Source organism: Ruditapes philippinarum, unplaced genomic scaffold, assembly GCF_026571515.1.
Source record: "Ruditapes philippinarum isolate M1 unplaced genomic scaffold, ASM2657151v2 ctg709_1_1_1_1, whole genome shotgun sequence".
NCBI classification, from domain to species: Eukaryota; Metazoa; Mollusca; class Bivalvia; order Venerida; family Veneridae; genus Ruditapes; species Ruditapes philippinarum.
The window spans coordinates 124,738-196,826 of NW_026857486.1; the positions used below are offsets into that span (position 1 = coordinate 124,738).

Here is a 72,089-nt window from a genome sequence, read left to right on the forward strand (position 1 = left end):
CAGCTAATTTTTTATGCAATGAGTTTTAAACTTCTTGATTTGTTCAACAATTAGTTTTCACACTACCCCGATTTCAAATTCAATAAGATTTTTTGAGATCTAGGATTTTTTTGTCTTTTTTTTGTCGAAGGGTCATATTTAATGGGATACTACATGTATTTTATAAAGCATCAGATCAGCACTTACACCATCAGCAATGAAAGGCTCGGTTCTGTAATGTTTAGTCCACTACATTTCACGACACGCGATGATATTTGCTATTTACTCAGACTCAATTCCATGCACGATTTCCTCATACAATTTATCCGGTCTTATTAGTTGTCTGTCATTTTTTCGCTCGTTCCGACGTCATTTTCGATAAGGGAGGTCACTCTGAGCACATGACAAAACTATGCAAATGCGGTGTTGTGATACGTTATTGCTCTGACAAAATAATTTTATGTCACAATAAATATTACGATCGGAAAATCCGATTTTAAAACGATTGCAATTGTTATTCATTTCGTTTTTAAACGACAATCGTTTGTGACCAATGACCATGAAAAATATTTGTTTGTTTGCTTGTACACATCACACCTACTCGCTGATTACACAGGTGAGAATGCCCGTAGGGACGATTGTTTGTCACGGCCGTTTAATAGATACTTTAACACTTAATTTTGTACATTTTGGGCCGACATTTAGTGGCCGCTGGCCGCGATATAAAATTGTCGTTTAATGGAATTAAATTATATAGTAAAAATCATCGGGAGGGATTTTATGCGGCCGCTTAATAAAAAAGTCGCTTAATAAAGGTGGACGCAAGTACGATGCCGACTGTATAATTATAACAAATATTTAGACTAACTCCGGAATTATTACTTTTCGGTTTTTTCCCCAGCTAATCCGTGTTTACACAAACAATCATGTACAGTAACATCTTCAAAATAGCGCGAGAGATTGGCGCGTATTGCACCGTGAAGCTTCAGATAAGCTGGGAAAAAACACATTTGTCTAGTTCCGGATAACATCTATTTCCACAATATCACCTCACTATTGCTTAGTATGTTATTATTTTGAATCTTCCACGTATTAAATACAAGATTTGACAAAAGGTTTAACAAAAAACGTTAACACTAAGTAATTTGAACGTAAAAATGATTGAGATAAGATATCATACCAATGTATCGTTAACGCCTATTTAATGCTGGTCTTCATTTAACAAGAAAAAATATGCCAGACTACAGACTGTGTTATTGAATTACAAGAGCAGTGATACAAAAACTGAGATGTGCACGACTGACCTTTAGCTTCGAGAACAGTTCATGTAATAGATTCCGTACGAGGAATAGGTCTACATAGTATTTACAGATTAACTCATCATTTATTCATATTAATCGCAAGAAACTTATACTTAATGTACTTAATCATGGTTAATTACAAAGCTACTCATCAAAGATTCCAACCGCAACGTTCTAGCAATTTATTGACGCACTAATTTGGTTTTTCGTAGGTTTCTATTACTAGCACGTAATAAGTTAAAAAGATATATTATTTTAACTGTTTTCAAAATTGATTTTAAAACGCTTGTATCGAGAATATAGTTGACAATACTCGGTCAATAGAAGAAGGTCTTTGGAGACCGGTGACCCTCAAATACAGAAGACCGGAGAGGGCCGATTATATGGTCACACGTCTGTATCATCCAGACGTTTCAGATTTGTCTTTCAACGACTTGATGATACAGATTACAATAATAGTTTCATGTTTACATTTAATTGGTTTTCATATTTTAATTGCACTTGAATATTGCTTCATAAAGTCGTTTGAAACTACCATATGTGCACGATGTATCGATTTTATTAAAACGTCTGTAACCGTTATTAACCAATCATGTATTGTTAACATATCACTTGCTCCTCCATGTAACGAAACAGGGCTCATGCTCCTCCATGCCTAAAAATAAGCTGCATACTAATAAGGTGATATAGATATACTGGTTTAATTGTACAAAAAGAAAGGAAACTTACTACTAGTATTATGATTTTCTATCAGCCGTATTGCTAATTCATTTTTTTTTAATTTGACGAACATGCACTTTAAACTATACATCGGTCCTATAACTATTCAAAGTAGTCGTTTTCCCCATAAATTTGAACAATTTAGCGTTATTTTTGCACAATTGTTTCAACAGTCCTGTGTTGCATGATATAAATGGAAATTATAATGTCATGTTAATCATATTATGTATTATAATAAAAACAGATAATGTAACATGAGAACTGTTTCAGATAGTTTTGGTCTTTTGAATTCTAAATATTTTTTATATTTTTAGCTGATTCCACTGGTGTTCAAATTTCCGACCTGACACTGAATTACAAGTTATGGAATAAATTTGCATTTTCGTGTTGCAGTACAACATTTCTTTAACATTTTTTTAGAAAAAAATAATAACAATTAATTGTCGTCATTCCGTTCCTCAATTATTCAACATCACATTTCAATCCCACATTTCAGTAAAATGTTCAAGTAAAATACATAGCTTTCTAGCTGAATAATTGGGACGTAAAACTGTACATACATATCTCAAGATTACTTCATGTTTATATAATAGCATTTAGCACTAGATTGTTCAGACTTTTCCAATATCGTAATAATGTTTTTTTTTAGTTTTGTTGTTGTTGATGTTGTTGTTGTTGTTGATGATGTTCTTGTTCTTCTTGTTATCTTAATTAACCAACTCGTTCCTGGCTTTATATAGTCTTTGAAAAACACAAACCAGAATTCTACGGTATTTATTTTGATTTTGAAACCTTATGAAACCGTTTTATTAAAAAAATGTTTAATACTTGAAATGCGAACTAGATTTTTCATTCTAATCTAATAAAACGAGTCAGTGTTTATTTCTCATAAAACCAAACATATCAATAAACGATTCTATTTTTAAAAATGGTCAATATTTATAAATGATAGATTCAGAATGTTCTAGATAATTTTGCATGATATACAAAGCTATACTAACATCTTTGCACCTCTCTCTCATTCACCTTGGAACGTGCATGTCTTGGAGAGACATAGGACATCGGCAGAAGATTTGAAGAACTTGGGATGGTGAAAATTAAGTTCAGAACCTGTTCCTGTGGACTAGCTGCCGATGACTGGACTGAAGTCGTAGGTCCTTGCAAAGTAGGCTGATACGTCGAGGAAGGGTTCTACTAGAGTTGGCTTGAACGGCGATGCCCTTTGTTGGCAACAGCATGACATTTTCATATTGTCTTATCTTACTCTCTGTTTAGATCTATGTTCATTGACCGCTGTAAAGGGACCTACTTTAGCTCAGTATAATTCATATGTTTACCTTATACTTTGTGGATATTTCAATGAGGTAAACTATTATCTCTTTGTGTTTCAAATTAACACTTTAAGGGCATGACTGGCGATATGTTCGAAGTGAGTACTCGACACAAAAAAAGTGACTTATGTGCCCTAACGTGCGAATGGGACCCTCATCACACACATATACACACACCATACACACATATCTACTGACCATTCTGAACGATGTATCATCTCAAAAAGTGATATTATATACGATGTAATCTAACAGGACATTCACATGTTATGTAGTTTTACCGATAAAATTATAAATTTTACAGCGTGTTTATATCATGAGATACCGTACAACATTGTGTCCTATCACATGTTATGTGAACTTTATTAAATGCTGCATATTGGCCTTATTCACTGTTGGCAGAAAACCATCGCGACGTTTAGGATACAAGTTTCAATAGCGGTGGATTTAGACGTATATTTCTTTGTTAGACATTTTATACATTCAGCTATTTAAATCGAAAGTGGAGGTATTAAATGACGATATTTAACCAAAAATAGGTCGTAATTAATAAAAATGGCAACAGGAGGTTGTGAAGTCGCATTGGATGCATTTCTGGATTTTCAATGTTTAACTTGCACAAACAAAGTTGGTGTGAAGTATTGTGTTGAATGTCAAGGTTACTGTTGTCAATCTTGTGTCGACACACACTCGCGATTTCCGACATTAAAATCTCACACACTACTTGACCGATTAACTGATGCAGTACAAGGATTGTCGGTGACATTGCCGACGGAGATATGTGCTATTCACACCACCATGTTAGTCAACATGTATTGCAAAGACCATGATGAGGTGGGCTGTTCAACATGCAAGACAATGAATCACAGGTAGTTTATAAAGGATCTTTTAAATTAAGTATAACCGTAATGTATTTTTATATAGCGATTTTAATCTTAACTAAAAGAGGAGCGGTGACCAAATGGATAAGGTGTCTACCTCTCAACCCAGGGATCATGGGTTAAGCCCTACATTTACATGTAAGTGTTTCAGTTACCAACTACTTTCTGGTTGGTAGTTGGGTGTTCACACAAAGAACAAACTGAGTCCTCTGGTCGATTTATGGTGAAGTGGTGTTACCATATTATAGAAAACACATAACTTATTACATAACCGTAACATTTGTTTCAAAAATACTTTCTATATTCAGAGGAATATATGCAACATCCGAATTACCAACTACCTTCTAGTAGGTAGTTGGGGATTCGCGCGATATATATCAGTTGTAGAACAGTTATATTTATTCTGAAAAGTTCTGTCTGTTTTGAGGGGTAAACCATGCTTAGTTTGAATTACCATTACCATTTGGTAGGTAGCGCGGGATTTGCGCGAATTTTTCAATGTATATCATAAGCATAATAATATTGGCAAGAAGAGATGATAACCAAGAGATGATTATATATATATATGATCACTAGAATGCAAATCACAGGGTCTTCTGTCATTTTTTCCTACTATATATAGAGAGGTTTTATAAAATAAAGACAGATTTCTCTGTGGTGTAAACAAGTTTCTTTTTATTTTGTGACCTAGTTTCTGAACTGAGATAACCCATATCCGAACGAAATTTTGTTATCATTGAAATAATCATTTTGAAAAGGTCAAAATGAAGATTAAGTGTAAAGTGTTTACAAGGTTTTAATTTTATATCACCTTATAACCTAGTTTTTAGTCCCCTACCGGTTTAACCGGAGGGGACTTTAGGTTTACCCTCCGTCCGTCTGTCTGTCTGTCCGTCTGTCTGTCCGTCTGTCAGTCTGTCTGTATGTCAGTCCGTCAGTCCGTCCGTCCACAAAACTGGATCCCGCGATAACGCAAAAAGTACTGAAAATTCTTTTATGAAACTTGATATATGGATAGATGGCAGTATGGACATTATGCACGTCTTTTTCTTTTCTTCCTATGTTGAAAATTCTGGTTGCTATGGCAACAAATAGTCTGAAAATATGGCAAATTTAACACATAAACTGGATCCAGTGATAACTCAAAAAGTACTGAAAATATTTTTTATGAAACTTAAAATATGGGTAGATGGCAGTCTGGAGATTATGCACATCTTTTTCTTTTCTTCCTATGTTGAAAATTCTGGTTGCTATGGCAACAAATAGCCTGAATTTCAAGATTTCTGATTTAAATTTTTCAGCTTTTTCACTATAAGTTCTTTATTTCTTAAGGTGTTTACTTCAAACTTTAAATATAAGTTTCTGGCCATCAACCACATCATATATGACAAGGTTTACAACTCTAGCACAAAAATTATCAGCATTACCTCCCTTGAACTTAGAATTTTTATGAAAAAAAATGTTGTCTTTTTTAAATAACTTCTTTATTTCCTAATGTATCTACTTCAAACTTCATATATATGTTTCTTATTATCACTCAACATTTTTGAGGAGGTTAAATACTCTAGCAAGACTATTATCAGAATTATCTCCCCCTTGAACTTAGATTTTTTTCGACTTAGATTTTTTATAGGATTTACTTTAAAATCCCACATTGAAATAATATGACAGGGTTGTATAAACATAATTTCCTTACTAGGCAGGGAAACTTAACACATTACTGTGATATAGACAAACTTAGAACTCAAAAGATTAAAGTTCATTAATGTCATTCATCCACTGGTAAAATTGAATGGCCAATGGCCCATCAGAATGTTGCTGGGGTTCTAACCGGTAGGGGACTTATGGATTGCTTGCAATACTATGATAATTGCTTGTTTTTTATTCAAACAGTTTCTGCATATAATTGCGTTATTTTCCCAAAAGAGCAGATGAAGATAAACCACGATCTCTCTGCCAACTTCATTGACTTGTATTTTTAATCATTTCTTTTTTTAAAACAATCATAAAGTTTAAAGTTCCAGTATAGCATAGTACAAAGACTAGTCAATATTTTACTTATAACTTTTATTGTGTGTGAAAAAATTCATTTTCTTGATTTATGAGTGTACTTCAAGCAAATTGTCTATTTTTTGTATTTATTCTACCTTAATTTCATAGCAACAAAAAAATAGAAGTAAATAAGTGTTTTGTACGGAGCCCCTAAGGTGACATTCTCGACACTTTTCCCCCGGCATTTAATTCGTTTTTACGAAATGTTAATTCGTTTTTACGAATAATTCGCATTTACGAAATATTAATTCGTATTAACGTAATATTAATTCGTTTTTACGAAATATTATTTCGTAATTACGAAATATTATTTCTTAATTACGAAATATTATTTCTTTATTACGAAATATTATTTCGTAATTACGAAATATTAATTCGTTTTTACGAAATATTATTTCGTAATTACGAAATATTAATTCGTTTTTACGAAATATTAATTCGTTTTTACGAAATAATAATTCGTTTTTACGAACTATTAATTCGTAATTACGAAACATTAATTCGTTTTTACGAAATCTTATTTAAGGTCATTGTGAGCTTGACAAAGAACCTATCAGCAATGTTTTAATGTTTGAGGCAATTAATCTTTTATGACATGTTTCTTCAAAAGAGAAACATGCTATATTATTCCTTACTTTTATCATATACATTAGTAAAGTAAACGGGCGAGGGGGGTCCAGACTTTCACTTATCTAATCAGTTTAAAAATGGTTGTTTTCTTTATTTCCTTACAATTCATGCATGGGCATCGTGCGATCATAAAAACATAATTTATCCTGCTACTGTCTATTTCATCAGCTGGATAAAGCCCTGCCGGATAAACTTATCTATCTCCAGTCATTACGTCATATGATGACATCACATGGTTAGCAGCAAAACAAAATTACATATAGATGCTATTTTACCGGGGAAAAGTAAGAATTAAACCATTTAATTAATCTAAAAACATGATTTAAAGCAGGATAAATTAAATACATGGTTGATGTCGGGATGGAGAAGGTTTATCCGGTTCGCTGCGAAAGTGAATCTTGGCTCGCTAAAGCTCGCCAAGATACACTTTCTCGCTCACCGGATAAACCTTCTCCATCCCGACATCAACCATGTATTCTCTATATTTTATTTCAAAACTCAATAATTTCGACAAAACGAAACAGTAAAAAATGTCCGTGTTTGGATTTGAAGCACAGGACCCCCATTTTTACTAAATTTTCCTAGCGCGTGTACTATCACGGCTGTGGCTCAACGCTAATGACAGGCGATTATTTTAATTTATATACAATAGTGTTAAGTTAAAACACTTGGGGAGAAAAATATCACTTTATATTGCATTTACGTTCCTTATATTCAGTCAGGAACTTTGTTTCGAGGCCTTATTTATAACTATTACAACGAATTATTATTTCGTAATAACGAATTATTATTTTGTAAAAACGAATTATGTTCCGGGAAAAAAGTGTGGAAAATGCCACCTTAGGGGCTCCGTAGTTTTGTGAGAATATCTTATTGTCTTATACTTTCAAACTTCCAGTGTTGCTTGTTTTAACATTTTGATATACTTGTACTTAAATATGTAGCTGATCTATTTTTAACAGAGCATGTTCAAATGTCCATTCCATCCCTGATGAGATCGGCGTGTTATTCGATGCAAACGAACTAGAAGACACGAAACGGTGTTTAGATAACAATGAAAAACGATTTAAAAGTATCGAACAAAAAAAAGAAGATGCTCTTATATGGTTAAAGATGTCAATAAAGGAAGCTGACACGGCGATCGACAATGCAAAACAAGAGGTTATTGACCATGTAGAGAAGGTTGCAAGCCAATCCAAAGAGGAAGTGGTGAGAAAATATCAAGCTGCGAAAGATCAGATTGAAAAAGACACACGTGAAGCAAATGAAACCATAAATGATTTAATGATGATTTCTAAAGGTTTAAGAAAATCAGAGGGTAACAAATCACAACAATTCGTTCTCATGAAAATTGCGAATCGAAAAATGAAAGAAGCCAACGAAAAGGGTATTCTCAAACATAACGGACAGGTAAACATCTCTTTTGATGTAAATTCTGTCATCCAGGATTTTATTAGTGACATCAAGAACTTTGGTAGAGTAAGCTGCCCACTGGGTATTAGACCTTACTCTGCTGAGACAATCAAAGATATGAATGTTAAGTTACAAGACGATAAATCAACTTGTAATATATTTGGATCGTGTTTATTAGAAGATGGGACGCTTCTATTAACAGATTACAATAATAAAAGACTCAAGCGTGTGAACATTGAAAATATGACAGTTGATGGCTTTTGTAGTTTTGACAAGAATCCCTATTGTGTATGTTGTACTAGTAAAGTCGAGGCCGTCGTTACTTTCTACAGCAGTTCAACGTTTATTCAGTTTGTCACCGTTGGTGCACAACTGACACCTTCAAGAAAAATAAACATGAATCATAAATGTCTAGGGATTTCCTATAAAGATGATAAACTTTATATCGCCAATAATGCCCAATCGTTATATATACATGATATGTCTGGTAACGAACTACAAAAAATATCAACAGACAGCACAGGTAGTAGTTTGTTTAATGATGTCCGAGAAATTTGTATTCAGTGATTCTATACGAGGTGGTGTAGTTGCAGACTGGAATAGAGGTGTTATTGTTCTTGATGATCAGTATCAGCGCATTGCTGGATATTGTGATCCCGAGTTGAAAGGTGTATCATCAGCATGTACGGATGGTAAAGGAAGCATCTTTGTTTGTGGATATAATTCACAAAACGTACTACAGATAGGATCTGATGGCCAAAAGATTAGTGATGTGGTTGACAACTCACATGGAATACAATATCCCGAGTCATTGTGTTTTGATTCAAGCAGGTGTCGGTTGATTATAACACAAGGCTGCAGTGACATTGTAAAAATTATTCAGATGAAGTAGTCAGTGAACTTTACAAAAGCAGATAAAAGAAGCTCAGTGACTTAGTATCTTTCTTAAGTAGTGTCAATTTTATGTCTTGCAAATTTAATAATAAATTAAGTAGACTCAAAATTGTATACATGTATATGTTTATAATTTATATAATGACATTCTTTTAAGATTATGCAGACTTAATTTGAAAATCAACCTTTTAAGCTTGAGCTTAATCTGTTTTCACACTAATAAAATATGATGTATGATAATGAGAAAATATGTTGTTAAAGTAGCTTAAAAGTAAAAAGTAGCATACCATTTTTGCATTGCATTGAAAAATACGTACTTTTTCACCAGTTCAATTATAATGCATAATTGGACACTTTAGTCTTGTTTTTCATTTTCCGAGTTTAAAAACCGTATCAAACGCAAAGTCTCGTTCGTTTTCATTTTCCGAGTCATCAAGTCAATTCTGAATTTTATTGGTCATCTGCACAGCTGTAAAACCTACTAGTATATTTGACGAGGAAATGTGCTCAAAAATGTGTAATGAAACTATTTCACACCGATTGTTCTAAAGGAGTGAAACATGTATATATAAACACTTAATACAATACGTGTTTGATATGGGACTTTTAAACTAGGAAAATAAAAACGAGGCTTGATTGAGTGCAATATTGTACTCAATAGTGTGTAATATCCACATACTATCATAAGCCTTGTAAACAATTAGAATGGATATCACCTCTTTTGGTGTCTGTAATTGTTTTAATAAACTTAGGAATGATTAAATTCAACAGAATACATATATTTCGTAGATGTAAATACGTAATGTAACGAAAATAGACGAATTATTACGAGCTGTTGAAGCTTGGAATGGTTTGGTTAATGCAACTGTTCCAAACTTGCAAATAACCATTGAGAACAACTAGAAATAATGAGGGGCTTTTTGCATCACATACTCGTACTTAACCATTACAAAAATTACATAAGTTTTACTTTGGCTTTTTCTTACCATTTTTAAGTTAGACAAAAGATGAAATATGTTTAATTATTTTAACTTATGAAATATACGAGGGGTGATCCAAAAATTCGTGGATACCCTGCATAAAACAAAAAGTAGTAAAGCAAATCACATGAAATTCTAGAATCTTATTAAGTGAGCATATGTTGGCAAATTCTCAAAATATTGTAAAAATTGTACAAGAATTAACGAGTCTGCACCAGTTTATATGCATAGACATGACAAAACGCGGCGCAGCTCACGACGTCACAAACGACGTTATGCTATCATAGGAAGTAATCTACGTTACCGTTTTGCCTTATAACTTTTCAAAGTATTCCCCTTTAAGGTATTAGGACCCTAATGGGCACTATCAGGAACTAAAAAATTGACATCATAAGTCAGATGTATACCTTAAAGTACACCTGTATGCAAAATTTAAACAAAGTTTACCGTACGGAAATCAAGTTATGGCCACTTTTCTGAACTCAAGCTAGGATGTTATGAGGGCCCTTTTTTAGAAAGTAGGAACCTTTAAATAATCTTCAATAATATTCTAATGAAAAATGTTTTTCCATTAATTTTTGGTAAGAAACAAATAGTACCATTCAGCTAACAATCCAATTAAGCAAAATTATGGTTTCTACTAAAAATTTATGAAATCTGTATAAAAATGTTACCCTTCCCCACCTATTTTTACCACGTGTTTGACCATTTTTCTACTTAGGGAGCCTAATTTAAAAAATTCTTAAAATTTACCCAAATGAGAGCCTAAGTTTCCCTAAATTTTTAAAAAAGTATATTGGTTGATCTTGTAAAATATGAAATACTTTTACCGTCTAGTTTTGATTATATTACACTTTGAAAATATCAGGTACCATATTTATCACTAGATTTAGCATAATTTAGCCAATAAATACCTATATAAATTAAAAAATCAAAATTAAACACTTTTTTTCTTTCCAAATGGGACATGAGAGATACATAAATAATGTTAAAAGAAAAAAAGAAGAAAAAAAAGTTGACCCTTCTGGGGATTGAACCCATGGCCCTCATTTTCAATGTAGTTAACAGTAGTTCTAACCTATTTGAATACTCTTCAAAGCGGAGGTAATGCATTAGGGTGCTAAAACCTTAACCCGCACACATTTTTCATGGCGGCGGATCCAGTCGCTAAATTTACTCGCATACCATTCCTGGCTGAATGATGACAGTATGCATTGGGTGACTCCTCGTATTTTGTTCCGTGTAATGACACAAACATTTAATTAGAATTATCAATATTTTCCAAACAAGATAGAAAACTTCCTTATTTTGTGTATTTGTTTCTTCAGGTAACAAACATCAAAAATGCTCTTAAAACCATTTTTTAGACGTTGTTAAACTTATGTATGCCCTTTCTGAAGAAGGGAAAAATATTTCATAAACTTACGATATAATTGATAAGCTGCAAGAATATTCCTCAAACGATGACTGACTGTAGGACTGAGTAAAGAAAGGTAACACCTTGACTGGGGCAGGTGCTATATTCAGACAGACAGTGATAACGAAAATAACAGAAATGTAAATGCTATAATGAGATAAGAATACATGTATGATGATAAGGGAGAATAAAATAACTTGTATATGATGTATATAATGCACATGCACATGATAACAAACCAAAACAAAAAAAGCAAACAAAAAATATAAAATATTGATTATTTTTGCTCAAGTTTTGCAAAGTTTGTCCTAGAAATGATGTGCGTGCGTGTGCGTGAACGTGCGAGTGCATGTATGTGTGTGTGTTATCGAATGATACACACACTTTTTTACACACTACATGTAATAACAATAATTTAAATAGACAATGTGATCGTTATCTGTTACAACTATTATCGGAGATTTTATGTTGACAAAATACCACCATTCTAATTCCCTTAATTATTATATTTGTTTAAGTTACCAATATTAAAAGTTATTTATAAAAACAATAGTAGTAGTAATAATAATAATGCTTCTACTTTATTTAGAAATAAGACATGATATATATCCATATTTTACATAACTGAATACATTAACACACATCAAATTGTAATCAACAATATGATATATTCTGCAATCACCTATAAAATATATATGTAACTGATCTAAATTCACAATTTTTTGTTAACATTTATCTGCAAATAAATTATATGTTCTTGTTTTAGATAGGCCATGTAGTAGACTTATCCAATTATGAATAAAAGCATCAGTAAGTCCTCCTTTAAAATTTTCAAAACAATAATTCCTACTCCTTGAAACAACCATACATAACTAAAACATTTCAAAAATATTTTAACAATTCTTTACCAGATTTAGCCCAAGAATTTCATCTTAAACATTTAACGTTAAGCAATATATTTGTTTTATACTTATTTCATCTCTTTCAGTTACTTTAAACCACTAACGTACAACACGCACCTTCTAATTGCTTATAACATAACCTTGTGCGGCCCAGTTCACCATGTATAAAATAATTGTAATTTGGGAAATGTTTGCAAAATTGTAAAGGAACTCGTTGTATTTTTTCTGAATTATTGAAATATATCTCACTTCCATATTTTAAAATGGTAAATTATGTCTATCAAATAGATTTAAATAATGGCTTTACGTCAGACAAGGGAATTCACTAGATGCAATTTTAATTTGAAGCCTGGCCACTTAATATTCAACATGTTGATAGAAAGAAACAATCCATGCCGAATTAACTATCTAAATACGAAAAAAAGTTACCTCAATACATGCATTAGCGAAGCTACAACAACAAAAAAACACACAAACCAAACAATAAAAAAACACCAAAAAAACAATGATTTAACCAAATAATCTACACACACGCAAAAAGTTTGCTTGTCGAGCACTAGAATCTTTTAGAAAACAACTTGACAGTCGGTTTGAATACACTGTTACACTTTACCGGCTACATAGAAAATTAAGACTTAAGTATAATATGCAGTAAAATATACAACTAATCGTGCACTGCATGAGTACGCACTAAATATGTAAATTACAAAGTCGTTTATGAGATAAAATAACATATATATGAACGGATTAAAATATTATTTACTCCTTTCAAAGGATTATCTATTTATCCAAATATTTCACTGTAACTGTATTAATCTAAAGAAGGATTAAAATCCGAATGGATCAATCTGTGTACTTAATAATGTGTAAAGAAAGTTTGTGATGAAACATATTTCTGTTTAATTATGAATATTATAGTCAGTGTAATGAATATATGGTTCGTTCGACACTTGCTGAAGAAACTTTATTATTAAAAGCCTCTGTTACGTACACCAGACGAAGCACTACGCTCTTTGCTGTTTCTCCTATTTTCTACGATTCGATTGTTAAAGGATCGTGAAGGAACGTCAGAATTTCCAGGAATATTGGCATGTAGTGCTTTGTATTTGACTGCAAGGTAGACAGCAATCGTAACAACAGAAGATACAAGCAACATTCCGCCTCCATATCGAAATTTTTTCTTCCAGACATCATTGTCCTCCTCATTGTTCATCGTTCCTAAAAGTTCGAAACACGTACGTAACATTAATATTCAATCTTAAAAGTACGTAACATATAATCATGTACAAAATCAGTTTTTGAAAAAAAAAGTCAACCATTTCCATAAATTTGTCTTTTATATTAAATTAACATTCTATATAACGAGGCATTTGATAATTTATTTGATAAGAAAGACACAATTTCATTAAATCAAGTTAACAAAAACAGCAATAAAATGTGCAACGCCTGTCACACCCCGTATCACCAGTATCAGGAATGTTAAGCCCTTAGCAGTACAATGTGAAAGCCTCACCTTCAATTTCACGGGTTATAATTCCACCAATTCCGGTTGACATGATTATGAATCCTTCAACGAATTTTGTATTCTCCCTCCCGAAAACTTCCGGAACAGAACTGTCTCTGACGCCTTCACAAAATGCTTATTAAGAGAAAAAGAAATCAATATAAGATCAATAAGATAATTGCACTAGTTGACGTAATAATGAAACATCAAAAGCTGTATGTGTTTTAATCGCTTTTTAAATGTAGCACAATAATTGGGAAAAAATGAAGGAACGCGCTGATATGTCTACAATTCAATAAAACATTGTGCAGACATTTTCACAGGAGATCTAATGATATACTTTCAGTTCTTTGACGATAATCGTAAGTCAAATTTGAAGTCCTGTTCACAAAGCCATTGGTAAGTTCCAATTTTATCTTAAGATAAAAAATTCGCTTACGATAATTCTTACGATAAGAAATGTCCGTAGCAACGTTCATTTGATATTGATGCGTATGCGCTATATTTGTTTCCGGTTTTAAAATCAAGTAATGGAGAGCTTGAAATATGTATTTTACACATACAATTTAACAATGTGAAGAAAAAACTTTTCAAACAAACTGATCATGATTGGCTAATCATGATATTCATGATATTCATGCTATCTAAACTATCTATAGACCAAACTTTTATATAAAAAAATAATATAACTGGCGTATTTTACAACAAAAATAGAAAGCCCTGTACCAAGATGGCTCATATCGATCACCTGGTTTAGGATATAAGAACCATTTTCATGGTATGAAAAGGCCAATACATTCTATCGCAATTTTATTCCTATTCCGGGCTTATTTTCAATTTGGAAAAAACACAATAAAATACGTTTTCTTTTTATAATTGGCATAGAAAATGTACATTCAAAATAGATCATACTTTCCGGCATTTCTTACGTAAGAAAGAACAGGCTAGACAACAAAACATGAAAATCACTGTCTAGACAAGAAAACATCTACCAAAGGTATATCTTTGCTATAAGTCATTTCCCTTTTTACTTTTACTACACCAGATTTTTATACATTATGTTCATTTGTATCTTATTTGCAATAAAAACGTATGCTTTTGAAATATTTGTATATGTATTTTCATAAGTCTATACAACATACGGAACAGACTCCGGGACAACGTATCTGGTTATGTATATTATAAGAATAAAACTCATACTGAACTTATTAGTGTAACGGGCCACTGGTATCTTTCACGTACAATTATTTACAAATGTGTTACTGACCGTTGTCAATCAAATTTCTTATAGATAGTTGGGGTTTGAGTTAGAAAATTAAATGGGTAAACATAAGATCACTCGTACTCAAAATACTGAATATCATAAACACTCAAGTGAACGAACAATAAAATAAACAGACGGAAAGTAATATAGCATGGAGTTTGAAAGACGAGAAATATTTAAAAAAGCTGACAAAAATTTACTATTGGTATATTTACATAACTGTCTGTAATTAAATTGGTATCCCGGTTTATAACCGGACAAAGAAGAAGACATTAAACCTAGTCCGTAGAGTGCGACTTTTTAGAAATATATAAATTGTATAGCCTGATTTCTTTCTTATACATGTATATACAATTTTTATTGTATTCTTATATGCAACGGAACAGGAACATTTAAATGACTATGATTATAAACTTACCTTTTCATCAAAATAATTCAAAAATATTAAAAAAAATTGACATCTTCAACATATTACGACAACAAGTGGTTCATACAAACATAAAATACTCAAAGAGTTTCAAAACAAAGATTTTACCAATAAATGTTGAAAACAGTAGATGAAATGTTGTGAAATATTCAAAGTTTAAAAGATCTGGAGCAATAAAACACCCAGTGCTTGAGAGAACAGTTGAAGCCGCCAAAATACCGAATATGATATAAAGTCGTTTATCTTCTAAGTTTTGAATATAAAACCTGGAAAGATTCAAATAGTAACATATATTCATAAATTGAAATACCTTGACATGATCATAAGCAACATGACCTTCAAGACTGACGAATCCGGATTATCAAAGGAAAAACACTATAATGTAAATTTGTACTGTGAGTTTTACTGTAAATTAAGGTATCTTAAATACTTTTTGGAAGTATTTTTGTATTGTAACGTATCAATCATGATCATGTACACATTTGTGAAACTTTGCAACAAAAAGACATTTTTAATTTGATTACATTTTTGTACCCATCCCGATTGCATCATTTATGAATGTCATTATACATGTATATGATATATTAATAGAATATCGCTGTTTGAGCAAAGTTGAATATTTCTAATCATTCAAAAAAAAATTCGCTTTTTACCTGAAAGGAATAGATTTTGCAAAGGTCATATTTATGCTTTGTTACTCATAACACAATAAATATCGGAATATAACTAGCTTTCGACGACGATTTATTATCGATATATCACCGTTCATTTGTACTCACCGACTTTTTTCTTGAAATGCCATTTTATTAAATAACCATGCCAAAAACGTCCCAAGAGCCAAACCGACAAAGGGACATAAGGCATAGGTCAGTGTTTTAGAGAGGCTGTCACCCAAGTCAAGTTTAAACAAAGACGTCGACAACTCTGCTTTGGGTGTTTCAATACCTGCAAATTTCAAAGATCAGTATTTTACATGAATTACTTCAGTATAGAGTTCTTTTATTGTAATTGTTTTTCATAGATATAAAAACGTCAAATAAAAACCTTCTTGTATAAGGACTATTCGAGAACAGCAATCATTGCAACTTGCACTTAACTTGAAACATTTTCACTTAAAAAGTTATCAAATAATTTATCAATGGAAGTATTATTTCACATCTAGAACTTTAAGATGTATTTACCCCACTGGTAGAAGAAGAATACAATACAGGTGAACCGAAACAGCTTATTTTTGAGAATGCCTTTCTTAAAAAGTCCAAAGGTTCTCTGTACAAATGTTGCTGACTCGTCATCTCTCATAGTGAGTTTGAGCTCTTTAAGGGTCATACCAAGAAGCCCTATACCAACACATATCCCTGTAGAGTATCTGTATATAACATTAGATTAAATGATACAGATGTGTGAATAATGAATTGATTTATGTAAATAAAATCACTGACAGACAAAAGGTCGAGTAATAATTAAACCAAAACGGTACATTAAAAAGATACCTGTACAATATATCTATTTTATTGTTGAACAAAATTCTCCTATAATTCATTGTTCAGCATTGTAAAAAATATACATGTATAAACTATATCCATGTACTACATTATTAAATGTTTTATCCCTTATTGTTTTTTATTTTTAGCTGGCAGCCTTTCATTGCGATAAAACGATAGTGTATTTTGTATCGAAACCTACACTTTCAATTATTTATCAAAGAGATCATATTGACCTTTTCTTTATGCAGTATATGTATAACATTATTATGATGAATAGCATGTGAATATGGCTTCCACATTAAATTTAACTGTGTCATATGTATACTTGTTGGCTATGGTAATTACGGATAATCAGTCAAGAATTCCGATCCTTTACCGCCGAATGACAAATTCGCAAATGTCTGAAAATTGTTTCTACAAGTAAAAATAGATATTATAATAAAAATAGATAATATTAATTTATTTAAAGCACAAAAAAAGGCCGTTGTGTGATGTATAGAAGAAGTTTGTTTGCGTTATTGTTCAAGTGCACAAACAGCCAGGTATTTTTTATTTCATGCATTAAATTAAGACAAAAATGTTTTTTCTCGGGAAACAGAATCACGAAAAGAATATGACGTCAGATGTTTAACGGCTGCGCCAACGTTGTTTGATCAAAAAGTAATGAGAAATAAAAATTACATTTTTACTTTTATAAAAACATTCGAGAATCCTAAAATTAAAAAGAAAACATGCCAACAATGATTTCTGAAAATACCCAGTATTTGATTGGAAACCAAGTTCTTTTGTTTATAAACAGATATCGTTTCATTAGCTTCGCAAAGCTTCTCGAGTTACAAAAACTTACTATGGTTTACACTTCATATGTTACCTAAGTCTCTATAACTAATAATATTAAAGAAAACATAATCAATGAACGGCTGCAATACCGACTTTACGTGTATCAAATGCTCTTTATCCGACTGAAAAAGTCAAAAGATAATTTAATTTTTACAGTACCTTAAAGTATATCTCCACTTAGCTGCGATCTTTCCTGGCATTTTAATATCAATTATTATAGCGACTATATATCCAATGGCCAATCCCAGTCTCGAAAGAAATAAAGCCGCCATTCTCTTCGTTGTAAAATATTCCAAAACCGGAATTAACCCTCCAAAGCCAATGAAGCTGACCCCAATTGCTGAAATTAAATTTATATTCAAATCCATAAAGAAGTAGAGGGAGAAACACGTTCAATAAATGTTACAACATCTTCGAAAGGTAAAATATATTGAGACTTTTAAATGAAATTATACAGGCCTTTTTGATGGAAGCACGTGTATTTCGTTATAACGAAAGTATTATTAAATGAAATAAAGAGTTATTTAAACGTTTAAACTAAATTTGGTGTAGATTTACCGTTTCTTTTGAAAGAAAAAAAAACATTCCATTAACAATCGTATGTCACTAGTGTTTTAGTTTTTATCATTCCTCATTTCAAGTGTCGGAACTTTTTTCCCTGACATTTTTACCTTCTGATGGTTTCTAATTCCATATTTTGCGTAGTTTGTCACTCAATTAATTATTTCTGTTAACTGCTTGTATGTCATGAGGACCTCCAGTCTGTCTAATGCAAGCCGTAGCTTCATATTCTAGAACTCTCGTTATTCACTTTATTTCTAACCGTTCCTCTTATTATTTCAAATAAGGAATATAATATCAATTATTGCCTTACTTACCAACTGGTCCATATATCAGGAATTTAAACAATCCTTCGTCATCTTCCAGGTATGAGAAGCGGATAAATGCTATCATTAAAAGACCAGCACCAATAACGACAGTCACACGATAACCACGAATTATCATTACAACTGCCGCAAGAGCATCTGAAATACACCAAAAAAACAGTGTAATACAAAGCCTAAAAGCGATGTAATTAGCCCTTACACTGAAGAAACTTAATCAAGTTGAATAAAATTTGTAATTTATTGAGAGTAATAATTATTAAAACGACGATTTATTTTTAATGGCAGCCATTTTGTTCTTGTATGACAATAGTTTATAGAAAACAAATCAATCATCAAATGACTTCATGTATTCATTGAAAATTCAAGATACTAGCGGAAGGCTAATGAAATGTAATGTCCACTCAGATTCGAATGTTATTACAACTGTTATTTTACAACATTGGTTTAAACTGAATTTTAAATTGGAATATTGTGCTCCGGCAACAATTAGCCAATCATTTAGTTTGTTAAAAGAAATGAATATCGTGCTGTTCATTTTTAATCTTAATCAAATGGTGGCATATTTCTGCTACCAGATAACCTGACAACTATCTAGTTAATTATGAGGTTCACTAGTTACGTAACTAGTTAATCTCTTGATTAAGAAGTTAGTTATCAGGTTAACTAGTAACCTAACTTGTTAATTTTTACAATTGATAAAAGATCATAACGGGAAATAAACGCATGGTTGTGCATACAACTGCCATCCTTTCATTATTTTACCAGCTCAATGTTAAGTGATTAACTTGTTACGTAACTAGTTAACCTCTCATTTAACTAGTTAGTTAAGAGGTTAGCTAGTTGTGTAAATACGTTACTAGTTAACCTCTTAATTAACTAGATAGTTATCAGGTTATCTGGTGGCAGAAATATTCCACCATATAATTAAATGTTACACCGAATGTTATATGAATGAAATAAACGATATTGAATTACGCCTACTGTATATAAGGATGATTTCTTGTAGCTGTATATTGGTACTTTTGGGCATAGCCGGAATACATTTTGATAATACAAACAGTCCTCCAGCTAATAATGCATTGATACCTGTACATGACAGTACTATAAGCCAGGCTCGGAGACCACCGTTTGGCGGATGTTGTACTGTAGATCCGTCCTCTGGTGGTTCGAGATCCATGCCGGAGTCATCCAAGCTTATTCCCTCCCTTGTCATATTCACATTGTCAGTGTTTGGTGAGTTGTAATCACGTGTTTCCATTTGTCTTAAGATAAGTAGTCCAAATAACGAGCTGTTTAATTCATACAAACAACAGGTTATTAAAAAATCAAAAAGCAACAACACAATGATCTATTTACAGCACATAAAAATCTTTAAACGTTTAAAAACTGTACGATTTTTTTTAAAGTTGCCCTCTCGCCTTATTAAAATTGCAGCATGATAAGAGAAAGTTTTTCAAGTTTTGGTAACTTTTGATTTGTTCATATATTTTAAGATATATGAAGCATTATTCCAACTCAAACAACGACCCTGTCCTGAATATATTCACAAAGTACATTTTCATTCAGCAATTTTGTATACAGAAAGCTATAAATCTAAATGCATATGAAATACAAGTTCTGATATGTAATTCTTGAGCAGTTTTATTATCAAATCTGGTCGAGTGAAAATATTGTTAAAACTTATATTATGAATATTTAATATGCTGAATTAGTTATATTTAAAAATATGTTTGAATTTTATGCAAATTTGTTAATATGTTTAGTTTCTTAGCGTATGTAACCCCGAAAAACCGTATCCGTTCTGTGTATTCATCCTTTTTTGTTCAAGCTTCTTATCCGAAATTTGACGGAAAGAGCCGAGATGATACGATTGATAATTAAATATGAAATTTCAAAAGGGCGACGAGAGTAAGTAAAGTTTTCTTGTATGAAATTTAAGACAAAGCTGCCGTTCAAGTTGCATTGATTGTCCAGGATACTGTTGACAACCTTGATTAGACATGCACTTGCATTGAAAAGCCACACACTGTTTGACTCATTATCCGGTAAAGTAAAGGGATTGTCAATCAAATTGCCGACGGAGATATGTTCTAGTCACACCATCATGTTAGTTGACATGTGTTGTAAAGACCGTGATGAGATGGGCTGTACAACATGCATGACTTTAAATCACAGGTTTTCTAATAAGGGATTTACTTAAGAAAAGTGTAATTTTTTTTTTCATTTATTAAAAGTCTTTGGTAAATGAAACTTAAATGGTATATAATGTTATATAAATATGATATGATAGGGGTCTAGTGTATAAAAATCTTTTTTAAACAAATGTACCTAAAGAGTCCTATAACTATGATTTTAAAATGACTATGAATATCCCATTTTATTCACCGATTATAAGATTTAACATTCTTTGAATACAAAGTGAAACATATATTATACACGTTGAACATTTCTACGGTAAGGTAAATACAACATTTAAAGTGAATGCCATAGATATAATATGTAACGGTATAAAATATCAACAGAATTTATCAAAGGTCACGTGTAAATGAATATCTGTGAGCTATTTTGTCAATCAAGCGAAAATTTGAATTGTGGCGTATTTGTATGGCTTGGGTTTTATATGCACATCAAAACAAACACAAGAAAAACTGGATAAAAGTTGTTTTTGCGCATCTTAAAAAAGATATACAAAGGACTTCTAATGTTAGAGGCGGATTGTAAACTGTTACCAATATTGATTCAGTATAAAAGGGCTTTTTTTTCAGTGGAAATAATTCATTCATTGATTAAATGAGAGTAAATTTCATTTCATTAATTAACTTTGTTTATATTTTTCATCATATTTATCTATTTATTTTATTTTATTGATTCTATTTTTTATTTTTTGCTACTTAGAATGTTCGTGACCTCTGCCCCCTTCGAGCCTCTGTGAAAAAATACATTGATATATACAAGGTCGGAAAAACTCAACTGCTATATAGCAATCGTTTTTTCCCCTATATGAAAATCAATGAAAAAACTGTATATAGCAGTCGAATATGTCAAGATACAGTCGGGATGTTTCTGAAAAAAAATTGTCTTGGCCTTGCCATTTTTTTTTACCAGAAATATTTCTTTATGTCTCCCCAGCCAGTGATATATCCTCGTTACTAATTCGTTTCATATATTATAACTGTTGCTTTTAATACATGAAACGAGTTAGATACGAGGATATAATACTGGCTGGGGCGACATCCCAGTCAGTGTTATATCCTCGTAACTAACTCGTTTCATATACACAAACTGTTTTATCGCAATAGCATAATGTTTTCTTTATTTGTAATAGAAATAAATTAATTAATTAATCGTTAGCTACATTACAGTTATTAACGATAACGCAGTTTTTTTAAAGTTTTTTTCGCTGCCGCCAAAAATAAAAAAGAAATACAAAAGTTATCAAATGTTAGAGGCGGATAGTAAACTGTTTATTATTTTATTTATTTTTCAGTGGAAATAATTCATTCAGTGGATGTACGTTTTGATTAAATGAGAGTAAATTTCAATTCATTAAATAACTTTGTTAATATTTTTCATTGTATTTATTTATTTCATTTTATAGATTCCATTTTTTTTGCTTCTTGGAATGTTCGTTTCCACTGCCCCATTGAAGCCTCTGTGGAAAAATACATTAGTAGATACAAGGTGCGAAAAAACTCAACTGCTATAATTTTTTTCCCTATATGAATCTATTCAATGAAAAAACTGTACTGCTATATATTAAAACAGTTTTCAAAAAAAAGATAAACAAGATCAACAAGGAAAGGCGGCGTTCAATGAACGCAACCCCCATACGACCCAGCAACAAGAACCAGTGACAAGGAGACAGGCGGACCCCAAACAAAAACAGGACAGGGCACAAGATAGAGCACGGACAGGTTAATCACTAAATGATAAATAATATAAATGCTCATTGAAGTGTTCTGAGTATAATTGGTTAGATAGAACAAACGAAAAGTTCCAAACCATGCGATAAGAAAACGATGTTGGCACCGAATACATAAACATGTCAGCAGTTATGAAAATTAATTAAATATTTCTCAAAAACAATCATATTTCATTACAATTTATGCAAACTTAATGATCAACATGCTCAAAATCAAAATTAACACCATCATTATCACTACTATAATTATCATCATTCCGGTAATCATGATGTCTTCAGCCATTATATTCATAATTACATCAAGAAACATCACCATCATCATCATCATAATTATAACGATCATCATCATCATCATCATAATAACCATCATCATTATCATAACTACGATCATATTCATCACTATCTTCGCAACGATTCTCATCATTATAATCAGAATCAAAATAAAGTTGTCATATAACAGTTTTTATTATCTTTATTACAAGCAACACGATCAGCAGGAATCGTCAACATCATTCATTATCACAACTTAGTACGTACTATCCTCCTCCTCATCATCATCATTGTCAAGGTCATCACTACGAACCTTATTATCATCATCATCACCACATTCATTGTCATCATAACTACCAGCATTACGATCCGCAAGAAACAAACAGGATGCTTAAGAAAATTGATGTAGAAAAATAAAGTTAAATGAGTCATTGATATCCTTCACTAAATGTTGTTTTTTATAGTTGGTAATGATGATAATGGTTGTAAGATTTGATCTTGTTTTTAATGATGATGGTCGTGATGGTGGTTGTGGTATTGTGACTGATAAGGATATTAAGAATACTAGTAGCGGTCATAATGATGACTATAAAAAGATCGTTAAAAGGTTTTTGTTAAACAGAGAGAACAGAATCCCAAGAAAGCCCAATACGGCAAAATTGCTAAATGTTGCAAGCTCGGTTGGATTGAGCCTGTTCATGGACGATATTGGAAATTGCGAGTTACCGTCCACACTCCCCATGACCGGCTTAAACAGAATTCAACACTTAAAACACAAAAAATGGTGAAATTTTGAATTTAGAAACATCCGCAGACGTGTTCATACGGCGGTTATCATGGGACCTTCAAGTGACTTAGTAGTGTCATTCCATGAAAAGTGGCGTATGGTCACCAAGTAAAAGATTGTGTGAGCCCTATATGAGAAAAAAATGGGCGCAATTAAATAAAATTGAATTTTGAAAGGGAATCTGAGGTTATGAAGCCTGAATTTCTCAGACAAGACGTCAAAAGACAAATTTAAAAAGCAGGCAACATATCCTATGTGTGATTATACAGTATTCAAGTAGGAATAATGTTAAGGTCATTATGGTGATAACTTGACTGTTTGTTATGTTGATGATGGCGAGGACAACTATAATGCTAATTATTAAATAATTATCTTCATAATTTGCGCGATTTAACTTTTCTCACAAACCGGATAGAAAAATTCGTAAATATTATAAAATTAAGCGGTGCTCGAAAATCTAATTTCTCATGGATTTTCTCTCTCCACGTGCAACACTTCTTTTTTTCCTATGTGTTTATACACATACGCAATATTCACTTATAAAACTTTATATGAAATAAGAGAGCTAGTCTAATAGAGTGTCAAAGGAGTCGAACTTAATTGATAGCAGCTTAGTGTAGCATAGGTACGATTTTTCTCCTAACGTCCTTTTTATAAAAATAGAATACTTTAAAATTACGCTGATATTTTCGTAAACTATACTATTGAGATTTTGTCATTGTAAACGTTCATTTTTAAAAAAGCACATTATTCCTCCGAAACGAATAAATATATCTTTTTTAGGAAAAGCAAATTTAAGTTTGATTACTTTTAATAAGTTATTTTAGAGCATTTTAGTTGTTATCACTTGAAGAGAGGAGTACTGAATCGATGTGACAATATAATCTAATTATTTGTCATAAAATTAGCAAAATAAAAATAAAGAAGTATTTTTAATTTCATACTTAATTTTTATTTACTATTACTTTATTTATTGCCAAAAATCGTTTTTAATGACACAAGAAGCAAAAGATGGTTGGACCTTTCCGGTGTTTACAGTTTTATGTAAATTGGCGAACTTGTTATCCAATCGCTACACTGAAATAATACATAGTCACTGGTTGACCTGGTTTGCACAAAAAAAACATGCTTATTGTTGTGATACTGTTTGTTAGGAGTTGACCTGGCAATGAATGAAAAAGGTGTGGCTAAATGTTCCGCTACGAAAAACCGCAAAGGTCCAAAGCCATAAAACTATAAAGGGCACTAAAATTAAAAGTGTTTCTGAGACATAATGGTATTTTATGAAAACAATGCTTTTTATTAACAAATCATTGCTTACTACGGTAAATTAGCTGAATCAGTAGAAAATCTTTGCAACGCTAAAATCTGTCAACTATTGAAGTATGCACTGTATAATTCGTAAACACTATATTTGTTCTCCATTTTCAACGATAAACATACAAGTTTTTATAATGATTACATCTCTTCATAATTGCGAGCCTACTTTTGTTTAAATTTCGATGAATTATTTGTCAAAAAAACTTGACCAGTAGAAAATATTTAAAAACAATCAGGCAAAGAATGAATACTAGTAACAACATTAATGAGTTTTAAAAGACATCAATACATTTTGGAACATAACAGGAAACAAGGCACAATACTTTGTATGCCAGAAAATTTCAAAGCGAAAATTAAAACAAGCAACATTAGACGATTGTTAAAGTGTAACAAGGAGGTAACAATTTCGCTTGATGATGAGGCTTGATTGTTATTCCAAGACGTTTGGTAAAGTAAGCTGCCTTCTTGAAACCAAGCATTTCACTGTTGAGGCATATCAGATGTGAATGTTAATTTAGGTAATGTTAAACCTACTTGTAATCTATTTTGCTCGTGTTTGTTAAAAGATAATGTGCTGTTATGAGCAGATCAACATAATGACAAGCAAAAGCGTGTTAATACAGTAGATAGCTTTCGAAATGGACAACGGTTCATTTGTGTACCTTGTACTAGTAATCACAAAGCAATCGTTACGTCCTATACAATTGATATTCAGTTTGTGTCAATCGGTACCAGAACAACGCATTCAAGGAGAAGAACATAACTTACAAATGTATAGAAATTCCTAACCGAACTACAAAAGATAGAATCTGGCATTTGGGACTATGGTCTGATTAGTGTTGTACAAGACATTGACCCCAGTGATTTAGGTGCGAAATCGTGTTTTGCAGATTGGAACAAAAGATGTAATGATATTGATTGAATAGTTTCAGTTTATTGTTGTATATTGTTATCCCAAGTTGCATCGTGTAGTATCGGTATGTACAGTTTATTGAGGAAGCATATTTGTTTGAGGATATAATAAACATAACGTATTACAAATACGGTATTATGGTTAGAAGTCATGTGTTGTGATCAGCAGCCCAAATGGAACTCAAGAGCCACAGTCATAGTTCTGTTAATTAATCTATCGTAGATTGATTGTGACACAGGATAGTGATTCTGTTAAAATTTTTCATCTTAAGTAGTCAATATAGATATTTAAAGCAGATGTACAATTAACACTTAATTTTAAATTAAATAGTGACGGTTGGCATGCAAAAATATATCTGAAGTTAGAACAAAATTCATTCTTTGAAAACATTATGCTTTTGAAATGCAATAACTGATAATGGTTAGGCACCAGAGTATGTTCCAACTGTTCAAGTTAAAGTAAAATCCTAGGTGAGCAATTTCAAGTTTTGGGGGAAAAGTGTTTGCACTCATTTTTGAAAATTGAAATTGTAACTTAGCAAATGTTTCTTTACAATAACAGTTTTCAGCCTGAGTGTGCTATCTTGAGTGTGAATTAAAGTTAAAGTTTTTCAATCATTTATTTTTACATTCCTACAATTATATTTTGACAGGAAAATATACAACCATTGTGTCCTTAAAACACAAGTGAAAGGTTATAATACAAAATATATCTTAATATAGGCAGAATAAATAGATGACTAGTTTCAGCACACGGCTCCGAATTAATTGCATCATTTATTCAGGATAAATGTTCCCTGCCCTACTTCTCTATGTTAACAGAAAGTCAATATTCATTATTTGATTTTAAGTTTTTTTTCAAATAGAATGAAGTAAATGTGCACCTTCTGGAAACAATATCTAGCTACTGTACTAAAGCACTTCACCCCCAACTAAATTGCATTTTAAACATAGCTAGAACATCAATCCTAAAGTTCTATTCACTGGAAGCTTACTTTTATCATCCGGTAAATAAAGAATTTATAAACAAAGCGATGGTGGTTCAAAACAGTTGGTTATCTGTAAAATGTATTAATTGTCTAAAGTTGGTCTTAACAAAAAGCATGTGGCTTAAATGGTTTTAACCAATAGGTTTCTATTGTATATACAGGTTATTCATATATGTTGCAAAAACATTTATCTTTCCCTTGAATGATTGGCCATCGACGGAAGTTTCGGAGTTTGGCTGTATTTTTCACCAAGGATAAGCTGCATAAATTTTAAGTGGTTAATATCCGATTATTTTCTATTGTTTGTAATAAAGGACAGGAGACCAAATAACCCTTTCATCGCCGGAGTGTTAAGCTTATATCGAATTCTTAGACTCAGCTGTCAATGTCCGGTCGGAAATCTAGGCCAGTGGCCCTATGGCAGTGACGACGAAGAAGGTTTACGAGTGCGTAAGACTAACCTACTACATTATTGTCCCTGGTTACTGTACGTGTAGGGTTCATTGACCGCTGTTTAGTTACCTTCTTTCGCCAAAAATTTAACTTCTTTGCTTATATTCTGTGGAAATTGCACGGAGTTGATGTGTCACTTAATTCTGGTTCACAATTAATATTTCAAATGCATGACTGGTGGTATGTCTGTGACGCGTACTCGTCAACGAATGCTGTTTTTGTACCTTAACGGGCTGATGCATACTCAGTAGGCATAAAGGTTTGGTGATATAATGAATTTAATTCTTTATCTCGCAACTCTATTGTTATGTTTCATTTAATCACACATCTATATCTGTTAGTATTTATTGATAATTTGTTATCTAAAGTAGAGAGTTTTGTGTTGATATTCCTTGGTCAGAATTGATAATGATAATAATGGTGGAATGGAAAAAACGGGGGAAACACTTACAATGAATAGATCAGGTTATAAATTCAGAAAACCGTACAAAAAAACGTTTTCATCGCAGATTTAGAAATAGGTATGTTCTTATAGATTTTAAGTTGCAATTCATAATAAACATGACTTATACACTACTTAATTTATAATATTGTATTACCATAGTATGCTACTAATATTAATGAATGTGTATTGTAAAATACATATTTTCAACAACGAGACAGTTGTTCATGCAGACTACTACGGTGATTGTACTATTATTTGTATACCAGTTACTACGCTACTACGCAATGACGGATAAATCGAACAAATTGTTTGAAGAAGTTAAACAGTTTAGATGCATATTAAATAAAGCATCATCAAGAGGCTTTCTACAGATGTTCAATAGATCATGCCGAATGCAGGTCCTCCTTATTTTAGAAAGACTTACTTAGCAAAGCACACTCAAACGTTATGTGTAATTTGGCCTAGAGCTAAGATATTTGGCATAAAAAATTGCCTGAACTTCTTCAAATGGCCCAAGTGTACAAAGACTGACACGCCGAAAGTGACAATTATAACCCCTTCTAGCAATTGATCTTAGATGAGCAATCAAGGAACAATATGGCACTGTTGTTCTTGATTTTCAGTTCTGGAAAGGACTTGAATCTAAAGTTAAAATGATACTATTGCTAAACAAGTTTGCTTTTGTTGAAAACTGTTATTTGTATATTGGTTTGTAATTGTTTTTAAAGATTTTTAAGTTGCTCACTATTAAAGAATTTGCAAGATTAAATATTCATTCAACAAGTAAATTATTTGTAACAAGACCGAGACAGTAAAAAAAATAAAAAAGTCCAAAAACGAAACGGAAGTCAGTTTGTAACTTAAGAAAATGTACAGAGAAAAAAATATTTTAGCTTGTTATTTGACAAGGGTCTATCTTAGAACAGGTGTAAACTACATTCCAACTACATTCCAATCTTACAACAAATATGTCTTTTTAATATCGTATTTCATCCTCATAAAGGTTTCAATTTCAAATGACTAAGGTAAAACTAGTCATTTTATACGTTTCAGCTGTCTTTTAAAAGCAATATCGCTATTGACTTTTTATTATAAAATAACACATTAAGTGGATATTAATGACACGGCAGATATACATTTTTTCACTGGTTAGTTTCAATTCTTGTATTCTTTTTTGTTTTTTTTTGTTTTTTTGCCTTTATATTTTGTTTCGATATTATGCAAATTTGATTTAAATCGTTACAAGGTTTCATACTTTTAACTTTCTATTTTTGTTATTTTATTTCTAATTATACAGTGCACGCGTACTAATATAGTTAATTCTCACCGACTTTTCATTGACAACAATACTGATTTTAAAAGCAGGTCACCGTTGGGCTTGACGGTCGTTAGATGTCTGCGTTCGCACTTTTAAATTGTAGGAATGCGTTATGGACTTTTATAGATTGACTTACAGACATGTAAAATACTGGTGTTTTGTTAATGGAGACATAAAAAGTGGTTGATAAATTTCCTTCATAGTTTTACGTCTTAGTCGTTTCAAAACTATTAGCTTTTGATAGGGTGTTTTGCTTCTCTTGTGATTTAGGTCTAAGTAAGTATTTATGTCATAAATGCCTGTTAAGATGCAATTAAATACCAATTATCCCTATATCTTATTATATTAATAATATTATTCTCATTAAAATATCATAATTACACACATAAATATTTTATTGAAATAAAGATCAAATCTTAATAATGTCACAGATAATACTGTTTTACTAAGTGCTTCTATTCCATTTTCCAATAACCTATAAGCAGTTTTCGTGCATTATACAGAGATTATTATAGTTTTTAGTTCAATTGTGTAGGAAGCTATACGCTAATAGACACACTTTCGAATTGGTTCCTGGAAACAAACAATATTGAGAAATTTGTGTAAAGTTTCTTAAACGAAGAAACAACGACTTGCCCTTGGCGGGGTTATAGCCCATGCGACCGCGACGAGCAATCATCAGCATACTCGCCGATGCGTTAACCATTCGGTCATGTTGCCGCTCACGTTTTGTGTGAACACAAGTTTGGTCCGGTCTCTGTGATATGTCTTTTGGACATCACCACTGTTGAAGGATAAATTAGATTGTGTTGTTCCTGCATAGAACGTGTTTATTTACAAACGTGACCAGTATTATTTTATCAACAAGGCAATCTGACCATGGTCTTGATGTTGTGCATTATATATTATAAGCACATTGTCTCATGATAGTAATTATTTGTACCAGGTTTTTTTAAATCTTCAATAAAGTCAAAATGTTATGGAGAACATTTAACCTTGACCTTGGGGGTAGCAACCTAGATGTTAGGTTCTGCACATCATGTCATAATGATGATTATTTCTGCAAAGTTATTTAAAACATTTTTTCAGCGGTTCAAAAAGTATGGAGCGGACATGAACTGTAGAATTTTAAACATTTGACCTTTAAGAGTGACTTTGATCTTGATCACTTCTGCCATCGGTTTTAATGTAATTGAGTGGACACGAAAATTAGACATTTTTTTAAACTGACCTTTAAGTGTGACCTTGACCTTGGGGTAGCAACCCAGTTTTTGCGCCCTGCACATCATATCATAATGGTGATCACTAATGCCAGTATATATAAATTTTTAAAGCGGTTTATAAGTTATGGAGCGGATACGAAATGTAGATTTTTTAATAATTGACCTTGCGCTCTGCACACCGTCTAATAATTGTGATTACTTCTGCCAAATTATTTCATTTTCTTTTGCAGCAGTTCTTAAGTCTTTGGGCTGACACAAAATGTAGCCTTTTAACACTTGAACTTCCAGTGTGACCTTGAACTTGGCGGTAGCAACTCAGTTATTCCACTATCGTCTTATAAATGTGATCACTTGTGCCAAGTTATTTAAAAGAAATTCAACAGTTTAACAGTTATGGAGCGGACACGAATTGTACAGTTTTAATACTTGACCTTAGGATAGCAACCCAATTATTGCGCTCTGCACATCGTCTTATAATGGTGATCACTTGTGCAAAAATATCTTAACATTATTTCAGCGTTTTAAATATTATGGAACGGACACGAATAGTACAGCTTTAGTACTCGACCTTTAAGTGTAACCTTGACCGTAAGGGTAGCAACCCAATTAATGCACTCTGCACATCGTATTATAATGAGGATCAATTTCGCCAAGTTATTTATAAAAGTTTTCAGCGGTTGAACGTTATGGAGCGCACACGAAATGAACACTTTTTACACTTGGCATTTATATGTGATCTTGACCTTGGGCATAGCAACCAACATAGACAGTGAATTTATGAAGATGAAATCGAAAATTCATGAAGTTGAAATGACCCTACCAGTCTTTTGTAGCACCAAATTGCAATTTGTCATACTTACGCAATTCATAAGCCCATTTCTAATATTAAAGGCGTTGATAATATTAAACAAAACATTGCATCAACATGTGATAGTTTTTCATTAAAATGGAGCAAAATCCTTAAACCGTAGAACAAAGAAAAATTTGTAAATTATCGAGAGATATGTTTATAAACGCAAATATTATTCTTCTTTTAAATTAAAAAAATCACTTTCAAGTAGCAGTTTCTCTCTCTCTCTCTCTCTCTCTCTCTCTCTCTCTCTCTCTCTCTCTCTCTCTCTCTCTCTCTCTCTCTCTCTCTCTCTCTCTTTTAAACATTCTTAATTGTTACGAGTGTCAAGTATCATGTAGATGGTGACGAAATAACAAACAAATAGACTCACCAAAATAGCCTTTTCAACATCGTTAAATATTACATCAAAATCATAACATTTTCAGTAAAACATGACATCGCTATCAGACAAAAATATGAAAAGTTATCACAAAAGCACATTTTTTCGTATTACAATTCATATTTATTGCTTCGATTTATTATGTTTAAGCGTTAAAAGCAGATATACAGATGTGTAGATTGTGCCATCATAGAGATTGTTATCTTATTTCGTTATATAAAATAAGTTAAGTGTTACCATTTGTCTTCTTATATAATGTCTTTTATAAATCTGCCTTAGAAAGTCAAAATTGGTAAGCAATCAACAAAATATTCTTATTAATAATTGTGCTAAACTGTTATAAATAATAAATCTTATACACAAAATTATAGTTCAAAATCTTACTTCCGAAATAAATACTCCTTTCACCAAAATCTCTTTGCACTCCTTTGAAAAGACAAAATTGTAATACAGAAAGAAAGTAAAAACGACGCTTATTAAATAAATCTCTTGTTCTTAAATTTCCAAAAAAATAGCAAAATGCATGTAATAAAAACATATCAGTTTACATCGTTAATCCGCTTTAACATTGTTTAAAGATAGTATGCGTTTTATACAATACTTCTAGTAAGCGTATTTTTGGTCTAAGCTGGGGGCTGCAGGCCTGAATCCAGGGCCGCTAGCTAAATAATTTATCAATAAAGGAGACATTTTTATACTATACTTCTAGTAGAGTTAAAAGCCAGTTGCAGATTCAGGCCCTAGATTAAGGGCAGCAGGCAAACATCACACACACACACAGCTTAGCCTAAAGACAAGTTTACAAGCTGGACTATGATATTTCTATGACAGTTTTATGATTTATTGGCAGAAGTGTGCTCCTCCATCAAAACCTTTAATTGATATCATCCGGTTTAATTCCCCTGCCTGGGTGCTTGTTAGAGATCTTTATCACACAACATGCTTGGATAACTTGAAGGTTTAAGATGCATACTTGATTAGCCTGATTAATATATATACTAACAGTCACAAGAACATGTAGTAGCAAATAGGTGCATTACACTGTCCAATATAGTTTATTGCCTTTGTTTTCTGTTTTCCTTGCCAAGACCATTATTAAGATTAATTGAAAAGTGTGATTTAAAGATTTAAAAAGGTGGCAAGTTTTATAAAGATAATGTTGAGGAAACTTCGTTTTAATTACTGATTTTACTTTAAACTTGACAGATTCCTTCATTTTCCAAGTATCTTCATACTGTTAACATGCCAGAATTCAATTTATTTACTTAACCCACCTAGGGTTTGATTGTTGAAAATTCTCGAGATAATTAAAACACATTTGTAAAGCTGGACTGTAACATACAATTATTTGGCATTTGATTTTTATAATCTTTTCTTAATGTCCGTTGTATTAATATGCATTAGATGTTTTTAAACTGTATTGTTCTTCCTGTATCTAAAAATAGATTCATTAATGGAAAATTCCTTATTGAATAATGATGATGATAATAAATAATAACAGATTATAAATAGACAAAATGTAGAATACTGTCATAACATTATCAAAAAGCTACCATAAATAGAACTAGATAATCAAAGTAACAATTTTCAGCCTAAAATTTCAAAATTTTGTCAGTCCGTTGGAGGAGACATCCCTCACACACCTACTCCTACAAGGTGCTGCAGATATTAGAGTTTTGCCGTTTTTAAATTTTTTAGGAATTCTATTTCTGTCTATTTTATCGCCACATCTGCGTTGTTTGTGCCGTCTGGAGGCCGTAAAAAGTTGCTCCGTGCATACAATCAGGGATGTTATATTTCCAACCGTTAAAGATCGTGCAACACGATATCAGTTTTTCCAATTTTGTTCTTCCATTTTGGCCGTTTTCTGCTTGGGCGGTTCCAAAATTCCATTCTTGAATACTGTATAATCACCTTATGATATGTGGCCTGCTTAATAAATTGGTCTTTTGACCGCTTATCTGTGATGTGCAAGCTTCATAACCTCCGAACCCCTTTCAAAATTCCATTTTATTTGGTTGCGCCCATTGTTTTATCGTTTATGGCACAAGCATGTTTTTACTTTGGACCATACGCCGCTTTTAATAGAATGACACTAACGTGTCACATTGAAGGTTCCATGATCACCGCCGTATGAACACATCTGTGGATGTTTCTAAATTCAACATTTTACCATTACATGTTTAAATGTTGAATACTGTTTAAGCCGGTGCTAGGGGTCGTGGTAAGTAGCTTGCACTTTCCAGTACTGTCCAGGAACAGGCTCAATCAAACAGAGCCTGCAACATTTTCAATTTTTCCGTTTTGGACTTTCTTGAGGGATTCTAGTTCTCTCTATTTTTGGCTCATCCTGTACTTTTACTATAATACTGTTAGAATATCGACTGTGATCACTTAGAGGTACATTTAATAAGATTACCGATGCTGATCCAAGCTTGAGAAACACGCTTTCGTCTATCATGTTATCATCTCTACTTTTTCAAAATCTGCCACCATATTGTCAGTTCCCCCCCAATCCAACACTGTTATGTATCCGCCCCTTTAGAGCAATGTCATGTTCATTCATGAAGGCTGTACAGCTATTTTTTCTCAAGCTGAAAGTCTAACTGAATATTTCCTTGCAGGTTTACTTGAGAAGACCACAAGTCGAAAGTTCAGATTATGATTTAACGAACTTTAACAAAAGTGGCAAAATGATCCGAAAACTTAAAGTCCGCTTCACAACATAGTCATAGTAGGTTCTAGTTGAATATTTTGTTTCAATTTGATTCCAATTCTTCTTATTATATACTGCGGACTAAAAGTAGTTTCAATGAGCTAAAGATACATTGCAACACAATTACGACAAAATGTTTATGTAAAATAATTTTAAATATGAAAATGTCATTTGACAGATTGTAATTTTTCTTGCATATAAACCTTTCTACAGTACGATTTTCCATATCAACGTATGTTGCATTTCGCGCATGCGCATTCTGCGTAGGGCAAAAGCGCAGTAACGATAGAATACATTTTATCGTACTTAAAGGCTTTAAAAGTCGTGATTTCAAGTTGTCACCCAGAAATAAAACGGTCAGTACTTAAAACTTGAATTGATATTTATAACAGATATACAACATTATCGGGACTTCATAATGCAACGATCAAAAGTTGTCTGTTCAATGAATAAATAGCATGATTAGGTGACTTTGTCATCAGTATTTTAAATTAAAACAGCAGCGGGTTAAAGATCACATTTTATTACCCATGTAATATTACACAATTGGTCTTCCTTGGCCAGTGGATTGGCAAGGCGGTAAGTCTCAAACAGACTGACAAGTGACAGGTTGTTATTCACCAGCAAGTTTACAGTATCATTCGACCGGGTCGTTTTTTTGTACCATGTCATTGTTAATTACTTAAAATTATGAAAATGAGTAATCATTTTATTTATACCAATTTCACCAATGTTTATTGGTTTTGTAAAGTGACAAATAGTGTACGTGTCGTGCATTTCCGTGTATTACACCGGACAAAATGTGTGTTATTCCACCACCCATAATAACTTCGCAAGAGTTTGAAAAATTATTTAAATATGTATGTGACTTACAAAATTCTGTTTGGCATCTCATTCAAGTCGGATAAAGGATAAAATTAGCTAAAGTGAAAACTAAAAATGCATTAAAATCTTATATAGATTCTTTATATCTTATAAAAATAGTTTTGATATGGACGATTTCAACAACAATTAAATTGACTTCTTTATTTACTACTACATATGTATATATATTTCAACATTTTTTACAACATTCTCAATGTCAGCTCCGCTATCGTAAGGGGAAATTCTTAAACAATCGTCTATTCCATGCCTTTTTTTGGACAATCTTGGCCACAAAGCAATGAAGGCATCTTTTGTGTTTCTGTTAAAAGCGATTAATATATATGATTTTCTAATTTTTACCTAAAACTAACTCGGAATTGTCCATGAATTTCTCCTACATTTCTATATAGGACAAGGCTCTTTTGCCCTACGTAAATTGCGCATGCATCCCGTTAATATTTCATTGCAACGGACCGCGTCGTTGAAAGGTCTTTATCAGATGCACGTGCTGAAATATTATCAAACAAGGTGCGAATGAAAGTGTATACCGTCTTCTTTAAGAACAACACATTCCTTAATTGAAAAATAAACATAGTACGAAATCATTGCTTTGTACGAGTTGTCTTCCATTATCCGTCGAGTCTGACAAAAATATTCATTTAAATCTACTATCAATATTTTTTTTTTTTAATTTCAAATTAATGTTTTTCATCGAGTATACTCATTTTGCTTTCTTTTGTTTTGAGCATTTGTATTTATGCATTAATGATCGACTGTGAAACAAGTTATTTTATTTCATATTGATAACCTGATTGATAATATTGTGTCAGCTTTCTTGAACTAAGGTCCAAGACGAAGAAACCTTGTCGTGTTCAAAGCAGGGCTCGAGCAGGCAAATTTTCTTTTCATTTTATTTATAATGGCAAAAGATATCCTGTACATCTGACGGCAAACTAAATTCAAATGACATCAAATCTAGACAAATATAAGACATTTTGCACGTTTCTCTTAAGTAAGGTAGCTGGATTTTGCAACTCCTCTAACAATATTTTTATTGGAATGTAAAAATAATTAAGCTTGTGAACATCATTTAACATAAGAAACCCGTTATTAGTATACATTGCATGTCGAACAATCTTTATATCTACATATTGCTACAAGATCATTCCTTTTATAAGGGCAGAGTACAATTGTGTGAATTAACACCGTGAGTACAAAAGCCAGTACATGTATATAATGCCAAGCTGAAAAACAGAACCAAAAGTACAAAGAATACAACTTATTTATTAATTGGCTAACGTTTTGCATAGTTTGACCAAGAAATGATATGTATGTGTGTTATTTACCTTTTATTTACCGGTTGTTATTACAATAATTTGAATTGACAGAAATGTACTCGTTATTTGTTGTTAAGTTATGATAATAATAGTAATAAGTCTTATACTTTATTCAGAAATAGGAGATAATGTGTCCATCATTTAAATAATTTATCTAAATACATTAACGCGCAAAAAGTTTCATAAATCAAATATCTCCACAAAAGGCAGTTTAAACAGTATTTGAATAAAAATGGTAATCAGAAATATGACCTTTTCAACAATCACCTGTCAAAACATATATAACTGATCTTAATTCACAGGTTATTAACATTTAATTTACATGTTTTACATTACCAGGGGGAGAATTTCTTGTCACTTAAAATATTACAATTTCAACAATAACATACTAGGATATATGTATGATAAAAGATAATTCAATGCTTATACATGTACATATCTATACATTTTTACATAATTCGGTTCAAAAATTCCATTCTAGTTTATGCTTTTCATAAACATACAATGATAATTTCTGAATAACGACTTTGTAATCATTGTTTAAAAGCTTTAACATTTCTCCAAATACATTCTTTTATACAACGTTTGTGTAGATCAATATAAAGAACACTCTAGTAACACATGAACTTCATCCTCTAATGCTCTACAGATTAAACATTTACGAATAAAGGTTCGTGCCATCTGTCTATTTCTTTTTCTAATCTGTGCACCTAGACCCTTCGCCTTAATAATGCAGTTTTTAATAATATCTAAACGCGGCTGAAATTTTAAAGTCTGCAATTAAATTATATGTTCTTACTCTATATAACCCTTGTATTTGACAATTTCAATTTTGAATAAAACCATCAGTAAGTCCGCTTTAAAAAAAAGAATAATAAAGGGGTATTTCCTTCTTCCTGAAACAACCATATCTTATTAAAACATAAACTTTCAAACAATTCTTTAACAAGTTTAGCCAAAAAATTATTTTGGGGATGTATTTCTAAACCATTCAACATTAAGCAATATATTTTTAATATACATATTTATATGACTTACAATTACTTTAATCAATAACGTACAACACCTACTAATTATTAGATAAACTTGTGCGCACAGTTCACCATATATAAAATTATTTTGTGTTTGGGACCTGTCTCCATTGTTAATGTTTTCAAAGTTGTAAACCAGCTCGTTTTATTTTTCTAAATTATATAAACCCCACACCTTACTACCATAACTTAAGATGGGTAAAATAAGTTTATCAAATTGAGTTAAACGATGGCTTAACGTAAGACAAGGGAATTAGCTTTATATGATTTTAATTTGAAGCCTGACCACTTAATGTTTCACATGTTGTTAGAAAGAAACCCGTGCTAAATAAAAGACCGAAATACGAAAATGAAGTAACTACCTCAAAAGCAGAATCTTGATAATTATATGAATTCATAGTTTTGTTTATTTCTCCAGATTCATATACTTTTACAAATCATTAAAAAAGCCTCAAGAAACTTGAAGAATTTGAACGAATTGTAATTCATGACTATGCACAAATAAATTTACAACCAAGTTAATAATCAGATTGCTGCAGGCATCAGCGATACTACAACAACACAACAACAACAACAAAACATATAACCAAACAAACATACAATCAAAAAACATCAATTAACACTGAGTTTGCCAAAAATCTGCATACACACAAAAAGATTAATTGTCAAGTACATGTACTAGAATCTTTTAGAAACAAACATAAAAACTAGTCTGTTTGAATAAACTGTAATACTTCACTGGCTAAACGCAAAATAGTATATTTTGCTCAAGAAAATTTCGGCGGTAAATGTATAATGTTTGAAATATGAGCATAGTGTAATTATAATCATAGGGAAAAATGCATAATGTAAATTTGAATTGACATAACTACCAGTTTTCCGCATGCTCAGTGTAATAGATTAGGATAGAACTGTTATAGTGAAATATATGTTAGCTGTGTCAAAAGATGGGCACGTTTTATCCATTAATACAACTAACCGTGCACTACATGGGTACTTAACATGTATTTTATATAGTCGTTCATGAGATAAAATAATCTTTATATGAATTAATAAAAAATAAGCGACTTCTTTTTAAAGGAAAACTATTATTTATCTAATCTTTGACTGTACTCAAGACGGATAAAAAGTTCGAAACTATCAATCTGTGTACATAATAAAGTATAAAGAAGTTTTATGATAAACTATATTTCTGTTTAAATACGAAACTTATAGTATAATGAATATATGGTTCGTTCGACATTTGCTGAAGACATTTAATTATTCAAAGCCTTTGTTATGTACACCAGACGTAGCACCGTGCTCTTTGCTGTTTCTCCTATTCTCAATCCTTTCATTGTTAAAGGGTCGTAAAGGAACGTTAGAGTTTCCAGGAATTTTGGCATGAATCACATCTAGTGCTTTGATTTTGTCTGCAACGAAGACAGCAATAGTAACAACAGATGATACAAGCAACATGCCGCCTCCATATCGGAATATTTTCTTCCAGTCATTATCGTCCCCATTGTCCATCGCTCCTAAAATTCGAAATACGTACGTAGCATTAACATTCAATCTTAAAAGTACGCAACATATGGCATTGATTTCAAATCATGTACAAATTTTAATAAAAAAAACAGCCATTTCCATAAATTTTTCTAAATTTCTAAAATAACAATTAAGTTACTAAGAAAGGCCCAATTTCATTGAATATATTCAACACTAGAACTCCGAGAGTCGGATGTGTCGCCTTGTGAACAGTTTAGCTGTCACGAAGGCATGTTCTTCTTAAATATAGGTTATTTATAAACACCACTCTTATAATGTACATGTACCTTGAACTTAAGTGGCATTTGAACTGATTGTAACAATGTTACATTACGATTGATGTAGCTTGAATAGCTTTTATTATGTAGGAGAATTGGCCCGGACAAAAATAAAGTATAATATAATTAAAAAAGGGTAATAATTTTAAAATCATAAAGTACAGAGCACCAGTTCTTGTGTACTTCTCTTCTTCTCAATAAGATCTATCATCCTTTGAAGTTTCAAGTAAAACACTTTTATAGTTTAGGAGAAATGGCCTGGACAAAAATAAAGTATGAAAATTAACAATTGGCAATAACTCAGAAATCATCAAGAACCGAATACAGCTTTTTAAACACCGCAATGTATCTTAATGAGATCTATCATCCCATGAATTTTCAAGTCCATAGCTTTCATAGTTTAGGAGAAATGGCCCGGACAAAAATAAAGTATGAAAATTAACAAAGGGCAATAACTCAAAAAATAAGAAGTGCAGCGTATTTTTTTTGTGCACTGCATTTCTTCTTAATTTATTATCCTATGAAGTTTTAAGTCCATAGCTTTCATAGTTAAGGAGAAATGGCCCCGACAAAAATAAAGTATGAAAATTAACAAAGGGCAATAACTCCAAAAATAAAAAGTACAGAGTACTGGTTCTTGTGCACTGCACTTTAATTTAATGAGATCTATCATCCTATAGATTTTCAAGTTCATACCTTTTATAGTTTAGGAAAAGGCCCGGACAAATATAAAGAATGAAAATAAACAAAGGGCAAAAACTCAAAAATTAGGAAGCGCAGAGTAACGATTCTTATGCACTGCACTTCTAAACATTGAAAGAAGCATGCATACCAAGTTTGGAGTCAATCCCACATAGTGACTGAGTTATGCTCCGGACAAGCTTTAGGGGACGCCGACGCCGATACCGCCGACAAAAGTAACCACTATATGTCGCCTTTTCAAGGCGACACAAAAAACAGCAATAAAATGTGCAACGTTTGTCACCCCGTACAGCGGTATGAGGAATATAAAGCTCTTAACAGTGCAATATGAAAACGTCACCTCCAATTTCACTGGTTATAATTCCACCAATTCCAGATGACATTATAATGAGTCCTTCAACGATTTTTGTATTCTCTCTCCCAAAAACGTCCGGAACAGAACTGTCTCTGACGCCTTCACAAAATGCTTATGGAGAGAAAAAGAAATGATAAGATAATTGCACCATTTGACGCAATAATGAAAGATCGAAAGCTGTTGCTTTGTATTTACTAAACAAATAAGTGTAACGGGCCACTGAACAAACGATGTGATAAATCGTTGGATTTTGAGTTACAAAATAAAATAGTTAAGCATATCACTTGTACACAAAATACTGATCATTATTAACACTCAAGTGAACGGACAATAAAATAAACAGAAGGAGATATAGCATTTTTGAAAGTAATATTTAAAAAAAGATGAGAAAGCAAAATACTATTGGTATATTAACGTAATTGTTTGTAATTAAATTGATATCTCGGTTTGTAACAGGACAAAGGAGAAGACATTAACATGAGGTCCATAGAGTGCGACCTTTTAGAAGTCTCTATAGCCTGATTTCTTTTTTTTTATATACAATTTTTATTGGCTTCTAATATGCAACGGAACTGCAACATTTTAATGACTTTGGTAGGAAAATTACTTTCCCATCCACATTAATCAAAAAATATTTAACATGTTGACATCTATAACATATGTCGACAATAAGTAGTTCACACAAACATAACAGCTTAGTAGAGTTTCGAAACAAAAACTTTACCATTAAATGATGAAAAAAGTAGATTAAATGTTGTAAAATAGCCGAAGTCTAATACACTTGGAGCAATAAAACATCCAATGCTTGAGAGAAATGTCGAAGCCGCCAAAACACCAAATATGATAGTAAGTCGTTTATCTTCTAGGTTTAGCATATACAACCTGGAAAGATTCAAATAATTATATATATTAATAAACTTATATTCCGTGACATGATAATGACGAACATGACCTTAATGAATGAATAAATCCGGATTATCAATGAGAAAACAAAAATGTAAATCTCCACTCTCATTTTTACTTTTAATCAAGGTACCTTACATGTTTATTTGAAATATTTGTGTAATGAAACGTACCAATCGTGAGCATGTATACATTTGTGAAACTATGCAACAAAACATTTTTAATTTGATTTCATTCTAACGCGATTGCAACATTTATGATTGTCATTATATAAATATATTAATAATCATTTGCATTTTAGCAAAGTTGAATATTGTATCTAATCAGTCGAAAGAATTTCGCTTTTCATCTGAAATGAGTAGTTTTGCCTAATGTCATATTCATGCTGTATTACTAATAACACAAAGAAAATATTGGAATATAACAAGCTTTCGACGACGATTTATGATTGATATAATAACGTTCATTTGAACTCACCGACTTTTTTGTTGAAATGCCATTTTATTAAATAACCATGCCAAAAACGTCCCAAGAGCCAAACCGACATAGGGACATAAGGCATAGCTCAGTATTTTAGAGAGGCTGTCACCCAAGTCAAGTCTTAACAAAGACGTCGACAACTCTGCTTTGGGTGTTTCAATACCTGCAATTTTCAAAGATGATTATTTAACATGAATTGCTTTATTATATAGAGTGCAACATTTTATTTATTTAATTTTTTATGGGGGGGGGTCTGTTGTTGTTGTTTTACATAGATATAAAAAATCAATAAAACTCTATAAGGACTATTTGAGAACTGCAACCATTGCGCTAAAACTAGATTCTAATATTTTCACTTAAAACGTTATAAAATGATTTATCAATGCAATTATTATTTCACATCTAGAACTTTGACATGTATTTACCCCACTGGTAGAAGAAGTATACAATACAGGTGCACCACAGGAGTACATTTTTGAGAATGTTTTTCTTAAAAACTCCAAAAGTTCTCTGTACAAATGTTGTTGACTCGTCATCTCTCATAGTGAGTTTGAGCTCTTTAAGGGTCATACCAAGAAGCCCTATACCAACACATATCCCTGTAGAACCCCTGTATATAACATTAGATTAAATGATACAGATGTGTGTATAATTGATTTATGGAAATGAAATCCCTGACAGACAAAAGGTATACGAATTACAGGTATATGTTTGAAGAGCATGTTCCATAACTCATTCATTTCTTTTTGTTTGCACTCCAACGCTAAAGAATGAGAAATATGCGGTTATTTCCTGTCCTCTTTACTCGCAAATCAACAACCTTTTGCTTAAAACACGATTTCATCTTTCCGTCGTTTAAATATCTTAAAAGAAGCCAGCTGGAAAAGCACATCTGATATACATGTATATGTAATTAATAAGTGAATGACACTTGAAACATGATCAAATAGTAACTATAATCTCACAGTTACAACATAGTCAAAATTCCTTATACTTCACGTGATTTGTTTACTAAATAGGCTAATCTCATACGCTTGCCGGTTCAATTTCTGCATTTTCTCACACGTCAGAGGTCCCTTAAACTTGATATTTTATATAGTAGACTATAAAGTGTAATATTCCTTCAAAAACAGCCTCCAAGAAAGGAAGTGAAAGATGTTAGAGGGGAAGAAGGCAAGAGTTTCACCCAGTAAAAAATGAACAATGCCATTTGAAATTGGGTATATGTCATACGAATACCGTCCGATATCGACCGGATATCGCACGGCTTTTGCACGTATACCTTACAGTAACCGTTGCAAATCGGCTGCATAACGGATGACAGTACGATAGTCGGCAAATTACCTTACGAATATGGAACGGTGTGCAGAAAGAAGATGCCAAAGGTTTTACTAGGTTATCGGGCGAGTACCCTTTGGAAACTGTCCGAAAACCTACCGGACCACATAAGGTGAATGACCATCCTTCTTCTCGTAAAAATATTTTGAAATGTTTCTCTACGATCTCAAATTTTAAACGGTGCTCAATCAACTCTTCTATTTGGCCCGTCCCCGCTTGTTATATGACATAGGTATAATAGTGGTGCCACAATCGGAGCACATCGGACAACTTCAATTAGTCTTTCTTACGGAGTAAGTTGGTGCGAGTATAGTTTAGTATAAGTAACAAAGAAATGAAAACATAAATTTGTCAACTAGATAACAGCAAAATTGTAGAGCATGAAATGTATTCCTCTGGTCCCCTTTAAGATACTTTGTAATTATCGAATAGTAGTAAATGGTTCAAGGACCATAAATATGTTATTGCATTTATTGCTTGTTTTAAGAAAACGAAAGCGATGATTAATAATTTCAAAAAGAAAAACCAGAAAAGTAGGTCAAGGTTACGCGAATTGATGAAAGTAAGTTAAGTATGGCCATGTCTTCCGGAGCACAAACGTAAATTGTTTGTTCGCGCTAATAAAGTACTTCACTTCTAATCCCAAAATGACAAGTGCGCAGATTTGTATCATCCATTTTTTGTCTGTAACTAGTTTATACCAGTAATAAAATGATACAAGGTATTGTTTAAATAACATTGATTTATATATAGCACTTGAAGCTAGGGCCGTCGTGCAATGAATAGGAGACATTTGTTTGCATCATAAACTTAAACAAATAAGCCGCATTGTTAATGTACACAAAGTGCCAGTCTTTTTGTTGCATTTTTTATTTCATTACATTGTGTAAGATTAAGGATATTATTTTTTATATTTGTTGTGAGTGAATATGCTGTTGTATTGAGTGATATACTGCAATATGAATATTTTCTCCATTCGATGTGATACATTGTATATGAATCGTATTCCAGAAGATTTTTTTATCATTTGTATGCCAAATAATAAAACAAAACAATAACACGTAAAAATACGAAGTCAGATGTTCAACGGCTGCACAAATGTTTAATCAAAAGAAATTAAAATTTAAAGCTTAATTATTACATTTTCAAAAACATTCATGGAATCATAAAATTTAAAAACATGGCAATTGAATTTATGAAAAGTCATTACACAGAGACAGAATTGGTTTTCTAACCTTCACAAAGCTACTAAAAGCTTACAATTATTAATTAAGCAGTCTTGGTAACTGATAATATTTATAAAAATAAAATAAAAAGCATAAATAAAAAGGGTTGCAACATCGACCTTACATTTATCAAATACTCTAAATCCGCCTGAAAAATTCACAAGATTCTTGAACTTTAACAATACCTTAAAACATCCCTCCACTTAGCTGTGATCTTTTCTGGCACAACAATATAAATTATAACAGGGACTATAGATCCAATGAACGCTCCTAATCTGGCAAGGAATAAAGCCGCCATTCTCTTCGTTGTAAAATATTCCAGAACCGGAATAAACCCTCCAAACTGAATGAAGCTGGCCCCAATTGCTGAAATCAAATTTCTTATTAACTTAAGAGAGAAGCAGAGAAATCAAAAACGTTCAATAAATGTATCAACATCTCAGAAAGATAAAATCTATTGAGCCATTTAATAGAAATTGTACACGCTTTCGTTGTTGGAGTCACCTGTATTTCGTTTAAACGAAATGATTATTCATTTAAATGAAATAAAGTTGTTTAAACGGAATAGGATTTTGTTCTAAACCTACATTTCGTTTAAAGAAGTAAGCGTTATGTTTAAACGATTAACATTCCAGTCAAAATCATGAGTAAGTTACTTGTGTTTCAGTTTTTATCATTCCCAATTTTGAGAATCAGAGCTTTACATTTTAATCTTGATATACATTTATGTTATCTTTTGTTTTTTGTAGTTAGTCACACAATTCATTATTTGAAACAACTGCTGGTATGTCCTGAGAATCTCCAACCTGTCGTATGCAAACTGTTGCTTCCTATTGTAAAACTCTCCTTATTCACTGTTTCTAACCGTTCCACTTTACAAGAATCATTTCAAACAATATGATTATTGTCTTACTTACCAACTGGTCCATACATCAGGAATTTTATCAAGCCTTCGTTACCTTCCAGGTATGACAAAATGATAAACGTTACCATCAAAAGGCCAGCCCCAATAGCGATAGTCACACGATAACCAAGAATAATCATTACAATTGCCGCAAGAGCACCTGTAATACGCAAAACGGTTATCACAAGACCAAAAAAATGATAAAAGCCTCGAAGCGAGCTCAGTTACAGTGTCACTGTAAGAACCCATTATTGAAATGTGAGAAAATTTGTAACTATTTGAGAGTGATAATTACTAAAAAGACAATTTTTGTTGACTGGCTGCCATTCTATTCTAAGTTTTTCAGCTACTTATTTCAGACCTATAATAGAAAACAAGTTGATCACAATGTGTCCGCATGTATTCACCGAAAATTCAAGATACTAGTGGGAGGTGAATGTCCACTCATATTCGACATGTAAGTACAACATTCAGCCTGACATTTCATTTAAACTGAATATAGAACTTGAATGTTAAGCTCCGAAGGCATTTAGAAGATTAGCTCGATAACAGAATGAATATTTAGCTGTCCATTTGGCATCTTAATTAACTGTTACACTAGTAGCAGAACATCTCGCCCGTCACATTAACAAGCGAATGACTAGTTAAATGTTTGGCAAGCATATCATCGTATGTCGATATTGTGAAAACAGACGCGACATTGTGAAAACAGACGCTATACTATATTTAAGGTTTGATCTCTATGATATGTAACAAACTTGTATTAAGAGTTTCATTAGTTTATCTCAAAATACATTCGGCAAAATGCCCATGCGTACACAGTACGTGAATAAAAAAATAAGCATATAATACAGTCAAATGGTCGATGTCAATACTTTATAAAACATATATCATTAAGTTATACAGTATCTTTTGGCAATAAGAAAACGTAAACTAAGAATAGAATCTACAAACACTTAGTGACACAAATATCAACATGTCTCAAATTACATTACTTAGAGATTAATACACGGCAGAGTAGGGCCGGAAGGTGATTATCTGCCCGCAAAATGAATAATGGCCCCGATCGAGTGTCTAAAAAGGGTCTAAAGCACAAACAAAACAAAACAAAACAAAACAAAAATAACAGTTTTACAGTGTTTGGGATAAACCTTTGATTGATTATAAAGACAAGTTTTTTGAACATCGAATACTTTAAATAAATATATATTTTTCCCAATTTCTTCTTCATTTTCTGAATTTATTAATGCAATAATTTTAGGTATATTTTGTCTTTTCCAAATGTGTCATCTTAATTTTTAAGTATATCTATTTTTTCGTAATTCAGCATATAGCGAACATTCTAAAATGAAGTGAAGTGAAATTCATCTTCTAAAATAAAACAATTTCTACATTTCCTATCATCCTGTCAGTTTCAATTATCAGTCTATGTAAAGAAACTCTAAGCCGGGACAGTGTAATTCTATTTTTTTCAATATTAATACAGTTTAAGTACTTCTGAAATTTAAGATATGCAAAAGATACATAAAAACGAGCTCTAGTTTCTTTGTTTTAATAATTTAATACATACATCTGCATTACCTACACCTTGAATTAACCATATATCACTAAAACCAGGCGATTGTAATCAATATTTAACGCTTCAAACCCATGCTCTTTTTTGTTAGGTGTTATAAGTAACTCTTTACAATAATTGAATCATTCAATTCTGAAAACCAATTTTGGAGGAAAACATCATTTACTCTTTATTTCATTAAACCTAAAAAAAAACATCTGCATTACCTACACCTTGAGATAACCATACATCATTAAAACCACTTGACTGTAATAAATATCTAATACTTTTAACCCACGTTTTTATGTTAGGTCTTAACTCTCTGTACAATAAATAATATACTATTTTAACATATGTTACATCTTCAAGTTTTATAATTTTCGGCCAGTACTTTATTACCCTTATACTGATTCTGTATTTCAAACTTGTTCTTCCTAGGTCCCCATATATATTATTGTTCTGAGTTTGTACTCTGAAGCCTTACAATTTTTTAACAAAAATTTAAATGTACTTTTTCTAATTTACAACAATCATACGTACCGCTTACCTCTGAAGCATGGTTCTAGATTGGTGAGATTAAGTTATCAAAAATGTCTACTATATGTTTAACAGTTATACATGGGAATTTGATCACATCTATTTGTAACTTATATTATGCCTTCAAATCCGGGCTAGATAATGTTTCAAAAGCAGTTTTACGTTTTAGTTGATATTATTTCACATTACATGTCCCACTCATTTCACCCTTATGGCCGCTCTAGATTTTTTTTTAGTGTGTCGGGGGCCGCGTCCTGTGAACATTGCCTTTGCCTTGTTGATCTTTATTCTTGATTTTTAAAAGATCCACCGGTTGTAAAGACTATTCTTAAATAAGTGATTTTTCGGCAATTTCCAAATTTTCTCTTTTTTTATATACGAACGAAATGTGACTTCTTAGTCTGAATTTTCTGAAAATCATTATTTTAGTTTTCTTTATATTAACAGTTAATCTCATCTTATCACAATAATTCTCCAATAGCAATAAACCTTTATGTAAAAAATTCTGGAAACAAAGTGATCCCTCGGAAGCATTAATCACAACAAAATAACATAAGAATTGCAGACTCGGTTTGATTGAGTCTGTACACGAGAGATAATGAATAAGTGCAACATCCCTCACGTCCCCTAGCACCGGCTTGAGCGGTACTCAATTCTCAACACTTTATAGTGTTGGCATCAATGATTCCGAAGGACCAGAAAATATAACAACACTGAAGTGAAGTACGGGGCAACTTTTTACGGCTGCCACACGGCACTTGACACCTGCTGTTGTGGAGTACAAAATTCTGGAAACAAAGTGATCCCTTGGAAGCATTAATCACAACAAAATGACATAAGAATTGCAGACTCGGTTAAGCCTTCTTCTGTTTCAGATAGAATAACAATACCATCTTCCTATAAAGGCAATGCAATAAGAAATACTCGACTGTCATTTGTCTGAATGGCTAAAAAATTAAATAAGTGTAAAAGAATAGGTCGCGATCTTGTAAATGCATGAAGGAAATAAAACTGAATTACACTTACTGTACATTTGGATGAGCGCAAGGTACTCAAAAGAAATTTCTTGTAGCGTCCCTGAAGGTATATCGGTATCATTTGACATAGATGTCAGACAATAAGATAGTAAAACCAGTCCTCCAGCTAATAATGCATTGATACCTGTACATGACAGTACTATCAGCCAGGCTCGCAGACCACCGTTTGGCGGATGTTGTACTGTAGATCCGTCCTCTGGTGGTTCGAGCTGCATGCCGAAGTCATCTTGAATACTTCCCTCCCTTGTCACATTCACATAAACAGGCTCTGGTGAGTCGTTATCACGTGTTTCCATTTATCCGATGAAAGGTAGACCAATTTATGACTTATTTAATTCATTAAAAAACAACAGGTTAATCGAAAATTCAAAAGCAGCTTAGGTTTTCAAACAATAATCTATTAAACGCAGAGAAAAATATTTAAACGTTTTTAAACTACATGCTTTTTACAGCTGCCCCTTGCCTTACTATAATTTGCAAGATGATAAAATATCAAAGCCTATAAAAGTTTTAATGATTGGATAATTTATGACATGCTCATGCAGTACATGATTTATACTCAAACAAACTAAACTTTTCGACCCTGTCCTTAATTTATTCAAAGAGAACCTTTTTATTAAACAATTTTGTAAATAGAAAGCTATAAAATCTAAATGCATAGAAAATATAAGTTCTTTCATAGTAATCTCGGGCATTTTTATTACAGCTGGTCTAGTTAAAATCCACTTAAAACATAACAATGTTAAAATATCTATAATGTACAAAACTGCTGATTTCTTTGTATATACATGTATCTTAAAATATGTTTATGTTATTGCTGAGGTTTGATCAGAACCATTTAGTTTATATACTCTTAGATGTGAATGCCTGTTGCAGGGATGTCATTATTGAAAAATAGTAATATTTCAAAATTTAAAATGGTTGGAAAAAAGTAAATACATGTAGTACTGTTAAACAAAGACTCAGTATCTATACTTTACATGAAAACATATAAATTTCACAATTTTAACATAGAAATATACATGTAGATTTAAAACACTATATAGGTGGTGTTTTCGGATACATATTTGTATTGTTTAAACTGGTTAGTTTACAGTATGTAATCCTTGCCATGCTAAATGTTCAAAATGAACTTGTCCATTTTTCAAACTGGACAAGACCATTCATCATTTATAGGGAACTTTAAAATTATTTACTGGTTGTGAATGACAAACAGAGTAATCCATGATCAGACGGCAAAGGTTGCAGAAAATAGAAATTATGTTAAATTGAAAATAAATGCAATTTTTATGCCCTAGGCTGAATGTACATTTACATTGTATTTGCAAACTGTTGAAATATTTTTTGTAACGCTACATGTGTAACGTAATTAAAATAAATCTAAGCAAAAACTGCAATAACAAAGCAGACTGACATTGCAATATACACTCTTAAAATAATGCTTGTTTTCTTTCTATTTTTTAAAAAGTTGTCATTGTAAACGACCCGATTGGAATTTTAATGAATTAGTTGGGTTTTTTCTCACACAAGCTAAGTGACCTATGCTCCCATATTGCTGCAAAGCTGTGGATATATAGAAAGGGTTGAACAAAGTAACATGCTTATCCGTACCTTGTGCATGGTGAAGAAGGTAAAATGTTGTTTTTTTTATTGAAACGTTTTTTAAGCCTTTCAAATGAATGTGTATTGGGTTTGTTGTTTATTTGCTTTTTATGTATACCATATAAAGATGTAGCAAAATGTTAACAATTTTTACATTAGATGGTTTGGGTTGTTTTATATAAAGGTTCTTTAGCCTTTCAAATGAATGTTTTTTAAAATATTTGAGGATGTATACCATAAAAATATCGTAGATAGATAGATAATTTTATTGGCGTAAACAGTGCAGCTCTTTGTCATACATCCGTACTTTGTGCATGGAACCAGAACTGTGTGAAGAATGTTAAATGATTTTTTTTTATTTAAATGTTTATCAAGCCTTTCAAATGAATGTGTATTACGTTTGTTGTTGTTTTTTATGTATACTATATAAAGATGCCAAATGTAGCAAAATGTTAACAATTTTAACATATATACAAATTATTATTGTCGTTATGAATATACTTTATGCCAGTGCAAAAGAAGGGAACCAGACCTTTGTGATGAAGGTAAAATGATAGATGGTTTGGGTTGTTTTATTTAAAGGTTCATTAGCATTTCAAATGATATTTTTTAAAACATTTTAGAAACGGCAAAGGATGTATACCATAAAAAGATAGTAGATAGATAGATTATTTAATGGGCGTTAACAGTGCAGTTCTTTGTCATACATTTGCATATACATACAAAGCAAAGACTTCCTAAGTAAAAAATATAAAATCATTGTAAATAAATTTGGAATTATTTCTGTCAAATGTAGCAAATAGTAAACGAAGTGGTTTTTTAATTTAAATACAAAACATTTTCGTTAAAAATTTACTTTATGCCTTTTGCAAAAGAAGCGAAATATTTCAGATGTATGACCAGTGAGTAACACCAGAAATAAAAAGGTTTCACCAAAAGTAAAAAGGATTTGAGAAAAAATTGTAGATCTAATCTTATTTTAGCTTAATCGGTCCTCTTAATTCTTCCTCATATCAGAAGATATTCACTTGAAATTTGTATGTCTTTGGAATCATATTTCTTAATCACTTATATAGCTGCAACTTTGCATTGAATTTACAAATTTGTTCTTAATTGTACCTTGTGATCTGTCAGTTTCATTAGAGTACATAACATGCATTACCTATCTTTGCTGCTATTTTGAGGCACGTTTCCACCATGTTATATGATGAAAAGATAAACATATTGTCATGCCAACTGGAAATATATTTTCAGTTTATATAATTTCTTGAACAGTGTTTGTCAATTGTAAAACGTTGATATAAGTTATATATTTAGTTAACTGTATGTTGTTTTTTAATATTTTGACAACTATTTATGCCCCTCGCCGCTGTGGGTTCGAATCCCGACAGAGACTTTGGATTCGTTCATGTGACGTAGGTGGTTCTAGTCGGGTGTCTGTTCATACCTGAAATAATGCATGGAAGGACACCAGAGGTCTTCCTCCACAAGTAAAGCTTGAATGTCGCCATATGACCTTTATTGTGTCGATGTGACGTCAAACTCAATAAATAACAAAAGCTTCTGTCTGCTGATCTCTATAGCCAGAGCATCAGGTTTGTAATTGAGGGTTGGTTGATTGGCTAGTTACTCGTGCCTGGTGTTTTTTCCCCAGGGATTATTGATCTCGGCACTGAGTTAGAATTTGGTAAAAACTTGTACGTTATCAAGAAAGTCTGTTTATAGATGGATCGACAGCCAATTCATGAGCGAAAAAAAAGTCTGAATTGTTCACACCAATTTGTGGTCTAGACCTATATCAGGGCTGGGAATCAGAATCATGGAAATGACTGAAAACCAGGTAAATGTACTAACACGCTCCACTATTTTTCCGCTTCGTTAAACAAGATCGACAAGGAAAGGCGGCGTTCAATGAACGCAGCCCCCACCCGACCCAGCAACAAGCGCCAGCTTTCCCTTAAAGATTTCCCTTAAGATAAGATTTCCTTTAAAGAAAAACATTGCAACCCATTCTGGCCAACGTTCTTAACAGTTGCAAAGGAATTTACACGTAACTGAACTTTGTTAACATAATAATAGATTTGTTGCCCGACCAGATTCCTAATATTTCAACATTACCTTACAATATTGTATAATTATACTCAGTTCTTTCTTAAATGAGATAGGAAAAATGCGGGTGCCATCCTGCCATTACTAAGAAGAATGAAACATTATAGATGGTGCCCGAGATCGATGCTCAGTAAGAGTATACTAATCAATATTATAAGTTTATGTTTAGATGTGATTCATGTCCATTTATTTCATTGTATCCTGATTAGTTTGAAGGGTGACTACAGCCCCGAATGGTCTGATCATTGCGCACATTTTAGCAACAGTAATAACAAAACAAATATGATTGATGAAATTCAATTAGTAAAATTAAGTTAAAATAATTCATAAATATTTACACTGTTTAATTTATCCTAATACGATATTATCGAACATAAAGTCTGATGTTGCAACTATCACAACTCGGTAGCCTTTGCTAGGGGGTGTGGACGATAACTTGCACTTTCCATTACCCCGGTGTTATGGGGCATTAAGGATGTTCAATTTTTTTCATTATCCGTTATGTACAGTATCAATAAAAATCTGGAAACAAAGTGATCCCTCGGATGCTTTAATCACAACAATATTACAAGAGAATTGCAGACTCGGTTTGATTGAGTCTGTACACGAGGGATGCTGAATAAGTGAAACATCCCTCACGCCCCCTAGCACCGGCTTAAGCGATACTCAATTCTCAACACTTAATAGTGCTGGCATCAATGATCCCGAAGGACCAGAAAAATATACTAACACTGAAGTGAAGTTTGCCATTTTCATGTAATTTTGCTGTTTTAATGCTTCTGAGGGATCACTTTTTTCCTGACATTTTAACTTTCCTCAGGCTTCGTTTTTTTTCATTATCCTCAATCAAACCGAGTCCGAAGTGTTCATGTTATTGTGTTATAACTAATCACACTTCGTTCAGATTTGTATACATCACAACAGCATGTTTGTGATGTGCTGTAAAAAATTGCCCCCGTACTTCACTTCTGTGTTGTTATATATTTCTTGTTTTTCAAGATCATTGGTTCTAACACTTTTAATTGTTGAAAATCGAGTACCGCTCAAGGCGGTGCTAGGGGGCGTGGGAATGTTGCACTTTTTCATTATCCCTTATGTACAGACGTAATCAAACCGAGTCTGCAATTTTCATGTAATTTTGTTGTGACTAACGCTTCCGAGGAGTCGCACTTTGTCCAGATTTTTCGTTACCATACAACTAACTATATATTTATGTTCAATCCAATATCATATTCACCAATTACAGCAAAGCAAAAAATAGTTTATATTTAATTCACAATATAGTTATCTACATGGCTTTAACATTTCTCAAAGAATGCCAAAATTTTAAATAATTTATTAAAATTCCATAAAATTCTATTTTAACAAAAAGAAAAACAATGTCATGTCAAAACTATGTTTAATTTGAAAATGAAATGATAATTATTGTTTCCCTTTTTCCTGATATACAACATCAATGTAAACTTTCAATGATTATTTTCAAAAAATATGATAAACAAGATCGACAAGGAAAGGCGGCGTTCAATGAACGCAGCCCCCCACCCGACCCAGTAACAAGCGTCAGTGGCAAGGAGCCCAGGAGGATCCCAAACAAAAATAGGACAGTGCATAAGGCAAACCACTACATAAGAATAAATAATTAGTAACTGATAAGGAACTAACAGAACACAAATAAATGATGAATATTTGGCCCATAAAGTCAAAAGGCACAGGGGAAGGGGACACCAGACCCTGTTGGGGGTAAATAAAATAAATAAAAACTAGGGGCAAAGGGGAAGATACTTACCGTAGACGAGAAACAACAAGAAACACAAAAGTGTCACCATAACAGTATATAACAACATAAACATACATCTGAGGAAAATAGAGGGGCGCCGCCTTGGAACGATCAGCAGCATAAATACTGCTGGGGAGTTTAAACCGGTTAATGGTGCACCAAAAAAACAAGAATAAAGATCAACAAGGCAAAGGCAACGTTCACAGGACACGGCCCCCGACACACTAAAAAAACCAGAGCGGACATAAGGGTGAAAGGTGTGGGACATGTAATGTGAAATAATGTCAACTAAAACGGGCCCATAAGGGAATAAAAGGGATAAGGGCTGTAAGGGTGAAAAGTGGGGGTTTTAAAAAAATGGGTGAGGGGGGGATTGAGAAAATACTTACCGTCAACGTCAATCCAACAAGACAGACATCATAAAACATGTAAACATCCAAACCAAGTAACAAAACAGACATGAAAAACTCGCTCTTAGCCCACCATGTTCCTATAAACAAGACAATGCAAATAAAATGAATCCCCGCCAAGTGAAATTCTAACAGTTGTTATGGTTACAAAAGGTTAAATAAGTAAAACACCAAAATGATCATGTAGAAACATATAAAAGTATACCCAATGACCATAACAAAAGTACTCGATGTCTTAAAGGAAGACAGAGCAACAAGAAAATCACATACAAGGGCATGACGAAGCAAGACAGAAGACAAACATAAAGGCAATTCAGTCCCAAAGGGCTTTAAGAACTGTCCATCATAGTCTCCCACTTGGTCCGTCAGATGTAATCAAAAGAGGAAAGAGTGGTGTCCAACTGTAAATTTTGTTTGTTTGTTTGTGTCATTTTACGCCTTTTTCCAACAGTATTTCAGTCATACAGGCGGGTAGTTTCCTAACCATCGTTCCTGGAGAGTTACACCAGTACTTGACTACCTTCCTCCGCGCTAAACTACCAAAGCATCTCCCGGGGATCGAACCCACGCCAGAGAGGTAACTGGATTAGAAGTCATCGACTCTAACCTCTCGACCACGGAGGCGGTCTCCAACTGTAAATGGGTTGAACTCTAAGCATGCGGTATGTCTTAAAATAGTAGGGTCATAACCCATTTTAATAAAACGTTTAATAATTCTAGTAAACACAACAGAAAAATTACAATGACCCAAGATCTTACGAAGTTTGTAAACTACATCCATTCAAAGTTATTATTTCCCTGTATATACGAGTATGTGTGTATCAAGAAATATCAAACACACTTGCACCGATTTGATATATGAAATGTCATTATTTTAATAACAAAGTACAGTAAAAACTGTTTACAGTAACCTTCGATGGGAGAAAAGAAAAAACGTCATTATAGACAGGGAGTCACTGTAAAGTCTCTACAGAATTTGGATATATGAACATATTTCGCCAATATTTTGTTGAAAAGCAGGAAAGTAACAAACATAGGGTTTATTTATATATTTTTTATTTATTACAAACATAATTATATTTAACATACCACATATCATTTATAAAAAACAAGACAGTATTAATAGTGCATGCAAAATCTGTTAAGATTATAAACTACACCATTACATTAGTATCTAAAAGTTATATATTGATAAAGAACATAAGTTTGGATTTTTTTCCAATCGGAAAGTCTGTTCCTTTCGCCACCTATTGTACCAAATACTGTTAAAACTTTGTAGCCAACTTATTTTAGCCTTGAATGCATCTATTTTAAGTTGCTTGGCAAATTTGGATGCGTTGGTTTGTAGCATGGGACCAGTAACTGGAGTTCTCCGACTAACAACATTTTTTAACCATTCGTATGTAAGGTCATTGGTTTCCTCAATGCCTGTGAATTATAATGGAATATAATATTCTATTGGTATGAAAAAAATACATGTATCCATAATTTCACTAATGGTAAATGATACGCTGTGAAATGGGTTCTAGTTTCTACTGCCTGTGGTCCTGTGTTATTTCATCCATGTTTATTTCTAGCAAAAAATCTATTGAATAGTGCAAAAGAAATTAAATGAACAGTATGCATACATAAATATATACATAAACATATTAGATGTACAACATTTTTAACCCCAAGCATATTTGAAGACACTTTGTTATGTTGATATGCTAAAATAATAGTTCAAGTTTGATACACGCACAAATCAAATCATTTTGAAATATAATACCAGTACTAGTTACTTATTGTACATAAAGATTATTAACATATTTCTAGACATTTAATGGCTATTTTATGTATGCATATAGTAAAATCATACATTATGGACACGTCACGCAGGCACCCAGACATACAGTCAATCTTGGACGAACATTAGCTCAAAATAGAGAGAAATAAAGAAAACCTAAAGAAAGCCCAGCAAGACACATTTGTACATACTTCCGGTTAATAATGGCCGCACACATGTAAAAAGTTAAATAGCAACAAAACACATTTCTTTGATGATTATAAAAAGTTAAACTGATATTTTCTACAGGGACTAGTTAAATAAGTTGTCATGAAGCCTGAAAAGAGTGCTAAAAACTTCTACAGTGTATCATCGGGTCGTAAGAATGGCATTTTCACGGATTGGAGCACGTGTGAAAGAAGTGTACACAAACATCCCAACGCCGTTTTCAAAGGGTTTGTGACCATACAAGAAGCCATTCATTTTTTAATAGCTTGCAAAGCGTACGTTACATGCATTGACATTCCTGTATATGTTGATTACGCAACCTTAAAATCTGTACGAGATGTCGGACATTCCGAGTCGGATTGCAATAAGAACTGTTCTGGGGTGTCGGAGGTTTCTCTCCAGCACACATTTGAGCCTGATTGTGATCAGTTTCAGTTGTGCCTGATGAAACTGTAGTTAAAATGTACTGTTGCTGTAGAGAAGATGTAATGTTTGTCAAAAAGACGCATCTAATGATGTTATCCATGGTGCAATTCATGTAAGAGATGGTGGCCATTTTAAATGCACTAAATTCCCCCCCCCCCCCTGTTGGTATGCATTTACATATTGCAAACACCGAAACGAAAATATACTTGTGAACATTGCTCTGGAGCACCTTTCTGAAATGATACAGTCCTTTGATCACTATGATTATACTCCAACCAATACTACACAGAAAAGAATCACAAAGGAAGCAGGCTGTCAAACTGAAACAGTATCAACAAGATCAGTGGCATGTGACTCACAAGTTATATAATGATAAGCGCGTGCCAGGTTAAATCATGCCAATGCAGTTTATCACAGAAAAAAGATGGTATCGGAGAGAAATAATGGAGGACGGGATCATGAAAATTATTGGACCAACTCAAGGTAATGAATGAAAACATTTCACCAAAGAATCAAAAGAAATCTGACACAAGTAAGGTCACTTCTGAAAGCAAATTTTGAAGATAAAAACAGCGAATTACACAAAACTAAAAAAGAGCCTTGAAAAATGTAAATCTGACCTGGAAAAAGACAAGAAATGATCTGGACTCTCAAAAAGCTTGATCTCAGAAAACATATTACAAATCGGTTTGAAAATAGAATAAATGCGGGAATCCTGAAATAAAAGTCACAGAAAACTAAAGTGACGGGTGCAGAGCGTGTTATTTTCCAACCCTAAAAAGTGAAATTACACAGGCCAAAATGAAATACAACAAGGAGAAGTTTAAAGTCAATAAGTGAACAAGCAAGGTAATAAACAAGTTAACAGTGAAATAACAAGCTTCCTTAAAGATGAATTCAATTTCTGTCAAAAGTTGATAGTGCGGAAGATGGCAGCTTATGTTCTTCAGTTCAGTGGACAAGCTTGAAGACCTCAGACCTCAACTCTTCAAAATTAACAGTAAAGTTTTTGAATAAATGTAAAAAGAACAGCTCAGTTGAAAAATTGGGAAACATAGAACCTCAACTCCTCCAAAACAACTATACACAGTAATTGACAAATGTAAAAAGAATACAACCCAAAGCTGTGACAACCCAAATCAGGAAAAAGTTCTGGTAATAAAAGCAAACTACAGGTCAGCAACATTACAAAGCAAAGAACAGGTAACTGTTTTGTAGGGACATCTAATATTAAATACACAAGTTCAGGTTATCGCGGAAAAAACATTCTTATTAAAAAAGTGACAAAGTACACCATAACTCAGGGCTGCAAACTTACATTCAGAGAATATAACGATACTCTTTCGCTACCAGATGCTGTGGTTTTCCATGTTACTGGTGCAACGATGTCGAGTCACTTAGTGGGTTGAAGAAGTTGAATGAAAAGACGACAGCTTTGATAGAGGAAAACAAAAAGGAAATTCCCCAGTGCAAAGGTCCTGTGTCTTTGGCAAATACCACAATGGATCATAAGAAATTCAATGATAAGATACGACAGATCAACAACGTGATTTCAACAAGTGTTGTCAAAAATGGCTGTCCGTGTGAACATATGCGCATAACAGTAATCTTTTTCTAGCAGGGCGTTCCCTTTGCGTGGGCGTGCTATGCAGCGGACCTGAAACATTTGTCAAGATGCGTGAACCTTGATCTTAGCAAGAAATATTCGGATGATCTCAAATGGGTGTTATTAAAATAGCAAACATAAGTTCTTTGCAACAGAAAACAAACCACAACTGATATTTGTCTGTTGTTGAAATCATTAATTCACTAATTATACACCTTTTTGACATTTTTAGTATGTGCAAGACAGTTAATATTCATACATATTAATATCAATCTGCACTCTAGTTTAATTCAAAATATTTTTGATGTAATTCATAAGTATCAATAATCTTTTAGCCTGTAAGATTACAACAGTTATCTATATATTATATATATAATGATATAATTGTTTAAGCGCATGAGTTTCTTTATACTGGATCTTTTTTACAATAGATACAGCATGTCAGTATAGCTTGTTAGATTTCTAAAATATGATTATATATGCATATGGGGCATATTTGTTTAGTGTATTTTTAGTGTATTTTACCCCAGAGTCAGTTATGCTTTGACATTATTGTAAGTGTCAGCTTTTATTATTACTGTCATATAGTTACGGTACTTTTGTGAAAGGGGTACAATATTTTACAACTCATTTAAATAAGAAGTGTTAACTTTTATTATGGCGAATAACACCTATACAAAAAAGAAAGAAACAAAAACTACTTATTATAGTTATAAAACAATGTTGTTGTTTTTGTTTTTGTTTTTTTTTACCACATGAAATGGTTTTCATGTGATTTCCATTTATATTGTCAATACTTAAAATATAATGGTTAATTGTTTCTTTTCTATTTTGTCAAAGTTAATGTGTTCTTGTTGCTTATATATTTTAGTATGTGTTCTTTAAAACTTGGCTGTTGGAATATTAATACTTTGAGAAATGTACATAAATGACAAGACTCAAGACCCAACATTCATAAAAGAAATTGGCAAATTATGATATATTCTGTCTACAGGAAGTGAAATTAGAAACAATTGTAACATAGGTATAAGAAGGATATACATACTATTCATGTTCCAAGACCCGAGGAAAAGGGTTTCCCCATCTCAGGGGGAATGAGTATACTTCTGAACCCGCAAAATTAGTCAGGATGTAAAATTACTTGAGTCATCAAGTACTGAGATACAATGGCTGCAACTTGAAAAATCTTTTTTTGGACTTAAAGATAATCTTTATGTATGCTTTATATACATGGCACCAAGTAACTCCTCTTACAGTAAGCGACATGACTTAGATATACTACAGTTACTTGAAAATGGATTAACAAAATTTTTGAATATGGTCCAGTGCTAATAATGGGTGATACAAAATCGGTGAGAACAGGTGTAGCATCTGAATTACTAGATTTTACGTGTAGGCCAAAAGATATGTGCCAATAGCCATCAAACATTGAAAAAAAAGCAATCATAGTTTTGTAAAGCGTAATAGTCAAGATAAAAAATTTTTGTTCTCGAGGTAGGGAACTACTAGACCTGTGTATTTCATGTAACATACAGATTTTAAATGGTAGAGCTATTGGAGATTTATCAGGTAAATTAACATCATTTCAGTATAATGGAAATTCAGTAGTTGATTATTGCCTAGTGTCAGATAATTTTTTACCTAGTATAAATTACTTCTCTGTTAGTCAGCCACTCCCTTATCTATCAGATCATGCCAAAATATCTGTAATGTTGAATGAATTCGCATCAAACAATAGATAAAATAGATAAATATAGAATCCCTAAAGAAAGCCCAACACGGCAAAATTGAAAATGTTGCAGGCTCGGTTTGATTGAGCCTGTTCATGGACGGTACTGGAAAGTGCAAGTTACCGTCCACGCCCCCTAGCACCGGCTTAAGCAGAATTCAACATTTAAACGTGAAATAGTAAAATTTTGAATTTAGAAACATCCGCAGATGTGTTCATACGGCGGTTATCATGGAACCTTCAATGTGACACTTCCATGCCATTCCACGAAAAGCGGCGTATGGTCCCCAAGTAATAAAAAGCGTGTGCCCTAAACGAGAAAACAATGGGCGGAACTAAATAAAACGGAATTTAGAAAGGGGATCAGAGGTTATGAAGCCTGCGTATCACAGATAAGACGTCAAAAGACAAATTTAAAAAGCAGGCAACATATCCTAAGGGTGATTCATCATTATTCAAGTAGGAATATTGGAACCACCCAAGTGGAAAATGCCGAAAAGTTGAAACTAAAAATACCACAAGCACAACGCATGATATAAAAAAGCTGAATCCTTTTCCACAAGGGTATAAGTGGGTTCCATCTGCAATTCCTTTATATCAAGAAGCTTTTAACTCTGTAGAGGTTAAGTCTCAAATCAACACTTTTTTTTAGAGCTTAATAAGCACTCTCATTGTCCTTCACTTGATAAATATTATGAGGTGGCAAAAAGCTTTCAGACTATTATTCCTAAAACTGCTTGTAATAAAATCCCTCAAGAAAAAAGGCAAATTGTGAGGAAAAAAACCAACTCAAATAAGGGCCTATATATAAAAAATGGTTTGATTCAAGACTTAATTACAATGCGGAGAGATTTGATTTATAAAAGCTCAAAATATGCCCCTAAAAATCCCTTGAACATTCAATATAGAAACTCATTTTTTTAAATTCGTAAAATGTACAGTAAACTGTGCAAACCAGAAGAACGTGACTTTGTTCAAACAGTTTTTAAAAAATTAGAGACTTTAGTAGAAAAGGATCCAGAAACCTATTGGAAAATGATAAAAGAACTGAAAGATGATTCCAGTAGTGATGGTTTCTGATCCTAGTAAGAATATCTCTTCATCAACCTGGGAAAATTATTTTAGTAGGCTGTTTTTCAGTAAAACCAGAGTTTGAGAGGCAAATAATTATTATAATAACATTTTAAATAAAAACTAGATTTTTCTTGTAACAACCGTTTTTAGACTCAGAAATATCTGAAAAGGAAATTTTGGCTGCTGTTAAAGAATTGAAAAAAACAAAGCTGCTGGGGGTTGACTGCATAAAAAACGAAAATGATTAAACACAGCATTTTCTTTTATTCTTCCATGTTTAAAAATGTTGTTTAATATGATTTCTAACAAGTGGTATCTATCCTTCAGATTGGGAAAATTGGCTATAAAAAGACACTTTTTAAGAAGGGTAAACCTGATAATCCCTCTAAATTATAGGGGTATAACCATTTATTCCATGTGTTGCCAAAACTTTTAAACTGTTTACGAACAAAAGGTTACAGTTATTTATTAGATAAAAATAAGGTTATAAATCCGGCACAAATAGGCTTTCAGCCAAAATCCCGCACTAGTGATCACATGTTTGTTCTTAGAACACTTATAGAAAAGTTTAAGGCTAATAAGCATAAGCTTTATGCATGTTTTTGTTGATTTTTCAAAAGCGTTTGATACGGTTTTACACTCTGCTCTTTTTTGTGAAACTTCATAGCATTGGTGTAAACTGGTAAATTTTTCAATATTTTGAATAGCAATTGTTATGACAATTCTTACCTTAGTGTTAAGATAGAAAGTAACTCATGTTTACATGAATCAAAAAATAGGAAATTGGTAAATTTCATGGGTAGTTGTTTAACAAACACTTTTTAAAAAACAAGATGTTGGTGTTAAACAGGGTGATAATTTAAGCCCCAATATGTTTAAAATATTCATAAATGATCTGCCAAGTATGTTTCTCTGATGAGGATGACCCGGTTTGTTTAAATGATTTAAAACTCAATTGTTTTACTATATGCTGATGACTTTGCCTTTTATTGTCTAGAAGTCAGAAAGGTTTGCAAAGTTGTTTAGATAAATTGTCTGATTATTGTGAACAGAATTGCTTAATGTCAAACATTTAGCAAAACAAAATGTTTTAGTATTTTTGTAAGGGCAGTGTCCAGTTATTAATAATATACTATAGATCACAACTGATAACCCAAGTCAATACCTACAAATTCTTGGGTATTATTTTCTTTGCCAAATGGTTTGCTTCATCATTGTCAGGAGGATTTATGTAAGAGAGCTTTAAGAGCATATTTTAAACTTTTGAAATGTATATCTAGTAGCAATATTAATGTTAAAAGTTTTTGTGCATTTGTTTTGACCATACCATTAAACCAGTGGTTACTAAATGCTTGTGAAATATGGGGGCACAATTTAATACAGGCTCATGTATAGTAAGAAAAGATAATTATAGTCTTGAAATGTCTTTTAGTAACCTTCCATGTGATAAGATACATTTAAAAGCCCTGAAATACATTCTTGGTGTTAATAAGAAAGCTACAAATGATGCTGTTTTAGGTGAAACAGGGCGTCACCCTTTTTATATAGATATTCTATGTCATTCTGTTAAATATTACCAAAGATTGGCAGGGCCTGATTGCCCTCACTGTTATCATTAGCATTTAAAGAAAGTTGTCAGTTGCATGATCATGGTAAAACTAGTTGGATGTCAAGTATTTACTTTGTTAAAGATCATATGAATATAAACAACTTTTGCTCATATAATAAAAACATTCATCATATTGTCAAGTCCAAAGCCATTAATAGTTTTAAATCAAATTGGTTAAACAGAATGACTGTTTGTGGCGAACAACAAATTGGTAAATTACGTACATATGCCTTATTTAAGACTATTTTTGTAAGTGAACAATATCTTAGTGTATTAAGGGACAGTAATTTAAGATCATGCTATACAAAATTTAGAATAAGTGCCCATAGATTGGAAATAGAATGTGGTAGATACAAAAATATTCCTATCTCAGAGAGATTATGTAAAATGTGCAATCTAGGGGAAAACAGAAGATGAAAATTCATTTCATGCTTGAATGTCCTAAATATGACACCTTTTAGAAGCATTTACCTTAAAGAAATGTGCTGATTTATGTAAAAACTTTCCTACACTCAATTGTAAAGATCAATTTATATTTTTGCTTAGCAATGAAAATGAAAAGTTTATTGAACTTACTGCATCTTATATATGGCAGTGTTATAACATACGGTCACTTAAAAATTACAACAACTTAAAAATGCCAAATAATTGTGAGATTATTTTCCAATCTAATAGAATTATCTTTCCCACATACTAGTGAGGGGTCAAATGCATTCAAATATGTGTAAAACAATCATCATGTTAATATGCGTTTACAGGTCAATAGCTGATTGTATAAATAATCATTTTAGTCAAGTACATTTATACAGTACAACAATAATAGAACTTTTATGCATAATAAGTAATTGTAGTTATTTATTAACATCATTAATTAGTCTTTGTCAATGTGCATCTCAAAAGATATTGTGGGTTAGTTATTGTTGAGGTTTTTTACAAATTCTATTTCTTTTATGTGTTGTCATTTAAAATGCCTTTGTTGAATACATATAGTTACTAGTCCTTTGTTAATTGTGTTATCAAATCAGAATTAGCTTATGTTATCTTATTATTGTTTTGTTTATGTACATTTAATGTACTGATATTTTATGTAATTGTATGCCTGAGAAGGCCCATGATTGGTAATAAAACATTATTCTATTCTATTTTATTCTATGGGAAAAGCAAAAAAAAACTATAAGACACATTTCTATAAGCATGTATTAGTATATATAAAAACGAGTGAGTTAAAGCGACATGACAACAACAATGGTATGTTGAACGATGGTCCAATAGGGTAACTGTCTGTCCTCGGAAGCGTTAATCACAACAAAATTACATGACGATTGCAGACTCTGTTTGATTAGGGATAATGAAAAAGTGCATCATCCCTCATGCCTTTGCACCGGCGAGCAATACTCAATTTTCAACACTTAAAAGTGTTGGAATCAATGATCCCGAAGGACCAGAAAAATATAACAACACTGAAGCGAAAAACAGTTCAACCTTTTACAGCTGTCACGCAGCACTTAACACCTGCTGTTAAATCTGTCTTGGTTTAATCAAGCGACCAAAACGAGATTAAACAGGAGTTTTGGAAGCAATATCTGCAGCATCACTTTTCATATGGACCGATCCAACCTAATTTTATTTTTTGTTTATTATTAGGTGGGTACTAGCGCCATACGTAATCTCCTTCTTATTTTGGATGTTTTGTCATTATAAATGCTTTTACGTTGTGATGATGCAGCACTTTTTATTAATTTTATGAAAACTTTCATACATTTGCAACCTGTTACCACTCTACATAACGAACTGAGCATACGAATTCTGGTTGATTCGATGGGGAACTATACATCTTGGTTTATTGGCCAAACATTAACATATTTGGGGTACCTTTGGTACTAGAGTGCTCTGTTGCCCTATATGCTATCATGAGGTAAGATAAATATCCATCCCAATTGTTCTGACTTTCATACCAAATGTTGCCAACATTTGATATAGTGTACGCATAAATCGCTCTATAAGCCCGTCACTCTTGGGTTTCTAAGGCAAGTTCTGGTTTTGCTCAATTCTAGGAATTAACATTCTTCCGTAAATATTTTTAAAAGTAAAATTTTGACCTTGGTCAGTATGTATTGTACCGGACAACCAAATCGGCATATAACTTGATGAGTAATTTATCTGCGATTTTGAATAAGAATAAATATCTTCTGGACAGTAATTTCTCCAAGTTTCTCGAGACCCGCAGATGTTATTATTTTGTTTTATCAATTAATGATAAATAAAAGACTTAGAACTCGTATCGAAGATAAATACATGTTGACTAGTTCTTTATAATGAATATCAACAACCTTCTGTTTATTCCCATATCTTTAGCAAAATATCTACTGCAACAACATGGTTCTCGTTACATACTGTCAAGCGATCTATATAGATCGTTTTGCTTCACCCCCTAGTTTACTATGAGGGTAGTGAATTTATCAGCACCTGACAAAATTTTGTTTTAATGCTCAGTACATTCAAATGTATCCCAAAACTTCAAACCACAGTAATGTAATTCTATAACAAGAGAGCCATGATGGCCCTGAAGTCGCTCGCCTGTGCTGTAAATCCGGTATTTTTCGCGATGTTTTAATTTTCGCTATTATTCGCGAATCGGCCGCGTCGCGAATTCATGATGCCGCGTAAATTTTATAACATAACATACATTATAAAAAATAAATCTGATGACAATTTTTTTTGAATTGTGATTAAGTTTTATAATGAATACAATAACTGAATGCAAATAATTAATATGTACAATGTTTTATATACATCATAATAAAGATATGAAGGTAAAATATTTTTCCCATTCCTTTTTCGTCATGAATACGAGTACATGCATGTAAAACACAAAAAGAGACAATATCCACAAATTTTGCACTTTACAGACAAATGTGAACACATATTGTTTAGATGACAATAGATTTACGGTAAAACAGTGATCAACGGACAATTTTCATACGGTAGATTAAGTATTATAAACAAGTATATAACACCTTCTTACAAACATTTAACGTTTTATCAAACACGTTATTTGCAAACAAAAAACAAATTTGACAAATGATTAGAAAAACCGTTCATAATAAGTCAATTACATGTATGTAGGTACATTTTGTATATAAAATAAATTAATAAAAACCGTCTCTTATTAACACCATTAACATTTACCTTGCATAAGAGCGACACAGTATAGGAATTAACTTCAACCTACCCTGTTATATTGCGGAAATAAAATTCAAATAATCGCGAATATAAATTTCTGACCCTGCCATCGCGAATTCATGAATACGCGAAATAATCCGGGGGTGGGGTTTTCGCGAAATAAAGATCACGCGAATATAAAGTGATTTACAGTATATAGGCCCGGAGCGGGGCCAGTTTAAACACAAGGGCTTTTATTTGAACAAACTTGATAGACAGCCATTAGAAGATGTTTCATGCTAAACATCTAAGGTCTAGGTCATTGTGTTTTTTAAGATTTTGCTTTTAAATTACACATACATTCAAAAACAATCACATACCTGGGGCAGGCCAGTTTTGACCCCAGGGCTTTTATTTGAACAATCTTTGTAGACACTTACTAGAAAATGTTTCATGCTTAAAAGCTAAACTCTAGCTTTAAAGTATTTGGGTTTTTTTTTTTCAAAGAAGATTTTTTAAAATTTTGCTATACACATATAAGGACAATCAATGTCCAAACATACAAATTGTCAAATTCAACAAAAAGGTGATTATTATTCAAATTGCACACAAAAAAGAACCAAAAATGATAATTTTACCTCAAAGTGGTGCAAAAGAAAGGAAAAACATCCCTAAAGAAAGCCAAAAACAACACAATTGAAAATGTTGCAGGTTTGGTTGTTAAGTCTGTTCTTTGATGGTACTAAAGTGCAAGCTACCGCCTATGTCAAATATATGAAATATACTGGAGGTGTTCAAATCAATTAAAACAGGGCTAACAAAACTTATTGAGCCAGGATGAGTGAGTAAATTTTCTAAAACATAATGACTTCAACAAGAGTGTTTCAGAGGCCTTACTATAATACCCTCAAATGAGTTAAGTTCATGACTATGATGTCCAGTGACATAAAAATCTTCAAAATACAGCAACTGGTGGGGTGTTCATACAGTGATCAACATTATGATGAATTTTCATGACAGGATCACAAGGTTTAAATCCTTAAAACATGTAATATTACAACAATATGGCTAACTCAATACAGAAGTTGGTCAAATGGTCACATGTGGACAGTAGCCATTTTGTCACTATGATCATGATTCACATAACTTTAATACAAGGGCCAATGACTCCAAAAGCAGGGGCAAATTTTGACATTTATATAACTAACCTTGTGGTTCTTTAAATTTTATATAAACCATACCCAGATCGGCCCAGCAGTAAGGGTCACTTAGTTTAAAAAGACATATATGAAAATGCACTTAAGATCTACTTCTCTAAAGCAGCAAGTCCTCAAGCAAAGATGTTTGGAATTTTTGCACTGTTGGCTGAACCTCTACATAGATTACATAAATCATGACCCTGCAGTATAAATTTGTTTTCATCTATTAGACATTTATAGAAAAAACTTTAAAAATCGTGTGCTCATCTAAATAATGCTGCATGTCAAATATCAAAACTCTAAGGCATGTAGCTTCAGTAACGTAGATTTAAAAGCATTTTCCCATATGAGTTATAAAAATTTTAAGTTATATAAGGATATATGACACTATATAAGTAGTTGCCTGGACATATAACCCGAGTTGCTAGGTGAATGTTACTTGTATTTTGAAAGCCATGTTAAAATATGCAGTACTATAAAAACCAATGTAAGCTGAGTAACCCCAAGGTCCAGGTTAATGTTTACCATAGGAAAACAATGTATATAAATTTTGTAGATGTCTACATGGTGATGTTAAATGCAATATAAGCTAAGTCTATGTTTAGCTCCTTTGACTTACTTATGCACCAAACTAAAACAATTTATAAAACATGTGTAGATGACCAAGTAACTAAGGAGAAGATATTGTTTAAAAAGCATTTGTTAGTAAACAAGGCCAAAACTAACATCATGCTATCATTAAAGCTCAGCTTTAAGCATGTTGTGCTCAGGTGAGCAAAAAGAAGCTAAATGAAGATATAATTATAACCTACTAAAAATTGTATACAACAATTATGCACCAATAATTATGACATATTTCATTTGTAATGTCTACATGTTTAATACAATACATCTTACAATCAACTAAATGATTATGATACAGCCATGACAGTTTTTATTATTTTTGAAGCTGTGCACAAATGTATAAAAACATAATTAGAATGATATTAAAGTTAGTAAAAGAAAAAAAAACCTTAAAAACTGGAAACTGCCACAGAACCAGGTTTTCGGCCAATTCTACATTTTTAATTTATGGTTTAAAGTATTACTTTTTTTAACATGTACCCTTTTGTTATCTTAGTGCAAAACTTTGTAAGATAAACTAAGTCATGTAAATTATAGTAATCAGTCTATTTACACTTATAATTCAAATACTATACTAATAAATGCACCATTTTGAAATATTGCATTTATATAATTAACGTTAGAAAAAATCATATTAAACTGTAAAAAAAGGGCTTGTTTTTTTTAATTTCATCAACATTTATTATATATATTACCTGTGTTTAATGCTGATGTCTATTGAAGACACAGGAAAAAATGAAAGTTCCGTCGATGAGATACAGATAAAGTAATCTAAGTGCAAAGAAAAATATTCAATAGGAGTTGGCCTGTTACTGCACTGAAGTGATGATAAATTGCATATTAATTTGAAAAAGAAAGTTTGGATACTACTTTGAAAAAGCTTGCGTCATCACACAAACAAACAAAATAAAGTGATATACAATACCGCACATGTATCTATAACTAATAATACCTGAATTGAGCTATTTTTATATTCTATATAATGTTTGTAAAAATAGATCTGAAAGAAATTCTCTGATAGACAATTGTCTCGCCTTCTCTAATATCCTACACACCCCTTACTCCACTCCTAGTACAAACTAACGACAAAAACAACTACAAATATGTATGTATTTTTGTCTAAAAAATCCTAAATTTTCTCATATCAAAATAGTGAATAAAGTCTAGATTTTGTTGCCTTCTTTTTTATTTCATGATTATCTTGTTTGTAAAATAGGACAGAACATGTACAGGTAAAGTTATATATTTTTATTAAATATTGTCTTGTTTTAACTTTGAAGAAAGTCAAGTAATAATTTCTATGATGATACCCTAACGAAATAATATTAAAGTTTTAAAATACCTTCAACAAAAACTAAAAATCGTTTCATATAATTTTGGTGTAAAATACCAGTTGCAGTTTATAAATTGCATTTTTTGATGAGTGAACTTTAATGTTATATCTCTGTTGAATTATATCTTACCCTACTACAGTATGGACACATGTGCGTGCGCACGTGCGTGTGTATGTGTGTGCGTGCGTGTGTGTGTGTGTGGTTGGGGCGAAGGGGACATCACATCAATACAGTAAAGGGAATATGGCGACTTTTCATATTAACCTGAGGCTATAGACTTTAGGTGACTTTCTGTGTCTCATTTCAGGAACAAGCGGGCGTAGAACCATCGTCTATCATTTAAAGCATCGTTGTCAGCTCAGAGAAGGCGGGAGATGGTTTTAAAAAGATCGGATACATTTCTAAAAAATGAATAACAACCTGTTTTAATAATATGATAGTTTTTGCTTGCAACCTCTTATTATTCAAGAGTTTCAAATGTTCTTGCTTTAGTCTTGATCTTTGCTAACGTTAAGTACTAGTAATTCCCAGGTGTGACTCGTTATTTGACGTCAGACTGCGGTAGTATCTTCTCCAGATCAATTTTTATGTTAAATTGTTTTACAACAAAATATTTATATTTGTAAGTCTGTTTGAAACAATAATGACTGTTAATGCAATAATCAGGCAATAATAAAATGTATCATCATTCAGTCAAGTGTCGCAAATTGAAATTTATTTTTCGACCAAGTTTCTTATTTTATCAATTGGTTATTTTATTAAATATCTATTATTTTACTTATCGTATTCTGTCAAGTGGTTTTCGCCCAATGAGCAATGATAAACAAATTAGAACGTTTATGTATTATTTTATACCTTAGAGCATTATTTAGATACAAAGGCAATAAAAATAGTAGTTTCAAGAAAAATGAAATCTGATGAAAATATCATTATTTGAAATTACTTAGTCATTTGGTCATTCCATTAAAATGTGTTTAAATAAACAAGGGGGCCATAATTGCCCTGAAGTCGCTCACCTGTATATAGGCCCCCAGGGCGGGGCCAGTTTAAACCCCAGGGCTTTTATTTGAACAAACTAGGTAGACCCCCATTAGAAGATATTTCACGCAAGGACAAGCTCGTTGAGTTTTTAAAAAAAAAGATTTTTAAGTTTTAACTGTAAACATATAGTTAAAAGCAATGACACCCCTAGGGCGGTGCCAGTTTTGACCCCCAGGGTTTTATTCGAACAAATTTTGGAGACACTCACTAGAAGATGTTTCATGCTTGATATCTAAACTCTAGCTATTCTGTTTTTTTAAAGAAGATTTTAAGTTTTTGCTATACACATATAAGGAAAATCAATGTCCCCAAGGGCAGGGCCAATTTTGACCCTATGGCTTTATTTGAACAAACTTTGAAGACACTAACTGAAAGATGTTTCATGCTAAATATCTTAGCTTTAGCTATTTGGTTTTTTTCAAAGAAGATTTTTGCTGTACACATAAATAAAATCAATGACCCCTGGGGCAGGGCCAATTTTGACCCAAGGGCTTTTATTTGAAAAAACTTTGTAGACACTCACTAGAAGATGTTTCATGCTTAGTATCTAGCTATTTGCTTTTTTTTTCAAAGAATTTGTAATTTTAAGTTTTTGCTTTACACATATATTGAAAACAATGACCCCCGGGGCTGGGCAAATTTTGACCCCAGGACTCTTATTTGAACAAATTTGGTAGACACCCATTAGAACATGGTTCATGCTAAATATCTTAGCTCTAGCTCTTTGGGTTCTTTAAAAAAAGATTTTATAAGCTTTTTCTATATGCATATAAGAAAAATCAATGACCCCCCTGGGGCGGGGCCAATTTTGACCCCAGGGCATTTATTTGAACAAAATTGATCGACTCTTATTAGAAGATGTTTCATGCTAAATATCTTAGCTCTATCTCTTTGAGTTCTTTAAAAGAAGATTTTTAAGTTTTTACTATATGCATATAGGGAAAATCAATGACCCACCGGGGCGGGCCAATTTTGACCCCAGGACTTTTATTTGGACAAACTTGGTAGACAACCATTAGAAGATGTTTCATGCTAAATATCTTAGCTCTAGCGCTTTAGGTTCTTTAAAAGAAGATTTTTTAATTTTTACTATATGCATAAAGGGAATATCAATGACCCCCTGGGGCGGGGCCAATTTTAACGACAGGGCTTTTATTTGAACAAACTTGATCGACTCTTATTAGAAGATGTTTCATGCTAAATATCTTAGCTCTATCTCTTTGAGTTCGTTAAAAGAAGATTTCTAAGTTTTTACTATATGCATATAGGGAAAATCAATGACCAACCGGGGCGGGGCCAATTTTGACCCCAGGACTTTTATTTGGACAAACTTGGTAGACACCCATTAGAAGATGTTTCATGCTAAATATCTTAGCTCTAGCTCTTTAGGTTCTTTAAATGAAGGTTTTTTAATTTTTACTATATGCATAAAGGGAAAATCAATGACCCCCTGGGGCGGGGCCAATTTTAACCACAGGGCTTTTATTTGAACAAACTTGATAGACACATATGTTTTACGCCAAGTATCTAAGCTCTACCTTTTTGGGTTTTTTTAAAAGAAGATATTTTAAGTTTTTTCTATCGGTTGCCATGGCAACCAGAGTTCTGCATGGAATTAAATTCTTTGAACAATTTTTAAAGGTGATCACCAAAGGAACATTCCTGTGAAGTTTGGATGAAATTGGCTCAGTGGTAGGAGATGTCATTTAAAGTAAAAGTTTACGGACAGACGACGGACGGACGGACGCCGGACGAAAAACGATCACAAAAGCTCACCCTGTCTGACAGGTGAGCTACAAATACAAGCTTTGGATTCAATGATTCAAT

General features: G+C 32.3%; 3 protein-coding genes across 3 annotated transcripts; 1 reads left to right on the plus strand and 2 right to left on the minus strand.

The window, feature by feature from the left end:
* Window positions 1-3,657: 3,657 nt before the first annotated feature.
* On the plus strand, window positions 3,658-9,490 carry LOC132749909 (uncharacterized). The gene is made up of 2 exons (XM_060739835.1): window positions 3,658-4,200; window positions 7,857-9,490. Exons 1-2 carry the CDS (start codon window positions 3,887-3,889, stop codon window positions 8,872-8,874), a joined length of 1,332 nt encoding a protein of 443 aa, XP_060595818.1. The 5' UTR covers window positions 3,658-3,886; the 3' UTR covers window positions 8,875-9,490.
* A 2,243-nt stretch (window positions 9,491-11,733) lies between these two features.
* LOC132749914 (uncharacterized) lies at window positions 11,734-32,381 on the minus strand. The gene is made up of 9 exons (XM_060739842.1): window positions 32,162-32,381; window positions 19,888-20,195; window positions 18,898-19,044; window positions 18,179-18,359; window positions 16,877-17,061; window positions 16,475-16,640; window positions 15,804-15,961; window positions 14,014-14,139; window positions 11,734-13,718 (listed from the first exon to the last, which is right to left on the minus strand). Exons 2-9 carry the CDS (start codon window positions 20,162-20,164, stop codon window positions 13,471-13,473), a joined length of 1,488 nt encoding a protein of 495 aa, XP_060595825.1. The 5' UTR covers window positions 20,165-20,195; window positions 32,162-32,381; the 3' UTR covers window positions 11,734-13,470.
* Window positions 32,382-36,580: 4,199 nt separating this feature from the next.
* LOC132749913 (uncharacterized) lies at window positions 36,581-49,049 on the minus strand. Its single transcript, XM_060739839.1, has 8 exons — window positions 48,557-49,049; window positions 45,452-45,598; window positions 44,720-44,900; window positions 42,396-42,580; window positions 41,968-42,133; window positions 41,312-41,469; window positions 40,573-40,698; window positions 36,581-39,242 (listed from the first exon to the last, which is right to left on the minus strand). Exons 1-8 carry the CDS (start codon window positions 48,861-48,863, stop codon window positions 38,986-38,988), a joined length of 1,527 nt encoding a protein of 508 aa, XP_060595822.1. The 5' UTR covers window positions 48,864-49,049; the 3' UTR covers window positions 36,581-38,985.
* Window positions 49,050-72,089: the final 23,040 nt, after the last annotated feature.

Coding starts and splice junctions, on each gene's coding strand:
- LOC132749909 (XM_060739835.1), top strand. CDS start 3,887: ATGGCAACAGGAGGTTGTGAAGTCGCATTGGATGCATTTCTGGATTTT. Junction 4,201..7,856: donor TGCAAGACAATGAATCACAG/GTAGTTTATAAA, acceptor TATTTTTAACAG/AGCATGTTCAAATGTCCATT.
- LOC132749914 (XM_060739842.1), bottom strand. CDS start 20,164: ATGGAAACACGTGATTACAACTCACCAAACACTGACAATGTGAATATG. Junction 19,045..19,887: donor AGAAATCATCCTTATATACA/GTAGGCGTAATT, acceptor GGTGTATTTCAG/ATGCTCTTGCGGCAGTTGTA. Junction 13,719..14,013: donor TATAACCCGTGAAATTGAAG/GTGAGGCTTTCA, acceptor TCGAACTTTTAG/GAACGATGAACAATGAGGAG.
- LOC132749913 (XM_060739839.1), bottom strand. CDS start 48,863: ATGGAAACACGTGATAACGACTCACCAGAGCCTGTTTATGTGAATGTG. Junction 45,599..48,556: donor TGCGCTCATCCAAATGTACA/GTAAGTGTAATT, acceptor TGCGTATTACAG/GTGCTCTTGCGGCAATTGTA. Junction 41,470..41,967: donor GCATTTCAACAAAAAAGTCG/GTGAGTTCAAAT, acceptor GAATCTTTCCAG/GTTGTATATGCTAAACCTAG.